Raw genomic sequence first — 72,089 nt, forward strand, 5'->3', positions numbered from 1 at the left:
ATTAATAAAGTCGCAGTTTGAGTGGAGGGCAAAGAGATAAATGGCTCGGCAAGCTCCTCCTCTCTCTCTCTCTCTTACTCTCTGGTGATCAGATCAGCGTAGAGCTGCCTTAGGTAGTTCTCTGCCTCAACTTGTGAGTTATATTACCTGTGGGAAAGCCAAACTGTGGATCATGTCACTAGAGCATGAGATTCCTTTGAGACCTGCTTCATCAAGTTGCTGCTGTATACATCGTTTGAGCTTGTATACAGCTGTCATCTTGCTGATTGTTGGTGACCTGCCATGCTGTTTGCTGACTGTGGCCAGACTGCCTACATTGCCTTGTGGAAGACTCAGCTGTCTGTTTCCTTGACCTTGGCCCAGAAGCACTCTTGAGTTGAAGAACTTCCAATATATTAACTGTTCCATGAAAGTGAGTTGAACTGAGTCCTTTGTACTGCAGTGTGGACTAATTAGCTGTTATATTCCTTTCATATCTATCTATCTATCTATCTATCTATCTATCTATCTATCTATCTATCTATCTATCTATCCATCTATCTACCATAATAAGCCTCCGGGTTTTGTTTCTCTGGAGAAACCTAACACACATTGTTAGAGTAAAACATTTAGTATATTTATTTACTGATATTGTGTCACTCAAAATAAGGAGAAATTTCTGCAAACACCCAATAATAATTAGAACATGAGATATACAAGCATGAAGCTAGATATATTATATGATTAAAAAATGAAATAGAACACAAAGTAACTGATACCTATATTAGTAAGTTTAAAAGCACTGTTCCTGGCCATTTGGGGTCAGATAATTGTACAGCCTATGTGCCATAAATGAACATTTGAAGAGGAGTGGTAATATTCATCCAAAAGAATATTTTATTATTTGTTCTGAAGTAATTGATACCAATTAAGTACAGTTCTATAATATACAATACAAGCAAGGAAGACTGGTTAATAAGATGGCTACTCAAATACATCTAGCATGTAAACTAAACATGAAGAAATTGAATATTTTTACAACTTCTGCAGTCTAAAATTGATCAAACATACAATTAACCTGCAGTGATAATTACTAGTCATTGTAATGTTAAAATTGAAAAACAATAAGAATCAGTAGTAAAGAAATGGTAGGATATTTCAAAAAGTTAATGAAAATAAATCCCACTACATTTTAATCTAATTTTTCACCAAACTAATATGACTCCCTTATATGACCTTGATAATAGAAAGTTTACAATAAATTTCAAGACCAATAACTTATTCATTACAAATACTATTTCAAAATTAGAACAACATAGATGGCAACCATAAACATTTCACCAGATGAAATATTTTAGGAAACAAATAATTCTATATGTGGAAAGAGTAATGTATAAGCTCAATATCAACCGTCAAAACAAGACCAGAAGCTGACAGTGGAATCAACAGGTGTCAGAGTTTGATCTTGAATATAGCACACTGAACTTATAAACAATCTTAGGAGTAGACATGATGGATTGAACACTAGTAACCAACTATGAGACAAATGTCAAGAGAGCATCATAAGCATTAAGGAAAGAGAGGTAGAAAGTCGGAGATAGAGAAATGAGAGAGAGAGATAGGGATAGGTTTTAGGATAGACACATGAATAGGGAGCAAGATAGGCTTAGGGTAAGAGCGACGTTGCGGGAGGAGGAAAAGAGAATGGGGAGGAACAGGAGAAAAGACAAATGAAATAACGTGGGTGTTAGCGAGGTTTAAAATTGTACATGTACACAGAACAGCTAAAACAAAGGAAGAAAGGATCAATTTAAAAAGCTGTGCATATTTCAAAGGGGATTTGAGAAGACAACCGTATTATTATGAAATTTACAAAGACCTGGAATTACAAAACCAAAAGGGGAAACCACACTCACCATTTCTCAAGCTGAAAGACGGAAGGAAAAAAAATCAGGCCCGGAGTTACAGTGTTGAAGAATTCCATTGCCAATATATTACAACTTGCAGGAAGCTTTTAAAAAAAGGGGTGGGGGGATACACAGTAATGCTCTGTGGGAGGAAGGTGGAGCTTTCTATTCTCATAAAGGGTTACAGTCTGGTGCCTCACAGGAGCAGTTCTACCCTGGTTTACAGGGTTGCGGTGTCATCTCCATGGAAGTGAACGAGAGAGACATCAAAGAAAATTGATTAATGTCCAACCATTTATAGAGGCAGTGTACAATCAAGAAACAACAGTACCAAAAGAACAGTCTAAGTTTCATTGAAACTGTTGGTGAAAGTCAAGTCTCCATGAATTGACAGAATCTCAATTGAGCTATTTCAATAATAACAAAACGATGTGATACTGAAACCACTTTCTTATCTATTCTAAGAAATTTGGTAGGCAATTTACCAAGCCTCTTACCTGGAAGAGATTCCTATATTTGTTCCCATGCCACATGAAATTGATACAAGATGTTGCAATTATAAAATGATATAAACCTTATCATATACATATACAATTTGCTTATTGTAATTGAAAAACATATTATCTCAGTGCATCAATAGGGAACTGGTAGAAATTCAAGTTGGATTCAGAAGAAGGATTGGAACAAAATATATTATTGCTGATGTCACATAGATCTTAATGAAAATTTAAAAATACCAGAAAGGTGTTTATCTGTGTTTTATTGACTATGCAAAAGCTCCCACTAAATTGTTGTTGTTAGGTGTCTCCAGTGAGTTTTAACACACATAGACCCTTAGGGAAATAGAATGAAACACTGCCCTGTCCTGCATGTTTGAAACACTGCCCTGTCTCCATGTGTGAGGCAATTATTGAGTGTGGCAATCCTTCTTTTGGAGAGTCGTCCTTTTTAGGGTACCCCTAATCTTTACCAAGCATGATGTCTTTCAACAGGAACCGATCTCTTCTGATAACATGTCCCAAAGTACTTGAGATAAAGTCTAGCCATCCTTGTATCAAAGAGCATTTTGACTGTACTCCTAACACAGATTTGTTGGTTATTCTGACAGTCCGTGATACTTTCAGTATTCTTGGCCAACACCATCGTTCCAATGCTTCCATTTTTCTTTAGCCTTCCTTATTCAGTGTCTAACTTGCACATGGACAGGAGGCGAATTGAAAATATTGCTTATTTTAATCCATTGTAGAGGCTAATATGGATAATTAACCACATTAACCTACCTCTCAGTAAAAAATTGTTGAATTCATACCAAAGATTTGAAATCACCCCATTATGTTCATTGCTATTTCCTTATTTTCATTTGAGTCAAGGAAAGGTAAAAAATTGTTAAGTAGGGTGAACTAATTATTCCAGAATAATCTTAAAAAGATATTTCTCTGCACCCAGTCAAGTGTCCCACATATATTGTCATAATAGACTGCTGCTGATGATTTTGATTATTGCAATCACAATGAATGTTAACTTATTTCTAAAACTCTTTGGGAAAGTAATTGACTTAAAGAAAGGTTTAGGTAAAAATAAATTATGACTCAAAGGGCCATCCTTCCAGTAAACTATAAAATGATTGCTATTTATTTAAAAGTGGGGATTATTGGTTTATTTTCCATAAATCATCAGTGACTCCTGTCATTTTGGAGCATATTTATCATTCCTTTTACTTCTCCAGCTAACATTTTATGTTTCTATGCTCTTATGATATTTATAATTAATGCAGTATTCAATACTAATTGGATTAGGAAGAACTTTTTAAAACCCTATATCTTTTCAATAATTTCTTATAATTTTTTTTTTCTTTTTAGAACAAGCATGCTTACTAACAAATAAAGACCTAAGACACTGGGGGTATAAGCAATACAAAGGTAACTTTCCCATTAGGAAGTTTCACAAGGCATGTGTGTTAAGGAAAAAGAACAACACACATACAGCAGTAAAAACAAATCCTTGTTTCTGAAATGGTAAATCATACAGTGTTGCCTTGCACTTCAAGTTATAACCTGCCTCCAAATCCACAGACTCTGTGACACGTCCTGCAAATTGAAAATAAAAATGGCCTGAGAAAGCAAATTAGATTTCAGCTGTCTAAGTAATCAAGGTAACACCTTAAAGAGTAGGAATCCTATTTAGTATTTAAAGCTTTCTCTCAATAAAGTTGTATTAGAATATCTAATTTAAGAGAAAGAATATAGACATAAGCAGTTTTTTTTTATCATCTCATTGCTTTTAGATGGAAGTTTTCATACCAATTAGATTTTCAGTTCTTGTACAAATTGTTCCCTGACACTGGTCGCAATCTCACGGTGTTTCAACCCACACCCTTCTTCCTCCTCGTGTTTCCCATTTCCATTTATCCAGTTTCCTTGTCTTTCTGCCTTCTAATCTTTGATTCTGGGCAATTGTTGTTTTTTTGTCCTCCTAACTTTTATTGTTCTAAGGAGCAATTTCCCTGTCTGTTATTTTCATGATATAGACTGTGTTCACTTTTAAGTTAAAAAATTGTTTTAAGACAATAGCCCCAGACTTCCTCCAGTTTCTAACTGTTGATGTGTTCTTTTGTGGGGTGTTTTGGTTGTGTGTTTTGTTTTAAATTTTGTTCTTCATTTCTTACTCATTTTAACCCAAAATTTTATTATGGTCCTGGTCTGAATGGACAATAGTGGTAGGTAGCTTCCATGTTAAAGGAGGCTATGATTTCTATGTATCATTCATTCAAAAAAAAGAAAAAGAAAGAAAGCAATGTCACTGCCAACAAGTCACTTCTGACAAAAAGCGACACTATGGGGGAGGGAAGAACTGACCCTGTTGGCTTCAGACACTGTTAATGTTTACAAGAGTGGAATGCCTCATCTTCCTCTCTTAGCACTAGCAGTGGTGCTCAACCTTCCGGATGCCACAGCCCTTTCATACACTTCCTCATGTTATGGCGACCCCCCCAACCATAACATTATTTTTGTTGCTACTTCATAACTGTTATTTTGCTACTGTTATGAATCTCTGTGAAGGGCCGTTCAATCTCCAAAGGGGTCACTACCCGCAGGTTGAGAACCACTGCATTACTTATTTCAAACTATTGACCTTTGCAGTTAACAGCCCAGTATGTAACCAACCACTATACCACCAGTGCATTAGGCATTGGGGATAATTGCTTCACTTAGTTGCTTCATTCTTCTTTGCTTTAGGCTTGAACATATCAATAAGTGAATCACAGGAGATTGAAACATTTAAGACCTCCAGACACTCCTAACTAGAGCAGAACAGTGTACTAGTATTTATCAACAATGTTTTTCCAATTGATGTCTCAAGAAATTATGGTTCTTAGGCTTCAAATCCAGTAGTTTAGTCCTGATATCAATTTCTACAACTGTGTCCCCTATAAGCTTTATTATATAGGGAAGCTTCAAAAATGCATGAAGCTTTCCTTGAACTTTTAAAAGTCCTGTCATATATATGAGTATGCAATTTATGAGATTATAAGTACTAATATCCACAACAGTTTTATATGTGCCTGATGTACTCACTTCCTATTTCATGTATCCATTTAATATAATTAATTATGTCTATTCAAAATTATTGCTTGTTATCACTGTTGCTGCTGCAAAGTGTGTTATGGCATTTACACTATATTCTCCCTCTTGCTCTCACTATCATCCACTGCTATCACGTCATTTCTGACTCACAGCAACCTTATAGGACAGAGCAGCACTGCTCCTGTGGATTTCTGCGACTGGAACTCTTGGTGGAGTAGAACGCCAAGTCTTGTTCTAATAGAGTGGCTGGTGAGTTCATTCACATTGTGAACAGTGTTTAGAAGCCCAATGCATAACCACTATGCAACCATTTGCTTCAATATGGTTCTTTCTTCTGTATCTTTGTAACCCCTACCATATGATTGGGTGGCCCCATGGAAATGGGGTGTGTGAAACCACAAGGGAAGAGAAGAAGCAGTTTTCATTTTTCTCTGGGTATGACAGCCATCTCCAATGAGAATCCCATGACCATCAAGGAAGATGAGACAACATGGAAGCATGTATGGGATCTTTCTTTCAGTGATGGGGCAGGAGAAGCACCAAAGGATGCATTGTGAGATCATGAGACAGAAGAGGAAAGCCACTCTGACCATGAGACATATAAGAGAAGCTTCCGTGAGACCCTGAGGCAGAGCAAGACCTTCTTGGCCAATGGAATGATTCAAAAGCCAAGGTACCACATGGCTAAGTGGTAGAAGAAGAGAGACTACTGACCAGAAGTGATGTTGATGTGGACAAGAGAACTGGATCCTTAATGTTTAATGTTTTCTGATCCTTATTTGTGGGACCCTTGTAGCTTCTTTAATAAATCCCATAACTGTGGATCTTCGTTGTGAGTTCTGCGCTCACTGTAATGGATTTTCAATCCCAGAAGAGAAGGGGAGTGCAATGGGAGGCATGGTTTGTGTCAAAATAGTGTAAAGAAGGATGAAAGGTGGAAGCATGTCTGAATTCTGCCTTGTGGCAATTGACATCAGTGTGGTGTGGAGCTAGATTCTCCTCCTTTATGTATCCTGAGGAGGTCATATGTTCACCCACACCGTTTCATCACAATATTGTTCTCAGATGCCATTGTGTTGGTCCCAACACATAGAGCAATGGAAAGTAACTCTGCCTTGTATGCGGTTGTCCTCACAACTGTTGTTATGTCTGAACCCAGTGATGAAGCCACTGTGTCAATCCATCTATTTGAGAGTTTCTTTTTCACCGCCATTCCACTTTACCCAGCGTGACGTCCCTCTCCAGGGACGTATTTATCCTAATAACATGTCCAAAGTAAGTGACAAGAAGCCACGGAATCCTTGATTCTCAGCAGCATTCTGACTGCACTTCTTCCAAGACAGATTGATTTGTCTTTGGGCAGTCGCTGCTACTTTCAATGTTTTCAACATTTCCATGCACCAATTTGTTCTCCAGTTTTCCTTATTTAAATGTCCAACTTACATGTGCACATGAGGTGATTGAAAACACTGTGGCTTGAGTCAAGTGCATTTTAGTCCTCCGGTCAAGCAATGTGCACTTTCTATTCTTGACTGTGGACTCCTCATCATTGATTGTGGATCCAGGCAAGACAAAATCCTGAAAAACTTCAATCTTTTATGAATTTATTCATTTACCTATTAGTCCACTTGAAATTATTTTGTCTTTGTTTTTATACTTTAAGTTGTCATCCTTATTGAAGGCTACAATCCTTGATCTTCATCAGCAAGTGCTTCAATTCCTCCCAACTCAGAGCAAGCACGTTTTTGTCTTCTGCATATTGTAGGTTTTTAACAATCCTTCCTTTATGTAGTCCAGCTTCTAGGATTATTTGTTCAACATGCAGATCCAATCAGTATGGTGAAAGAAAACACACACATTTTCTGCTTTTAAAGCATGCACAATTTCCTTGTGTTCAAATCACTGCCAGGAACACATTCTGCATGAACACAATGAAAGTTCTGGAATCCTCATTCTTCTCAATGCTACTCAGACTTTTGATCCACATAGGTGAATGCCTTTTCATAGTCAATAAAATGCAAGTAAAGGTCTTTCTAGTATTCTCTGTTTTGAACTAAGGTGCATCTGACTTTAACAATGGTAACCCTTGTTTCACATTCTTTCTGGCTCTAGCTTAAATTTACGACAGCTCCATGTAAACAATGTATGCATGAAACCGTTGTTGAATGATCTCCAGCAAATTTTTAATTTTCTGTGATATTAATGATGTTCTTGGGTGTCATCAAGTTGGCTCTGACTCACAGGGACCAGAAGGAGACACGTTCAGGTCCTGCATCATCCTCACAATCGTTATATTTGAGTCCAGAATTGAACCCAGTATGCCAATCCATTACTTGAAGAATTCTTTACCCCTTCCACTCCACTTTATCAAGCATGATATCCTTTTATGGGGACTGGTCTCTTCGGATAACATGTCCAAAATTCATGAAAAGTTTTGTCATCCTTGCCTCCAACGAACATCCTAGCTGTTCTTCTTTCAAGACAAATCTGTTTGTGCTTTAGGCAGTCCATGGGGGCCTTCAAGATTCTTTGCCAGCACCACGATTCAAATGCTTTGATTCTTCTTTGGTCTTCCTTATTAAATGTTCAACTTTCATATGCATATAAGGTAACTAAAAATACCACGGTTTGAAAATAGCCTTCAAAGTAATATCCCTGCTTTTAAACACTTAAGATGGGTCTTTTTGCAGCAGATTTCCCCAATTCAAGGTGTTGTATTATCTTATGACTATTACTAAAGTGAGTATTGATTGCAGATACAAGCAAGGGGAATCCCTGACAACTTCCATCTTTGCTACATTAACCATGATGTAGCCTAGTGGTCCAGTTGAGAGGATTTTTGTTGTCTTTACATTGAGTTATAGTCCATACTGAAGGCTCCAATCTTTGGACTTCATCAACATGTGCTTCAAACCCTCTTCACTTTCAGGAAGCAAGATTGTGTCATATGCATTTTAACGATGTTGTTCTATAATTTTTTGCATTCTGTTTGGTCATCTTTCTTTGGCGTGAGTACAAATATAGATCTATTCCAGTTGGTTGGCCAGGTAGCTGTCTTCCAAATGTTATGGGTAAATAAGTGTTCCCTGCTTTATTGAATCATTTAAATTGGTATTCTATTAATTCCTAGAGACTTGTGTTTTATTCAAGTCTTCAGTTCTGGGTGGACTTCTTTCTTCAGTACCATTGGTTTTTCAGCATAGCTCCATCATAAAATGCTTCAATTTCAACTAGTTCTTTTTCATATAGTAGCTTGGTGTACTCCTCCCATCTACTTTTGATGCTTCCTGCACTGTTCTTTATTTTGCCCAGAGCACTTTGTTCCCTCCATCTCATTGTCTTTTATTCTTATTCCTACAGGTTTAATGATGAAGAAGATAAAGACAAGACATAAGATCTCTGGTGGCATAGTGGTGAAGTTGCTGCTTAGTGAGAGGTCAGTTGTTCCAACCTGTCAGCCACTCCACAGTAGAGGGGGATAAAAAAAAGCTTTCAACTCCGTAGAAACCCATTCTGTGGAGCACTGCAATGCTGTCCTATTTCTGGTTGCTCTTGTTATTATATCTTGAATATTGGATATGTAACTACAGAAAAGGAAGGCACTGAGATGTAGCTAAGAAAAAAGGCGATGTGAGATTTTGAGTTTTCTTTACAAATTTTAGTGATTAGACCCTTATGTATTTTGCTGCACATTGTTTCCCTGTCTGTAGCTTTTCTTTTTTACTCTTTTTATATGTTCAGATATCCATTTGTGCACGAAGGAGTTTTAACAGATTTCTCTCACATTACTGATAGAACTAAGTAGTTAAAGAGCAATGTTATAATTTTCCCAGATTGGACTATATGTACCTTGGATAGCAGAAATTTAATGAAGGGATGAGTTTCACTTGGAAACTACCAGAGACTAAGTAAAATTAATCACAATTTATTAAGAAATTTATTTTTGTCCAAGTGATGACTAATTTTATATGTCAATGTCCATAGACAATGATATCAAATTGTTTGTTCACATGCTATTCTAGATGTTTCCATGATGTTATTTTATGAATATAATTAACATTTACTATAATCACTAGTTGTTCAGTAAATGGATTACTCTCATAATGTAATTGATCCTCATTTAATCAGCATAACAAATTATGATCAAATACAGGTTTCCTGGAAAAGAAAGAATTATGTTTCAAAACAATGACATAGAAGTATTGGCTGGGTTTCCAGACTACAGGCCTGTTCTATAGAACAAACTCAATTCTAAAACATCCATTATTTCCTGATTTTCCTCCTTTCTAGTCCTCAAAGATGTATGAAATATTCTGACTGTTGCAATATGCACTTTTTAATTCTAATTTCATTATTGTTTTATCAATGTCTATCATCCACTTGGTTAATATATACCATTATTTATCTTATTGATTTACTATGACAACAAATTGCTATTAATTCTGTTATGAAATTAATTGTGCTTTCTCAAAGGCTGTGTTGAATTCCTAATCACTTACCTGTGAATGTAAACTTGGTTGGGAAAATAATATTTATCTTTGTAGGTATTATCAACTCAACTTACTGTCATCAAGTCAATCCTAACTGATAGTGATCCCCTGTGGGTTTCCAAGACTGCAATTGTTCATGGGAGTAGAAAGCCCAGTGTGTTAGGCTGGGTAGATTAGAGAAACAAACCCACTGAAATGCTATGTGTAGAAGACAGAGTTTTATGTACAGGGTAATTGTACATTAAGAAAGCATACCTACCCAGTCCAGTCCAAGCCATAAATCTGATATTAACCCATATGTCTGATACCAATTTACAAAGTTTTCTTTAGACTCATGAAACACATACAATGATGCCGAATGCAGGATGATCACATGCCAGTGGTAGACAATCTTTGGATCCAGTGGCTTTGGAAACATCTCAGTGCTTTCAGGGGTCTCTATATGGTTTCTCCAGCTTCAGAGGTCTAGTTTCATCAGAGTAGGTCTGTGTGGCTTTTGCCAGCTCAGGGCACTAGGGAAATTCCATGTGTCTTGTCAGCTGCAATGTCTCCCAGGAAGTGAGCACACAGAGTTAGGTGTCTACAACCTCCAAGGAGGAAATACAGGATTTCCCAGAATTCTCAGGAGAAGGCCATGCCAACCCTGAAGCCTCATTGGCTATGACCCGATTGACAGACTAGACTCCACCCCTTCATTCTTAATCCTCTCAAGTCTCAAATCGACACCAGTTTAAGGAACTACCACACCCAGTCTTGTCCAGAGGAGCTGCTGGTGGTTTCGAACTGCCATCCATATAAATTGCAGCTCAATGTGTGAACGCTACACCACCAAGGCGCTAGTTAAGGTGTAAGGCCACATGGGAGAACAGTGGGTTCTAATTCTATATGGTATCTTTCAAAGAGTTTAGGATCACATGGGGGAAGATAAGATGTTGTTGTGAGATACATTTAAAAGACAAGGAGCACCACTAAACACATGGGTTACCAGAAACTGGGAGAGGTAAACAAGAGCAGATCACGATCAAGCCAAACACACAAAATTCAAAGTCTTGGTCTGCAAAGCAATAAAAGAATGACTTCCTATTCTTTACTGTCACCCACTTTGTTATATTTTGCTATGGCAACCTGTGGAAACAAACAGTCTCCTCTGCTTGAAACTGCTCCCTACTCCTGTAACCAACATCAGAAAAGAATCCTTGGTCACAAAGCCTATTGTTTCCTCATCATTACTTTTCTTGTTAACGCCATGTATTCTGGCATACGCCCTTGCTATTCTATGAGGAGTCCTTCAGAAGTTCCCATTGACCAGCTAAACATCTTCCTCTGTGTCTCCCTAGCAAATGTCATTGCAGAGCTTGATAATATAGATCATTCCACGTCTGTGTCCTACAGATTTGTTGCTTTGTTACCACTGAACTTATATTTAATTTATCTTTATGCTTCATTTTCTGATACCCCTCCTTATTTTTCCATATCTTCCAATTCATTAAGCTCCAAATTTCTCCTACAGACAAGGAATAGCTTCCGGTGTTTTATCCATATGTGGAAACATTTCAGTTGGTATTTTGTCAATTTCTGGAGTCTCATTTTTCACCAATGCATTAGGTGCCACTTTGAATTATTCCTCCAAGATCCCCATTGAAAACAGTCATAACTTACTTGCTTAAATTATTGAATGCGAGTCACTTATGTTTGGAATAGTGATGCTGCATGTTCCTGCCGTCTTCTATTGCTTATTCCTAGGTCTTTTCATATTTTGCCATAAATCTTTCCAATATTTTTCCTTCGTGTCTTGAACTTTTGCTTCATTTCTTTCCCTTGAGTAATGAGTATCTTCTCGAATTTGGGTTTCTAACTATGTGTTTGCTCATGGTACTATGATGGAGCTTCACAACATTTTTCTGGGAAAATAGCATCTCTTAAGTTTATTTTTTCTGATCAACTTCTTTTTTTCTTTAGTTATTTCAACTACATTTGAGAGCAAGTAGCAAATGTTCTTTTTGGTATTCAGGGTGGTGTTTTCTTTTGTCCTGTCTTTGCAATCCTTTGCTTTCCTTGCGCTATGTTCCTGATGTCATCTACAACTCGTGGTATTCAGTTCTCATGTTAACTTGCCGAGGCTACTTGTGAGGTGCTTCGTGTTTTCATCATTATGTTTAAGGGATGACTAATGTTCCAATGTGTCTACACCACGGTTTCTTTATTCATTATTCTATTTACATTCATCCCAGTGTTTCCATCTACTTGCTATTGTCACCAGTGCTGCAGTGAACACAATTGTGCATATGTCTATCCATGTTGTGATTCATAAATTTTAGGATTAATACCCATCAGAAGGATTACTGTGTCATGTGGAATTTCTATCCTTGGTTGTTTGAGGTAGTACCCTATCATTTTCCTTTATTCATTTTCGTGGCTGTTTTGAACAGTGAATGTGCTACCATTTCACTCCAATTCACTGCCCTAGGATATAAAACTAACATTATCTAACTCAAACTGACCAATTTTCAAATGCCAGAATCAAAATGTCCCTATCAGTTCACTAATGCCACTTTCCTTTAGACAATTTCTAGTTTTCCTTTGATTTTGCACTTTGTTCATCTCGTAGTCTAGTTACTAAAGAGTGTTTGCTATTGTTTCTTGTCATTTTGAGCAATTCCACATCAGCAAGTCAAAGTTCACCAGGCACCTCTATTGTTAATGATGACTTTTAATTGAGGACACATATGTCCTATGATCACATTTTGAGTTCCTTCTTTTTGAGGACCTCATCTCCCAACACTATTCTCAGACAGTCTTCTAGGGGCTATTCATAGGTTTTTACTGAGTAATTTTTTAGAAGATTTCCTGGTTCCACTGCCTAGTCAGGAAAGTTTTCTCAAAACCTTTATTGGTGACCTGGCTGGTGTTTGAAATACCATGGCATAGTTATGAGCATCATAGCAACACACAAGGTACCTCGGTATGATAACTGACAGAGAAGCTTAGAAAGTAAGAAAATAATTGCAATTAATTGGATTTATCATGAAACTTTTATCAATATTTGAAAATATATATAGGTTTTAAAATATTTATATCATCCTTTATACAAGTAAAGATTTTCCCCAAGGATGTGAGGATAAGTTAAGAATATTGCTACAAAATCACAAAATTATTTATGAAATGAAAATATTAACATACTACTGTTTTCTCATCATTGCCTCCATCAAGGTCCCAGTATTTCTGAAGCTTCTGTTTTCATTTCTCTCATATTTCTTTGAAGACTTCTACCGTCTTTGGTTTACACTATGTACAATGTCAATTTTAATTTTCTGGGAACTCAAATAAAATTGCTTAGAATTATTCTTTGAGTTTTAAGAGCAAAAAGAGATATGAAAAAGCATGATCAGGGCTGTAAGAGGAATGGGGTAGAATTACTAGTTGAGACCTAATACACTTGATAGGTGCATTGTCATGATGGTTAAATTTTGTACACACACACACAACCACACATATCCTTAGTCCACGTTTCTTATTCTTTTTTTTTTTTCCCAAAATGCTGTTTTCTATTTTCTTAAAACTTCTGGCAAGCCTCTATAAGTTTGTCTTGGGTTTTTCAAGAAAATCTATCAATTTGCTATTGACCGTTGTAATTGTAAAAATAGTTACAAGTCACACTTGTAACAATGGCTACAATAATAACCTGAGCTGAGCTTTGCCTTGAACTGGCCCACAAGTTCCCCTACGGAACCACAGTATTGAATGGACAGCACCCCCAGGCACTTTATTTATTTATTTATCTATCTATTTATTTATTTATTTGTAGTCATACATAATTTTTTTGGGTCAGGGTCACACAAACTGTGCCACCATTCTTTGTTTGGGGTTGGAAGGGGATGCAAAAGCTGGCAGTTTGTCCACTCTGTTGCCACTGATTGCAGATGCCCTTGGAAACAGACTTAGTTCAGTAGCCACAGCCAACGGAAGACAAGCATTCTTTGGATCGCCAGCCTGCTCCAGAACTCGGGCCTGCTCCAGTTTTCTAGCTAGCAGTTATATGCTTATCAGTTTGGCAGGGTAATGGGGTTGGGGGAACAGCACAATTGCAAGTAGTAGTTAAAGGTCTTACAAGATAGTGTATATCAATCACTAATTGGGCTGGCAGAGTCTGGAGACCTCTCAGGAAGAGTCATGGCCTTGTTTGGATACCCAGGCAAGCGAAGAGGAGAGGCGGGGTCTAACTCAGCACCATCTTCCCGGAAGGGCCCAAAGACACTTCAAGAATTATGACAAGTGCATTACTGAGAGAATTTGTCTATAGCCCTCCTTTGATCACAGTGACATATTTTATTGGAAATAAACATGTATGTATGAAGTATACCACTAGAATCAAAAATTTTCCACTTGTTCTACGAATGCATAAAATGGCATTGGATAAAATTAACAATTCTTTAGAAGTGGAACCATAAAGTGTAATGAGAAATCTGATCAAAATATAGAAAGAATTTATTATGGAATAGGTTAGTAATTTGGATTTCAACTTTAAAATAGTTACTATGTTAAGTATAATGTGTTTTATGTTAATTATTTGTTTTATTGACTATGACAATTTTTTAAACTGGGTAGATCATAACCAAGTATGGATAGGCTTGAGAAAAATGAGAATTCCAGAACAATTAATTGTACTCATGTGGAAGCAAGGGGCAGTAAACAGAGTGAGGCATAGTGCATGATATTAAATTAGCAAAGATGTGAATGAGGGTTGTATCTTCTCATTATACTTATTCAATTTGAATCCCGAGAAAGTAATCAGAGAAGCTGTATTATACAAAGAATATGGCATTAGGATTGGAGGAAGCCTTATTAACAACCTGTGATATAAGATGACACACTATGTTACTGAAAATAAGAAGGATTTGGGGTACTTGCTGGTGATTAGCAAAGATTACATTCTTTAATATGGATTATAACTAAATGAAAAGAAAACAAAAATCCTCACAACTGAACCAATAGGAAAACATTGAGGTTGGCATTGATTTCATCTTGCTTAAACCCACAATCAATGCTCATGGAATCAGCAGTCAGGTGATCAAACAACATATTGCATTGTGTACATATGGTGCAGAAGACCTCTTTAAAGTGTTGAAAAGTAAGTCTATTGCTTTGAGGAGTAAGGTTTGCCCAACCGCAAGCGATGGTATTTTTACTTAACTCATATGAATATGAAAGTTGGACATTGTAGAAGGAAGAACTGATGCATTTGAATTATGGTTCTGATGAAGAATACTGAAAGCACTACAAATTGCCAAATGAAGCAATAAAGCCACAATACTTCCTGAAAGTGAGGATAGAGACTTTGCCTCATGTGCTTTGAACATGGTGTCAGTAGAGTCACTTCCTGGAGAAGGTGCCTGTACAAGTGGAGGAGCAATGAAAATGAGGAAGGCCCTCATCAAGATGAACAGACATGGTAGATACAATGATGAGCTGGAAAAGACAACCATTGTGAGAGTTGTGCATCAGAACAGACTCTATGGCACCTGACAAGAGCACTATGTGAAGAGATAAGCAATAAGGCATGCCATTTATGTTTTTCTTAAGACAAAACAAGTCAAAACTTACCTAGGGTATTTATAAAATATATAGTAATTCCTTCCACTTTTTCAAAGTGTTACTGTATTAGTCTGGGTACTTTAGAGAAACAAATCCACAGAAACTCACGTATAAGAAAGAGTTTTATATAAAGGTTAAGTGCACATTAAGAAAACATCCCAACCCAGTACTGCCCAAGCCCACAAGTCCAACATTAGCCCATATGTCCAACACCAATCCACAAAGTCCTCCTCCATCTCACAAAGCACACACTATGACACTGACTGCAGGAGGAAAGCCGAGTCAGTGAATGTGTAAGCATCACAGCACTGGCAGGGGTCTCCACACGGCTGCTCCAGCACCCAGGGCTTCATCGGGATAGGTCCATGTGGCTTCTCCTTGGGGATGTCTTTCAGGAAGTGAGTCTTGCCAGCTAAAGCAGAGAACTGCTAAGGCAGCCGCACCCTGGTCTGACCATCAGAAAGCAAGAGACCTGAGAACTAGAAAGGTGAGGCTCATCGAGCCATTTCTCCCTCTGCTCTTCAAATAATCCCACATGTGTTTATCGGCCAGGTTGGCACAATAAACTAACTCAGATACTATCTTTAGTAGTTTACATTAAACGCCAAATGACTGTGGTAGTTAATCGCAGCAGATAATCAAAGTCTTGTGCTTTATGATAGGAAACATGGCAGTTATAATATCTGTGGTTAAAACTCATGTAAACCTTTTCATTAATTTAATTTTGAATGATGCAATCTCTTTGGTCAAGGATGGCATAATGAAAAGGGTATGTAGCCAAGGAGAAGTGTGATAAGTTGACTAAATTATTTTTTTGGGGGGGTTGTCTGTTTTGTTTTTATAATTTAAGGAGAACCTTTATTAAGTCTTAGAGACGAAAAGACAAGGCCACATCACCTAGATGAGAGAGACAATTAGTGGGAGGTCCTAATGGCATCCAAGGGTTTACAGACAATCAGAAGCTTAAACAGGACCAGGGAGGCCAAATGGTCACAGAGCATAATTGGTGACAGATTAATACATCAGTTGCAGATGGGACTACAGAAATGGAAATGGTATCATAATTGGAACATCTATATTATACTAGACAGAAGTATTTGCAGAATTGGTCCAGAACTTTCTGAGCAAGGCAGTGCATGACTATGTGTGATCCCAGTTTGTCTGTCTCCATGAAGGAAACAGCCAGTTCCCTAAAGCAGTCGTCCTCTTCTGGGCTGCTGGTGGTGTGGTGCTAGTTCATTTCCCAAAGCATTCTTCCCACGGGGGTGATGATTTACACATCCCTTGCTAAGGGCCTGAAGGAGTTCAATGGTGGTTTAATCCATGTGGACTCTGCAGATGAATTGTGAACTTCTACAAATTGGGTGTTCAGAATTTAAATATCCCTCATTTGGATTTGGATTTTATTATTTGCAATCCTTGGATCACTTAGATTTTGATTTTATCTTGGGTTTGTTCTGTGAAGGTTTTCATGAAATATGCTGCTTTTTCAATCCCTGGGTCTAGTTGCCATTTCCTGTATTCAATAAGAAATAGCTGATATCATTTTTAGAATGATTGTGTCATCTGTCCCTTTTGCTTTGGGTTTATATCCACAGGTTATCTTCTGGTTTTATCTTTTGTTTTTATTTCTCCCACCTTTCAATGATATCACTTGTTTTTATTCAAATGTGTATCTTGGTTTTATTTTTCACTTACAACTAATGTAGATCTCATTGCTTTTACCTAATCAGTGACAGCACCTTTACTGAACTTTTTCTGGTTTCCTTCTCAATGCCTGAACAAATATGAATCCTCTCACAATGTTCTCCATTATGTTGAAACCTGGAGTATGATTTATGATGTTGGATCATAGTTTGTTCCTTTTGGATTCAGTACAACTCCTCCAAGTAATAAAATTCAGATGCTCAATAAAGATCACTCTATTTTCTCTAACAATTAATATTTGAATTTAAATTTTATTCAGATGCACAATAAATATTGTTGATTTTTCTATGACAATTTATATTTAAGTTTTATTCTAAAAATGCATCTTGTTCCCTTCAGGTGTATCCATCATTTCAGGTTTCAACCAACATTTTTCAATGACCCCTCCCACTTCCCTCCAGGGTGGCATTTATATATGTCCTGGCTTGTACATCCTTCCGGAATCTGGGAGAGGTAAAACCACATGATTTAACATCTGTTTATTCTGGTATTTATTGAGGTTAACAATCGCATGAAACGTGTGATTCTCAGCCTTAGGCATAGCATCACATTGGTCTTTGCTGGAGTCTGCAGACCAAGCCAAGGTCGTATTAACTTTTCCTTTTCACAGTCCCTGGAATTATTTTCTTCTCCTTTTCAAACATATGTGTCCTTTCTCTTATACTATGCTATTGATTAGTGACTCTTGCGGGCAGTGCCTTTCCAAGCTCTTACATGAGCCATTACCAGAAGCTGCTGATGTGGGGGGACATCTAAAAGTCTGTTTTCTTTAAGATACTCATGGAAACTGCTTATATATCTCCTCCATTCTCAATTTTACTCTCTGGAACAAGTTCCTTTCTATAACCAAATCGTTATTCTCTATTCAGCCTTTATCTTCTTTTGTCCATGGATCATTATTTAATTCATCAGTGAAAGCTGATACTTATATTTATATTCAGTATTTCTGAATCTATGCTGATTATATAAATGTTCTGCTCTACATTGTTTAAAATAAAAGGGAAAAATACTGAGTAAGACCAATGTTATTAAAAATAAGAAAAGAAACAGACTTTTATGGTTATGAAGAGCAGGAGGTGAAGGAGAGAAGGCTATAGTGAAGCGGGTCACAATATTCAACAAATAGGAGATGAGGAAAAAGAGAAGGAAACAGGCCAAGGGATAGAGTTTTAATAAGTTATTTGATATGAAAATGATGATTTTCTCTACAAACCTTCACCTAGTTCACAATAGAAAGTTGTTTTAAGTGAGAAAAAATTAAAGTGTTTTCAAATTATTATTTCTGCTACGAGATTCAAGGGACAAGTTAAGAACTAAAAAGTCGGGGGAAGTGCAGAGTGGAGACCCAAGGCCCAAGTGTCGGCCAATGGAGATCCCCTCATAGAGGGGCCTAGGAGAGGAGATGGGTTAATTAGGGTGCGAGGTAGTACCGATGGGGAACACAGCTTTCCCCCAGATCCTGGATGCTTCCTCCCCCCAACTACCATGATCCGAATTCTACCTTGAAGGCCTGGATAGGACAGAGGCTGTACACTGGTGCATATGGGGGCTGGAGGTACAGGGAATCCAGGGTGGATGATACCTTCAGGACCAAGGGTGTGAGGGACGATGCTGGGAGAGTGGAGGGTGAGTGGGTTGGAAGGGGGGAACTGATTGCAGGGATCCACATGTGACCTCTTCCCTGGGAGAGGGACAGCAGAGAAGGGGGGAAGGGAGACTCCGGATAGGGCAAGATATGACAAAATAACGAGGTATAAATTACCAAGGGCACATGAGGGAGGGGGGAAAAGGGAGGGAGGGGAAAAAAAAGAGGACCTGATGCAAGGGGCTTAAGTGGAGAGCAAATGCTTTGAGAATGATTGGGGCAGGGAATGTATGGATGTGCTTTATACAATTGATGTATGTATATGTATAGATGGTGATAAGAGTTGTATGGGTCCCTAATAAAATGTAAAAAAAGAAAAGAGGAGAAAAAATGATTAGGGCAGGGACTGTACAGATGTGCGTTATACAATTGATGTATGTATATGTATGAACTGTGATAAGAATTGTATGAGCCCCTAATAAATTGTTAAAATTTAAAAAAAAAGAACTAAAAAGTCAAACAACATAGCACTGTTACTTATTTCTTACAGTTTAACCTCTTTTGATTAGGTCACTGTTCCTAGATTCACAGAAGTGTCATATAAAATGAAGATGTGCCATTGTATGGAAATGGAGTCTAGTCATAAAAAACATAAAACTCACCCTGCTACGTTATTTTTCATTAAAGACAGTTGTTATTTTGTATTTTTGTGTTTGCTGTTTCCTGTGGGTATGAAATGGGTAATAAAGTTAAAATCTTTACTTCAATATCTCTAACCACATGTGCCATTAGCTTAGAAGAATGCTAGAATTTCTGTCAACTCAAAATACTTACAGTACTTTCCAACAATCGGTCTCACTTCTTTTCACAGCCAGATTTCTCAAAGGAAACTTTCAGTTCATGTATATGCTGCCCAGTATTTTGAAATGAAACCTAAGAACAATGTTATGTAGCTGTAGTATTTTGCCATGCAAAATTGAAAACTCCAAATTTATATACTGTTTATGTGGTCTGATTACCATCTATCTCCAACTATGTACCCTGTTTTATTTGTGTGAAATGTCTAATTTCATACTATTCTAATATTTTAAAGATTCTTACTACCTCTTGGTTTTTGAACATCTAATTTCTTCTGCATGGAATTCTTCCTTTCTCGGCTTCTCTGTTAAATCCTAATGGAAATGACACTGTGCCACTGAACATTTTCCTACTATGATCTTTTCTCATTAATTAGACATTATGGCTATATTACAAACATTTGTAGAATTTTATTAAGGCCTACTTTCCTAATCAGAGCGGTCTTTTTTATTGGTGAAAATCTATATAGAAAGTTAATAAACATTTGTTGAAAATAAGAATGCTTCCTTCTGGGGTTTCCTTCAAATGGTAGACAAACTGTTGACATAGTCATAGATGATCATTGCTCTTCCATATTACAAGGCTGTATTTTTATCTCAACCTGATGCTACCTAAAAATGGTATTATAACAGTATGTATATTTTATTTTCTTTATATTAGAGCCTGAATAACTTTCCTTACTGATTACCTGGACACAGCTCATAGGGCAGTAAAAGAACAATAAATAATTTTAATTTACTTATTTATGTGCCTTTTCTCCTAAATAAATTGCAACCCTTATGCACACAAAAAGCACTGCATAAAGTTAAGTATAATAAGCAGTATAAATTGTGCTTACATTAGACTAAGTTCATGTATCAGGGAAGAAAAGTAGAAAAACATCATCACAGCTGTTCATGAAAAATAATTTTCAATATTCATTTTCTATTAAAACACATAGATATATTGAGGATTTGAATATATTTGCCTAGGTTTAGAAGATAAAATAATAATCTTTATAAACCACATAAATTTCCATTTATGAGTATATCATCATTTATCTAACCTTTACCTCTTATTGAATACTTAGATTTTTTTTCTACTATTAATGTTTTTATTAAATATATGTTAACCTGTAATAAATACATTGAATAAAAAAAGACTCATGAAGTGTAATAGAAATCTGGTTTATATTCTTTCCTACTTTTCTTCTAACTATTTACTGGGCAAAATTAATTATTTTCAGTCATTTTTAAGAATTAACAAAAATCTTATTTCTACTTAATTTGCTGAAATTATCTCAATTCAGTGATGATAATTATCCATCCCTAAGTTACTATAAGATTTGTGAACCTCATCAGAGATATAGATAATTCACAACAAGAATGGAAGGTGGGTTGTTTTTCTTGTCTGAACCTTTCCTTCTCCAAGTTTTGATTAGTGTTTTGGTAGTTTTTTCCTTTTGAGTTGAATTTTAAAAAAATAAGGGTGGATTAAAACCAAGACACTCCTCAGTCCTTGGCACTGCCATAAGCTAACTCGCTGTTGTCATTAGATGCTCTAGCATGATCTGCACCTTGAAAAGACAAAGCAAAATATTATACTGAAACATGCAAAGGCCTGGGGTTAGAAAGTCAAATAGGAAGAACACACTCAGCTTATCTGAAACTGAAAGAACACAGGAAAAAATATTCAAGCCTCGGGTTGAAATATTGAAAGATGCTATGGACAAAATGTTGAATTAGATAGGAAACATAAAAAGAAGATGGACAGAATGTACCCAGTCGCTGAACCAGACAAAACAATACAACAGTCAACATTCAGCCATGTCTAGAGGCAGCATATGATCAAGAGCCAATAGTACTGAAGGAAGAACTCCAAGCTCCCCTGCAGATATTAGTGTAAAACAAGGCTCCAGGAACTGATGGAAGACCAATGGAAATGTTTCAACAAGCTGATGAAGCCCTGGGAGAGCTCGCTTGTCTCTGCCAAGATATTTAAAAGACAGCTAGTTGGCCATCTGACTGGAAGAGATCCATATGTGTACCCATTCTAATGAAAGATGACTCGACAGAATGTGCAAATTATAGAACAATATCATTAATATCACATGCAAATAAAAATAACGCCCCAATACATTGACAGGGAGTGGCCAGAAATTCCAGGCCGATGCAGAAGAGGACATGGAACAGGGGATATCATTGCTGATGTCAGATGGATTTGGGCTCAAAACTGAGAATACCAGAAATTTGTTTACTCGCATTTTATTGAGTATGCGAAGGCATTCAACTGTGTGCATCACAATAAGCTCTGACTAGCATGGAGAAGAACGAGAATTCCAGAGGATTTCATTGTGCTCATGTGAACCTTTATCTGAATCCATGGGCAGCACTGAGTGCAGAACAAGGGTATACTGCATGGTTTAAAATCAAGAATAGTAGGTGTAACAGTAATATCCTCTTACCATACTTATTAAAAATGTATGTGGAGCAAAAACTCAGAGAAACTGAATTATATAAAGAAGAATGTGGTATTAAGTTTGGAAGAAGGCTTACAAATAATATTCAATGTGCAGATGATACAGTCAGGTTTGCCGAAAAGTATGGTGATCAAGAAGCACTAGCTGATGAAGATCAAAGACTGCAGCCTGCAATCTGGATTACGACTCGGTGGAAACCAAACCCAAATCCTCACCTATGGCTCAGCAGGCAACATCATGATAAATGGAGAAAAGATTGAAGTTGTCAAGGTTTTTGTTTTACTTGGATCCACAATTAATTCTTATGGAGACACAAGAGAGCAAACAACTCATTGCATTGGCTAAATGTGTTACAAAAAAATTCTTAAAAGTGTTGAAGAACAAGGGGGTGGATAAAGATGGGTCTGACCACAGCCATGGTATTTTAAATCTCCATATATATGTATGAAAGATGGGCATTGAATAAGTAAGAGCAAAGAAGAATAAAAGCATTTTAATTGCGGTTCTGTAAAGAAATACTTAAAAGTATCATGGACGGCCCAAAGAATAAACAAATCCACCTTGGTAGAAGTACAGTCAGAGTGTTCTTTAGGGAAAGAATGGAGAGACTTCATCTGATATATTTTGGGCATTGTTGTTAAGAGAGACCAGTTCCTGGAGATGGGCATCATGTTTGGTAAGGTGGAGGGCCAGTTTGAAATAGGAAAACTCTGGACAAGATGGATCGACACAGTGGTTGCAGCAATGGGCTCAAACATAAAAACAATTGTAGTGATGTCCCAGGACTGGATGTTTATTCTGCTGTACATACAGCTTTTATGAGTTAGAACTGACTCAATGGTCCCTTCCAACTAGAAATCATCTAGATGGATGGTCTCGGAGCCCTGACAGAGCAGTAGTGAAGTCCTTGCCATCACATGTAAAGGTCAAGGATCTGATCCCGCCAGCTGCACTGTGGAAGAAAATATGTGGCAGATTGTTTCTGAAAACATTTGCAGCCTTTTGAACCTTATGGAACCGTTCTCTAACCTGGCAGTTACATAATCTCCTGTCACCTTGAGCGAAGGGGTGGAGTCTAGCCTGTCAATCAGGTCACAGCCAGTGATGCCTCTGTGTGGGCATGGCCTTCTCCTGAGGTTTCAGGGAACTACTGTCTTCCTCCCTGGAAGCTGGACACACACTCTCTACCTCACATTCTGTGGAGAAGCCACATGGAGCTATGCTGATGGCAGCCAGAGCCCTGGAGCTGGAGGAGCCACATGGAGAGCTGTGCCACCCCTGAGATGCTTCCACCAGACTGGCCTGTGTTATTCCTGCTTTTGGCATTACTGAATGTGTTGCTTGAGTCCGTAGACGAATTTATGGACTAGTACGGGACATATGGGTTAATATCAAACTTATGGACTTGATCTGGACTGACTCTGGATGTTTTCTTAATATAGAGTTACTTTTGGATATAAAACTCTCTCTTGCACACATATGAGTGTCTCTGGATTGGTTCCTCTAGTCAACCTGGAGTAACACATCTATCTTGTCCTATTTCTGAGTTGGAATAAGTTTGATGGTAATGAGCTTAGTTTTTCAGGGTTTTTTTGTTCTTCTTGTTTTTCTTTCTTCTCTTTTTTTTTTCTTTTTCCTATTAAGCTGGTCTTAAAATGAAGGAAGGGGCCATGCTGAAAAAAAATCTTGAAAATTGATTCTTCATTCCTCCAGAAAGAATAGAGGCTTGATTACATTTTGGATTACAGAGCACCAAAATGATCATATAATAAATTTTTGCTGTTTGTATCACTAACGTGTGATACTTCATTATAATGGAAGTAGGAAATTAATACAGAGTTGGAAGGTGATTAGTAGGGAACAAATGACTTTGATTAATCTGTTTAAATCTCAAATCTCTGCTGCTGAATCTCATCCTGTCAAATACACTCAAATCAGTCTATTTTTCTAACTGTACTAGAATCCATAACAACAACATAAGGGTCCTAATTTCAAACACATATTTACCTATTTCAGGATTTTTTCACCAACCACTAAAACATTATCTAGAACTACAAGCTTAAGCAAAAGACAAATATCACAATAATTGTGACCCAGTGTTTTCATGATATCCATGTGAAAAGAATTCATAGGCACATCTAAAAAACCTTACCGTTGATGTATACAATAAAAGAAACAAAGATTACCTGTGTTCCTTAAGAAAAAAAATATAGTTTACTAATGAGTCACTTTCAATTGTAACTTAATCATTTAATAGTACTAGATATACTATGTTTTTAAGAATGAGATATATGTTTCCTAATCTTATCCAGAAAAATATGGAATATTTTCCTTATGTTAGAAATGTGTTACATAGGACAGAGAATTTACAGTTTAAAGAGAGATGATTGATGTGTTGAATTTGAAAAAGTTCACATAATTTAGTAACATAACCTCCTTTTCTGTTATAATTTGAAGCATTTGGAGTTGTAATGGCCTTTGAGTCCCTTGGATAAAGGCCTTCGCCAAAGCCAGAAGTTGCCTATAAAGTTCTCTTTGACAGAAACTGGGATGGAATCCAGGCTCATTTCAGCAATATTTGTGGAGAAGAGGTTTGAACTCAATATATTTGACCCAAAAGTGCATTTTTGGGGCTTACACCATATTTATTAAAGCCTTGTGGCAGAACTAGAAGTTATTAAATGGGTGAGAGCTGGCTTAAAATGACATAGCTCTTAGCAGTAAGAGTTTGAGTTAACATATTTTTTTCACTGATGACCTACCAGGATCCATATCCTGGGCTAGGAATTCATAGTTATAAAATAGAGGAAAATATTGTCCCCAATCTCAATTATGTACCAGTGTAGTGGAGGAAGAACATAGGTATGAACAGTTATTATACAAAACACAACGTGAAAAAATATTATAAAAGTGGAACAGGATGCAGGAAAGAGCCAAAGGCCCAAAAGTCTGCCTTCATGAGTGACACACATTTAATCAGGAGTTGGTGAAAGTGGTGCATGTGCAGTGTGTGGGGATAGTGTTAAGGAGGAGGGCTGAATTCCAGGTGGAAAGAGAAATTAGTAAACACAGACTCTAGTCCTCCTTAAATTAGTATATAAATCATATTTTTCAACTATAAAACCAAACTTACTGCTATAGAGTCAATTCCAACTCACAACCACATTTTAAGACAGAATTGGACTGCCCCTGGGTAGACGGTGGCTTTAAGCCACAGCCCAATGCATAACCACTATTCCACCAGGACTCTGTATCTAATCCACACGGGGACCTACTGAAAATTTACCCTTAGATGAAATATATGCAAATTTGTAAATATTTGATTTGGTGTCTATCTATCTCAACTATAATCTATTTTGAATAGATTATAATCTATATATAATCTATATCTGAAAAATTGTCAAAGCCTAACTTGATTAACATATAATAATTTGAATTGCGGAATGATTACCAGGTTACAATTTATGGTTTAGTGCTACTATTAGACATTCTATTATGAATCTAATATACTGTACTCAAACTTGCTTTCCCTTGTTACAGAAGGACTCATTTCTGATGTAGTTTGTCATTTCTGAAATCATAATTTAAGAAAACATTTTCAAAGCCAAGTTTTATCTTAAAGATTAAATTATGAAATATTTCTACTTATTAATAACTACAGAACTCAGAGGAGTGAGGCAGTGGCACTGACTTAAAAATCATGTTGTTTTGCAACTGAGAAAATTTCCTGCATTGACTATTTCCAGCATGAAAATAGACATGGCCAATTTGGGGTTGGAGATAGGAGATAGATGGTGTCAAGCATATGTGTTATCATCAATATCATCAAGAGGCTATTGTTATAATGGTTGTAAGGTTATTGTTGAACAATATATTTTCAAGTGCTTGTTATTAGCCAATATGTCTCCAAGTCAAAAATAGGCAGCTGCTACTGTTCTACATATACGTCATAACCAATTTCCATCGCATTCATTGTTGTTGATGTTAGATACCATCCAATTGATTCCTACTCATTGCTTGATCCTTTTAATAAAGAAAAAACACTGCCCAGTCCTGTCCAATCTTCACAGTTCTCTTTGACCACATTGTTGCAACTGCTGTACTAAACCATCTTGCTGAGTGGATTCCACTTTTTCAATGATGGTCCACTTTTGTGTCGTGATGATGCTTTAGGCTGCTAACCATAAAGTCTCAGATTCAAAAGCACCAGCTGCACCTCTCTACTGCTGTGTGGACTAATTAGTTATTGTATTCCTTCTCACGGTGTAAGCCTATCTATCCATCTACATATCTATCTATGTATCATCTATGCGTCCATCTGTCTAACCATAAATGTTCTGACTTTGTTTCTCCAGAGATCCCCACCTCGCATACTGAGTGCATTTTCACTTACTGTCTTTTTAACTCCAGTTTTTTGCATATTTCTTTATAATAGTCTACTTTTGTCTTCCCAGCTTCCATTTGAAATTTACTGTTCAGCTGTTTACTTCAGCTTTTTTTTCTTTTTTCAATCCTTCACTAAAACTTGGAATTCTGATTTCAGAACTATATATTATTGATCATATATTACCTCCTGAAATGTTTGGACATCAACAGATTAATTTTGGTATAGAGTAGTTTTTTTCCTTCCATGATTTGATGATTCCTGCATCATTCAATATTTTGCCCATAGAATCCCTCAGTATAACAACTCAAGTTTTGGCTTTGTTTCCAGTTCTTTCATCGTGAGAAATGACCAGCAGGCTCTCTCTTGTGATTTTCTGATTTTGTGCTCTCGCATGTTTCATGATAACACTTTACTTTTCCCTATCAAGCTGCCCTTTCCAACTTTCCATTCAGCTTTTTTATGTGATCATGTATTTCACTCAAGTTAATTGCCCTTCAATCCAAAACAAATTTCAGCATTGTTTGTAACATTCAGTTTGGTCTTTTCTCTATGTCTTGGAGTGCTAATGATTTTGTGTTTTCCTCACATACGATGTCTTTGCTAAAATCCCTCATCTTGTCTTTTGTTTGATCATTAGGCTTCAATTCATCAAATCTATTATTGAGATAGTCTCTAAATTCATATGGGATATACTTATTATCAATGTTGGAAACGATAAACTTGCTTTAATATTTTTCAGCTCCTATAAGAGCTTGAATATGATTGTCCACACTCTATCACTCTCTTTGATCTGAATGCTTACGTTTAGCTTCTCTATCATCTCTTTCCACAGATGTATTCAATTTGATTCCTGTGTATGTCAAATGGCAAGGTTTACGGGTATAGTCACTGTGGCTGATATTGAAAATATATATATTGCATCCCTTGTGCACTCAAACATGCACTACCTGGAGCCATTTTGATCATGAAGGCCATGTTTTCCAACTGCCAATCCTTCATTTTCTTTTTTTTCCCTTTCATTTAAATTAGAAATGCCTTCTAATTGTGTGTTTGATCAGTTATATCCCCCAAAACTTAGTAAAATCCTCATTTTCTTCATCATTGATATTAATAGTTGGTCCATAATTTTGAAAAATAGTCACACTACCTGACATTTCTCTTAGGCATTTATATACTCTCCTTTGAACTACAGTATTGTACTTCAAGATAGCTCCTGAACTTTTTTTTCCTTTTTATTCATCTGTAAGTGTTAATCTGTCATAGTAAACCATGTGGTTATGTGCTTCAAAATGGTTATTAGACTCCATTTGGGTTCACTGATGCCTAATTAACCAATCATCATACATTTCACTTCATTTTTAATAATTTCCAAAGTCCCTAGACTTATACTTTACATATTGCATATTCTGATTATTAATGTATGCTTGCATCTGTTTCTTTTTCGTTTTGAATTTTAACACATCAGCAAATGAAGATCCTAAGACTTTTACTCCAATCATATCATCAAAATTGGTTCTACTCTTAAGAGGCAGCTCTACCTCCACAATGACAAATACAATCAGTTAATCAATGAGACATTTCCTATGAAATTTAATTGGGCCAGTTTAGGTAAACTAAACTTGAAAAAAAAAGCAAACTATTAATGTGTGTCTGTTAAATGTCTACTCATATGGAAAACCCTCAGAGAATAAAGCAGGTGAATCCCAGGTTTTCCTCTCTGCAGTTAAACCATTAGAACACCTTGGAATGTCAACAAAGAGCCTTGCATGGAGTTGTTTGGGTAACTTTCTTTCCATGCTTTCATATTGTTATTTTTTAGAACACAGATTTTTCTAAATTGTCATGCATAGCTGTTTGCTATTTGTTTTAGCAAGAACTATTTGATAAATTATTTATGTTAACAAACATCTAATTTATAAAATGAGAAATTAGTTACTCCTATAGGACAGCTTACTTTTCTACTTTCTGAAGCAAATTATTTTGCACACTGTGGTATCACTTTTGTTATAAAAATCTATGCTGAAAATGCAATCTAGGCAAAGAAATCTGTGTGGTCTTGCAAGATATTTTACCTGGGTTGTGGTAGCGCCTGAAAAATTATCTTTGCTTTTCTATAGAGTATAACTTTCTAATATCTACTGTCTCTTAATGACTTTTTCTGTTTTAAATGCTATTAGCAAAATATTGATATATTTTTTTCCCAAATCCCATAAGGAATGATATGCTACTGAGAGGGTGTATACCATTAGACAAATTATAATCAACCAAATCACAAATATATTGAATTACAAGAAAATTAAAAATAATGTTTTTGGATGGATTGTTTATGCAAAATATTGGTCTATTAATTATACATATATTTTTCTCTTTAATTTAAGAGAGTAGCATTTTATGATCCAGTCCTGAGAGTCCTGCGGCACAGGTTTCATGGAGCCTTCAAACGCTTTCTTAACCAGGCAGAAAACAATATTTGAAATGTAGGACTTTTAAGCCTTTGTCTCCTAGTTTTGGAAAATAAATTGTTAAGAAATTCTCTCTGTGCTCTGTCTCTGTCTCATTTGCTCTCCTTATTAAAAATCAGGCAATGTAACAATTATTTTTCATGCAATCTGTTTTACTTATTATTTTTAAAATTAAATTAAATGAAATCACTTGTTATTTTGATTTCATGTAAGTTTAGCATTGAGGTTAAGGGGAAATAGAATTTGGGATACCTACCGAGCTAATTTCCATATTTCTTTTACATCTTGGTCATATGCCTTCCAGCGCTTTTAAAAAACATCTGTAACTAGTGAATTGGGACAAAATAGCGAAATTCAGCATCCAAATGGAACTATGGAGGTTTTGGATTTCCTAATGGAAAACTCGAAAATATATTTTTTAAACTTCATGAGTTCTCTTTCAATTGCCAGAATATTATACTTTAGACCATAAATGAAAGAAATTAAATACTGTATCAGCAAACAGTGACAGGAAAAATACATACAGACATAAACATATTCCTACAAGGAAGCATTTGGGTGGCCTGAGCAAATAAGCCTCAATTAAAACCAAATGTTTAATGTGGATTGAAAGCATAAAACCTACCTGTCAAAATTAGCCCTGTGCTTAGCCATTTTAAAAAGTAAATTTTGGTGAATAAGAAATGATTAGTTTCAATTTTACATCATATAACAGCAAACTTCCAAGTTGTCCCATCCTTTTATGCACCTTGACAATTTGTGTACTTCTGAATAACAGCAATTTATGTACCTTCTGTATATTACTGTAACCCTCTGGTGAATTTTTATCTATGGCAGGCATTGTGAAAATCACAAGAGCAACAAATTGCTTAAATCCCAGTTCTGTCACATAAAAGACTCATGATATAATAAGGTAATGGAGAACAGTATTGTATTCTACTTTTCTTATCAATAGAATTGATTGCCATTTTAAATTGTAGTATTGTTGTTTTCTTCATGCTTACTGGAACTTGAAGAGATTATTTAATGAATAAATTATTTTAAAATATAATTACCTTCATAGTTAGTCTTAGATTGTGTTTACATGCATGAAAGAGCCGGTGGATTTGTCGCCTGAGTAAAGTCCCATTTACTTGTTGTCTAGAAGCACACGGCTACAAAGAAGAAAATGTGTACATCTCAAATAACCATTCCATTCTTTCTTAGATATTCATGCTCAATGCTTAACTTGCATTTAAACAACAACACTCCCACAAATTAAAACAGAAAATTAGTCTGCCTGAACTAAAGTCGCATCTTATGTTAGTGCTTGGATATTATCCATTCAAAAGCTTTATCACTGAAAGAGGCATTATATTCCTTTTTTAAACCACCTTAACACCAGCTACATTTCAATTGATTTGGTGAGATGAATGTCATTTACACTTCAGTTTGCACCTTTTTGAAAATGTTCATAAGGGAATAAATCCACACTTTCCAGAATGATTGTGCATAAGGAAGTCTGAGGCTGTTAAGAAGAGGTGTTAGACACGTATGGGAATGTATTAGTTACAATCACACCTACATTTCAATGATTTCCAAAGTGATAGAGTGAAAGTATACAGGAGAGTTGAGAGACTTGGCAAAATTTAATTATACTTCACTTTTCTTTTGTTAGGTATAAATAGTTAGAACTTTGCAACTTCTATTGATAGGTCAATTTTTTCAAAGCTTTTTGGAAATAGCTACAAGAAATAGCATACAATTATTGATTAAGCACAGCTAAATTGCTCCTTTTTCTTATTTGATTTCTAATATGGATTTATAGCAAAGGCCTCAAACAAAAATACTAACTGCAACAAAGGAAAGTGCTGGACTTGAAAAACAATTAGTTATTCCCAAACCACTAACCATGATAACACAATGTTTAAATGCAAAGATCAGAGCCAGAGTAAAAACCTGGGTATCAATTCACATAAAAATTACAGGGAGTCCCAGTTGTGTAATGGGTTGTAAGCTGTGCTGCAAATGACAAGGTCAAATTCTCTGATGGATTTGTGGGAGAAATATGAGACTTACTGGTTCCGTAAAGACTTACAGCATAAAAAAAAAGTTTAAAAATCCCTACTAAGCAGTCCTACTTGGCAGTTCTAATTGGTCGTATAGAGATTTGGTATGAGTCAGTCTATTCTATGACACAAAATAGCAACCACTTTCCCTAAATGGGCACAAGAGGATGAAAGGAAGAGATTGAATGAATGGAATATAATACAGGCACGAGCAGGAGTAGCCCTGGAGAGAAAAGGAGACCTAGCTGATTCCCTGTTGTGATCAACAACCTAAGTGAAGTAAACATGCTTGTCAATCTGGCTCTTACCCCGGAAGATAAAGAATGCCCAAGAAAGTATTCCATTCAGAATCAAATAAATTTGGGTCAAATCTCTATCATTTACTATCTACATACCTTGGAAGCATCTTTGGATCTGTCATATAGTGATAGTGATACTGGCTTTATTAGGTTGTAATAAATAAAACAATGAGAGAAAGCTCTAAAAGCCCTCGCAATAAATTAAAAAGTTATGTTCTGAGATATAGATAACCATGAGAGGATAGGATGTTGCTATGAAAAGGACGAGGATGGCTTATTGTAGATACAAACTAATAATAATGAGTATTAATGAAAATTTCAGATTGAAAAGAATCTTCAGGTTCTGGTATGCATGAAAAATATTTTAATTGTGTTCATGGGAATAGAAGAGTAATAGAGCCAATGTGTCAGAGGGGATAAATAATGAATATGGAAGGGTAAATATTGACCAAAGTAGAGGGTATGATCCAAGATTACATTAAGGTATTGTACCAAACAAAGAAAAACCCACTGCCATCATGTTGTTTATATTTGATAGCAATTATATCGCATTTCCAAGAATGTAAATCTTTATGGTAGCAAATAGCTTCATCTTTCTCCCTCCAAGTTACAGGAAATGTGAACAGATGACTCTGTGGTTATCAACCGAGCATCTGACCCATGGGTATCAAGTTTCCTTAAAGGTATGGTTAAAATCAATGTTATTTGAGCTAAAAATTAGTACGTGATATTATTCCATCCTAAATGATCCATTTGACAATTTCTTTCACACTTTGTTTTACTAACGTAGTGTGTGTGTTGCTGTGATACTGTGATATGCCACAGTTTTCAAATAGCAGCAGGTTCATGCATAATGGACACATTTCCAGACAATTTCCAGACTGATTCACTAGAAAGAAGACCTGATTATCTATGCCTGAAAACAATTGAACAGTGTATTATTGTCTGATATAATTCCAGAAGATGAAGCTCAGATTGAGAAGCAATCAAAATAGAACCGGCAAAATATTGTCTCCACAAAGTAAGTTAAAAAATAAGGGTGTGGAAGGAATAAAATTTGGGGGAACTTGACTTGCTGATGTGGCATCACTCAATGTGAAAATTAACAGCTACAGACCTCCATTGGGAGTTGAACCATGAAATATATAAAATAGGAATCTAGGGAAATCAGAATTTAAAAAAATGAGACCAGAACGCATAAAGAAATATATCGTTCTAGGTATTTGTGGATGTCATCAAATCAGTTGCAACTAAAAGTAACCATGTGTACAGCAGGGTGAAAAACCACCTGATCCTGAGCCATCTTACTAATTGTTGTTATGTTTGATCCCATAATGACAGCCGCTATTTCTATCCATTTCTTCCAGGATCTTCTTCATTTTCACTAACTCTCCTAGTGAGTTAGTTTACCTAGCATAATGGATTTTACCAGGGGTTATTCTATCATAACAACCGAGGTTCATCTTTCATAATTACCAGGGATTCGTCTCAAAGCGCATGTGAGATGAAATCTCACCATCCTTACTTCCATGGTGCATGCTGGCTGTACTTCTCCCAAGACAGATCTGTTTGTTCTTCTGGAAGTACGCTGTATTTTTTATCATTCTTTCCCAACACCTTAATTCAAATGCATCATTTTTCCTTTCATCTTTCTTATTTCAGACACTGTGCCTTGAGTCAGGCACACTTTAGTCCACATAGTCCTCCTTACTGTTAGACACATCACAGAGGTGCTCAATGAAACATGTTTGATTTCTTGACTGTTTGATTTGTTGACATGAGCATTGACTGTGGAGCCAAGCAAAATAAAATCTTAATAACTTTAACCTGCTCTTAATTTTTCATGATGCTATTTATTGGTCAGTTTTGAGGATTTAAAAATTCCTTTATATTGAGTTGCAATCAATACCAAAGGCCACAGTCTTTGGTTTTGATCAGCAAATGCTTCAAGTGCTCCCCTCTATTAGCAAGTTTATTTTTCAAGTCCATCCTGATGTAGAAGGCAAGGCTATGTCACAAGTTTTTAATAAGTCTTCCTCAACTTCTACTCCATGCCGTCTATCTTCTCTGATTATTTAATCAGCATTCACATTGAATAAGGATTGTAGAGGGATACAACCTGATATATACCGTTCCTGATTTTAAGCAATGCATTGTGCCCTGAGCAGCTGTGTTTGGGTCTATATACAGGTTTTGAATAATTACAATGAAGTGTTGTGCTATTCCTACTCTTTTTATGTTATCCAGAGTGTGTTATGATCTGCAGAATCAAATCTATTTGCACAGTCAATAAAACATACTTGCCAATTAATACTCTAAAGTGCATCTGATTTACCTAAGGCAACTCATCTTTTGATCTCTTGACTGATGCTTCCATGAGCATTGACTGTAAATCCCAATAAGACAAGTCATTGACGACTTCAATCTTTTCTACATTTATCACGATGTTGTCTATTCATTGTGTGAATATAAGCCATTTCAACATTGAGACAAATCTATTCTGAAGGCTGTAATCATTGATCTTCAACAGCAAGTGTTGATGTCCTCCACATTTTCAGCAAGAAAAATTTTCATCTGTATATTGCAAGTTGCTAATAAGCCTTCCTCCAACTGGTGTCAGAAGTGGGATTCATTGAAATGGTTACATACTTATGGAAACATGTAGATTTTTTAGAACCAGAAGTAAAAATATGTGTGAAGTAAAGCATTTGATTCCTAGCATAGTTATTTTGGTTAGTGTTATTTATAATGGATGTAAGTAATTAATTATAAGATATAGCTTAGAGGAGAAAAGCTAATTTTGGACTGGGTTGGGAGTAAAGCCTAGATGATTAATATTAACAGGAGCCCAATGCCTTCTGGAACCATGTTGACCATGGCATGGATATATTTACATTAATACCTACAGTCCCAGGGTGGAAGAGAGACTATTTTCTTTGGGTATTACTGAAAAGGTTATGGCTTATATGCTTATTTGGTTTCACTATTTACTCAATATTTATCTACCTGCTAGTGTGTTATAAGAAATCAATCATGATTACCAAATTGTGTAAGTCTACCTTATGCCTATATTTGATTAAACATGCTAAAAAGGAAGCTAAAGGTTACCTGAAAAGAAAAGGCATTTTGTTTGAGGCCAATGAAATGCTAAGCCCATTCAGAACTGTTGAGAGAACAGGAGTTTTACATTTGAAGGAAGACCTGCAAGGGGGGGGTGTTGAAATTTTTGAGTAATCAGTTTACCACTGGATAGATCAAAGCAGGAAAGTCTGCGTCCAGTTTCTACTCCTCTTCTAGAACTTACAGTCAAAGGGAGTAGTGAGCTTGGTGCACCCACTATGGCAAACATCTGGATCTGCTTACTGAGTGGAAGTTGTGAAGAGATGGGCTGCTTTGTACAAGTCGCATTTTTACCCATTAATGTGATCCGCAGAGGCTGAGGACAAGAGGGAAGGGGAAGGGCTGGGGCTGATGTGAAAGTTTAAAAGAGTTAGCTGCTTGACTTTCTGAGCTGATGCTCATTGAAGGTTTGATGACTGACCTTCTGTAGATTGAATATGCTTATGCTTGCAGATGGCCAGAGGTCCATCCAGAAATGACAATTCATGCCATCACGAAATATTCTTGTCTCAACAACACTGTGTCTTAGGGACAGGAACTTAGAAAATGGATATTTAAAATGGAGGAAGATAAAGGCAGTAAGTGACTGAATGACAAATTCTATGGTGTATTCAAATAAAACTGGAAAGAGCTGGGAGTGGAGCACATCCCTGGATTTCCCATGAGCTGAACTTCCCAGATCTAGATGACAGATAAAATATAAAAGTAGCAGCAGCAGCAGGACCAAGAAGCATAGTATGGAATAGGATAACAAGCTTCCCAACCCACTGAACTGTAAAGCTAAGTGTTTCAAATGAAGGAGGCTGGCGTGTGGTGGGGGGAAGCTGGGCTTGTTGATCCACAGAAGCAGAGCTAGGTGCCTTCAGGCTGAGGCTTAGTGATGCGGAGTGCCTCTGGACACTCAGTTCATGAAGCTGGGTTTGCTGAACCATGAGTTTTAGGTGAGTGCCTTCAGGTTGAAGCTTAGAGTGATGTGCCTCTTTGGACATTTTATTAGCAGATCTGAATAAACTTTATAACATATCTTGATGAACAACTCACTGCTGAGAATTCCTCCCTGGCATTAGAAGCTGTTAACTTTCTTAATTAACCCTTTAATAATGACTTTTTTCCTTCTTTTGTCTTCCTTATTCAATGTCCAACTATCACATGACTTTGAGGGAATTGAAAATACCATGTCATTGGTCAGTATTAATTCTTAAATATATCCTTGCTTTTCAACACTGTAAAGACATCTTTTGCAGTAGATTTACCCAATGCAATACATCTTTTGATCTCTTGACTTTTGCTTCCATGAGCATTGATTATAGATTCAAGCAAGACAAAATCCTTGACATATTCAACCATTTCTCCATTTACCATGATAATATTTATTGGTCTGCTTGTGAGGATTTGGGTCTCTTTAACAATGAACCTTAATCCATACTGAAGGCTTCAATCCTTGATATTCAGGAACAAGTGCTTCAAGTCCTTTTCACTTTCAACAAGTGTGTTAGTCCTGGTAGACAAGAGAAACAAATCCATAGAAACCCATAAGTGTATAAGAGGGTGTTTTATAGAGAGGGTAATTGTATATTAAAAAAGCATCCCAACCCAGTACAGTCCAAGTCCATAAGTCTGATATTAGCTCATATGTCAGATACCAATATATAAAGTCCTCTTCAGAATAATGAAACACAGTGATGCTGAATGTAGGACGATCACAGACCAGTGGGTAGAATTTCTTTGGATCCAGTGGTATTGTAAGCTTTTCAGTGCTGGCAGACATCTCCCGTCTCCAAGGAGGAAAATACAGGAGTTCCCAGAATTCTCAGGAGAAGACCATGCCCACCCAGAGGCTGATCTGATTGACAGACTAGACTCTACCACATCACTCTTAATCCTCTCAACTCTCAAATTGACACCAGATTAAGTAAATACCATACAAGCAAGGTGTGTCATCTGCATATTGAAGATACTTACTACTATTTTCTCCAGCCCTGCTGCCACATTCTTCTTCATATAATCCAGCTTCTCTGATGATTTGCTCCCCATACAGAATGAATAAGTATGGTGATAGAATACAACCCTGCTGCACACTTACAGTCAAATTTTAAGCCATGGATTATACTAGTTTTAAGCCATGCATCATACTCTTTTCCTAATTTTAAGCCATGCATTATTCTCTTTGTCTGTTCAAAAACTGCCATTTGATCCATGTACAAGTTTCACATAAGCACAATGAAATGTTATGGAGAAGTAAAAAACATAATATTAATTTATACTACACAGACAGGAATAAAAAATTTAAGAGGAATGATGTATTCAATGTGTAAAAAACACTTCAAGATTTATTCTGAAGTATATTCTTAGTGATTAGATAATATACATGTGTCTACATGGAAGACAAGTAATCTAACCACTATTGAATTATTAAAATGAATAAAATTAGTACTAAAGATGAATAATATTTTTACCAATTCTTTCAGTCTGAAACTGATCAAGCATGCAATCGATATGTATCCATAATTACTAGAAGAGAATGATAAATTTGAAAAAATACAAAGAACCATCAGTAGTTGTGAAAGATGGCCATGATTACAGAAACAGCTGCAGAAATTGCATAATGGAAGTTGGAAGACCTGTTGGCTGTCACCTAGATAGAAAGGTGAAGAATTAAATGGGCCCAAGTTTGGGAGATGAATCAGGATGGTAGAGCTTGAACTTTTCTCCACGAATTCAGGATTTAATGTGATATCACTTGCCTACCTGTTGGCTCTCACCCAGATAGAAACTGAGTCCTGCTCTGACACATAATGTCTATGAAAATAACTTGTGAAAACATGTGAGCAGTGTTTTGGATTTTCTCTTCTCTGTCTAATCATGATGGTTCTGTTGATCTTTGGCTCACACTCCCTGGGCACTTTGGAGAAAGTCTCAGAATCATTTGGACTGAGGTAACATTTATTTATTTATTTATTTGCATTTGGCTTTTGCTTTGTGACTAAAACAAATGTAAAATAAACAATGCTATGTCTGAAAAGTAGTGTCAGTTTCTGCACATATCCAGAAACATGAGAAAACAGCTCAATTTACTGGAATACGTACATATGTGGGCCTGAAGGAGGTCTTGGAGGAGGAGAAAGCTTTAGATCCTTATAAAAGAGACTTTAGTATGAAGATCCTCACCTACTCTAAGTGACTGCAATAAAATTCGATAGAAATACAGAAGATGAAGAAGAAGAAAGAAGGAAGAAGGAAGAAGAACAAGAAAAAGAAGAAAACAGAAGAGAACATACTGGACAGCATTAGCATTACAAGATTAATTTAACAAAGTAATTGAAAAACTAGAAGTAATCCAACAACTCCAAATAGAAATTTAAAAGGCAAACATTGAAGCATTGGAATTGGATAACCATTTGAAGGAACAAAACAGAAAGATTGAAACAGTGGAATCAAGAATCAGTGATTCCAAAGACATATATTTCTAGAACAAAACTAAAGAAGATCACCCGATGAAAAGTCCAAATAGGCTGAAGAACACCTAAAAATTCTGTGAGACACTATTAAAAGGAACAATTTGTTTTTGATAAAGATCTCAGAACAGAGAGAATAAGTATTAGCTTCAGAGAAAATAATTGAAGAAGCATTAAATTATCCTAATATTGACAGAACACAAAATAGCTACTCAAGAAGCCAAGAGAATTCTAAACAGAATTGATTCCCAAAGAAAATCACCACAATGTATCATAGTCAAACTTTCTAACATCGGAAAGAGAAGGAAATGAAACACTCTGAGAGACATATGGCAGTGGAAGCAGGCAGAGGGGCAGCTAGAAACAAACATATAAAAGGGTTAACAATTAGGATAAATTCACATTTCTTTATCTAACCCTTGTTGTAGGCAAGAAGGCGATTACCTGATGTATTTGAAATTTTGAAAGATTAAAACTTCCAACCAAGAATCATGTTGTTAAGTGCCACCAAGCGGGCTCTTACCATTAGCAGCTTCATGCACTACAGAACAAAACATTCCCTTGTCCTGGTCATCCCCACAAGTACTATTCTTGGACCATTGCTGTATCTGGAGTGTCAGTTCATCACCTTGAGGCCCCTCCTCTCACTGGCCCTCTACTTTAGTCACAGGATATCCCTCTCCTGACAGCATGTGCCAAGTACCCAAAAAGAAGTCTTGACATCCTTGTCTCTAAGGAGCACTCTGGCTGCACTTTCTCCAACACACAATAGTTTGTGTTTTTAGCAGTCCATGATACTTTCAACATTCTTCTCCAGTTCCACAATTCAAATGCATTGATTCTTCTTTAGTCTGCCTTATTCATTGTCCAAATCTTGCATGTATAAGGGGTGATTGAATATATCATAGCTTTTAGCAGGTACACCATAGTCATCAAAGTATAAAAAGCTTTTCAAAACTCTAAAGAACTATGGAATGATTTGATATATATTAATCTCAATTAATTAAAAAGTACTCTTAAGATGTCTTGGTCAGAAGATTTAGCTAATGAACATGTCTTCTAATTTCTTGATTGCTGCTTCCTTGAACATTGACAGTGGATCCAAGCTAGATAAAAACATTGACAACTCCAATATGTCTCCATTTATCATGATTGTTTAGTTGTGCGATTTTGGTCTTCTTTATATTGAGATATATTCATACTGGAACCTTCCATTCTTAATGATCAATAACAAATGTGTGAAGTCCTCCTTACTTTCAGCAAGTAAGGTTGTATCATCTGCATATCAAAGGTTGCTATAAAGGCTTCCTTCAATTCTCATGCCACATTCTTCTTCCTATAAGGTAGATTCTCTGATGATTTGCTCAGCATAGAGCTTGAATTAGTATGCCGAGTGTTTCCCTGACACACACTTTTACTAATTTTAACCATACAGTTGTTCACACAACAGCTTTTGATCCATGTGGAGGTTCCTCATGAGGATGATGAAATGTCCTGTAATTCCCATTCTTCTCAAGGCTACCCATTGTTCGTTATAATCCACACCTTGAATGACGATGTAGTCAATAAAATACAAGTAAACATCTGTGGTAGTTACGTAATCTTGAGTCAACTTGATAAATATTGTGAAGGTGTGGAGTCTAGGCTATCCATCGGCTCACAGTCTGAAGGTACTCTTTTATGAGTGTGGCCTTCTCAGAAGGAGGGTTCTGGGAACCTCCTCTCTCTCTCTCTTTGCTTCACCTTCCTGCTGACCAGCCACTTCAAGCTATGCTGATGGCAGTCCAAGCCCTGGAGATGTGTCTACCGCCATTGGACCTACAAGACTTTGCACTCACTCACATGTGATCTTCTTGCATTCTGCGTCATTATGTGTGGCTGCAGTAGTCTGAGGAGGGGTTTATGGACTAGCATCAGACTTATGGATCAATATCAGACATACAGACTTGATCTGGACTGGGATAGGATGTTTGCTTTATATATAATTACTTCTTGATATAAAGCTCTCTCTTGCACACATATGAGTGTCTCTGGATTTGTTTCTCTAGTCAACCCTGTATAACACATCTTTCTGGTATTCTCTACTATTAGCTAAGATCCGTATGACATCACCAATGATATTGCTTGTTCTGTATCTTCTTCTGAAGGACGTCTAAATCTCTGCCAGTTCATTGTTAAAGTACTGCTGCAACCGCTGTTGGGCGACCTTTAGCAAAAGGTGATATTTGAGTGTGATATCAATGATATTGTTCTAAGGTTTGAGCATTCTGTAAGGACACCAGACTAAAAACAGACAATGAAGAGACAGAATTACACAAACTAAAGTAAGCAATCGCAGATAATATTTCTGCAAATGAATGTGTAGTCACCGGTTCTGGTGTCAATTTAAGGATTAAGAGTGTAGGGGTGGAGTCTAGGCTGTAATCTGGAGATAGCCAATGAGACTTCTGTGGGCATGGCCTTCTCCTAAGAATTCTGGTACATCTGGGACTTCCTCCTTGGAGGTAGAATACCTCAATTTCTCTCTCTCTCTCTCTCTCTCTCTCTCTCTCTCTCTCTCTCTCTCTCTTTCTCTCTCTTTCTCTCTGCTAAGCCACAGAGAGACCCCTGTCAACACTGAGATGTTTCCAATGACGCTAGTTCCAAAGACTTTCTACCCACTGGCTTGTGACCGTCCTGCATTTGGCTTCATAGCATGTGTTTTATGAATCTGAAGAGGACTTTATAGACTGATATGGGACATGTGGGCTAATGTCAGACTTATGGCCTTGGACTGGACTGGGTTGGTATGTTCAATGTTCAATTCTTATTGTACATCTCTTTCTTATACACATATGTGTGTCCATGGATTTGTTTCTCTAGTCTACCAAGACTAACAGAATGAATGACAAAAAAATGATCAGAGTAGATAATTAAATAAAATAGAGAAGATATTGAATTTTTCACACTAGAGAACAAAACGTTTTGAATTTGGAAAGAGAACCACAAAAAAAATCCAAATGATCTTCAAAGAAAAATTTTAAACCTCAAGAAAGAAAAAGAGAAAAATCATATAATCTAGTTAAAGCGTAATACAAAACAAATAAACCTTTGACAAAAATATATAACACAAAGGAATGAAGCATAAAAATTATCATTAAAAATAAAATTAATGTCACTGTAAAAACATAAAACAAAATGAAAACAATAAAAACTTAACTATCCATGACAACATTGAACTTAAGTTGATTTAACTCAATAGTTAAGAGACAATAACTTGCATAATGGATAAGAAAACATGAGCTTTTAATGATGCTTACCACACCTCAGAAATAAAGGCATTCATAGACCAAAATCAAAGGATTGAGAAAAATATGTCAAACTAATGTTGTCAAAACCAGACAATAAATAAATAAAATACCAAAAGGGGTTTCACAAAAGATTCTGCCACTTGTCCTGAACATGAACACCTAGTGCAAAGGACAGATTGAGAGAAACTTTAGTGAAAACATAAAAGACCTAGAATTAAAAAAAAAAAAACATAAGAGAAGGATGTGCTTATCATTTGTCATACTGAAAGAACTAGACAATATGCCTAATTTTCAAGATACAATATGGAATGATTATACAGGGAAATGTAAAATGATGTAAGAAGCAGCAAAATAAAATGGGAGTAGAAGAAAGACTGATTTACTTTAAATGATCTATAGAGGTAGCATTTGATCAAGAATTGATGGTACTGAAGGAAGATGTCCAAGTTCCATGAAAGCATTGATGAAAAAACAACATTCCCAAAATAGTCTGTGTTAATATAAATGTATTAATTACAACTAAACTGATGGATGTGTACTTATGCACATTATGTGCATTTATGATAATATGTTTATAAGATCGTTGCCCCATTCCAAAAAATGTGATCCAACAGAACGCAAAAATTCTCAAACAATATCATTATCACACTATAATAATATATTGCTGAAGATTATTTTATATGTTTGCAGAAATATATAGATAGGGAACTGCCAAAAAATCAAGCCAGAGTCAGAAGTGGGTATGTGGTGAAGAAAATTATTTCTGAAGTCAAAGGATCTAGGATTAAAGTAGAGAGCTTCACAAACTATTTACCTTTGTTTTACTGACTATCAAAACTGTTAGGATGTGTGGAATGGTAAAACTTATGGATTGGGAAGAATTTGAGAACACTTAGTGGAGATCATGGGGAATTTGTAAATAGACAGTCATTCGAAAGAACAAAAAGATACTGTTGGTTTAAAATCCAGAAAAAAATATACATCAGGGTTGCATCCTTTATTTATATTTATTCAATCTGTATGCCAAGCCTATAGACTGAAAAAGGAAAACTATATGAAAAAATAATATGATATCAGTTTTGGAAGGAAGCATTATTAACAGTTTATTGCATGCAGATGACACTACCTTGCTTGCTGAAATTGGAGTCCTTATTGCTAAGGCTAAAGACTACAACAATCAAGAAAAAAAAAGAAAGAGAGAAAAGAGAACGCACTGCCATGGTGTTGATACTGACTCACACCAACACTATAGGACAAGGTAGACCTGCTCTGGCAAGTTTCTGAGACTGAAAACCCCATCTTTCTCACACCGTGAGGCTGGTGGTTTTGAACTGCCAATCTTGTGGGTCACTGCTATGCCACCGGAGTACAAGAAGGAAGAAAATGTCCCAAAGCTGATTGTGGTGACAGTAACACAACCTTTCTTAATATGATTGAACTATTAAATTGTATAATGTGATAACTATGGCTCGATAAAACTAATTTTGAAAAAGGAAAACACATATTCTTTTGTAAGCAAAACTCAAATATAGGAGCTGTGTCTAAAATGGAAAGATTTGGAAAAACAAAACACAAGATTACAGCCTTCAATATGCAATTCAACTAAAATGTAAAAAAAACAAACAAAACAAAAATACTTACCCCTGGCTCAATAGCAATCTTGTGAAAAATAGAGAAAATACTTAATTTGTAAAGGAGTTCACTGTACTTCATTCTACCATCATAGAAGTATTAGTCAAGAAATATGATGATAAGGTACATTAGGAAAGTCTGCTGCAACAAAACTTCTTTAAAGTATTAAAAATCTAAATAACATTTGGGGGACTAAGATGTGCCTGATTCAACTCACAATATTTTCAGTAAACACATGCTTGCAAACGTTTGGACAAAGAATAAGGAAGACCAGAAAAAAATGATTTGCTTGAATTATGATGTTGGAGAGAAAATTTGATTGTATCTTGGACTACAATATAATGAACACATAAGTCTTTGAAGAACTGCCTCTAGAATGCTCCTTAGAAGTTAGGACTATGAACGTTTATATCACATATTACGGATAGGTGATCAGGAATGAACAGCCCCAGGAGTAAAGCTACTATGGTTTTAAAAGTAGAGACTCAGCACAAATGAGGAAGTCCTTCAATGAGCTGCATTGTCATGGTGGCTGCAGCTAGGAACTCAGCCACAGCAACAATGGGCAGATGTCACCTGATAAGGCAGCGTTTGGGTCTCTTTCTCATATGAGTGGACAGTGACTTGGTGGCATATAGCTACAGCAGCAACAGCAAATGCTCTATCTTTGAGCCAGATGGATTGATTCCTACTCACGGTGACCTTGTGGGTGTCAGAGTACACCTACACTTAGGGCTTTCAGGGCTGTCAGTGCTCAGAGGCAGATCACCAGCCCTTTCCTAGACCGATAAGCCTTCAAACTGCAAACCTTTGGACAGGAAAAAAAGCATTGGACTATTTGTGGTACCCAGAACCTATTGCTAAAATTGTGAGAATAAATCATCTTTAATAATCTATAAAAAGCATAAATAATTTTCATATGAAGTGCGTATGGATTTCCCTTGATTAGATACTAGAGATATGAAATTGCTATCCTTGCAATCTCATGCAAAGATCACTTGCACTTTGCCAATTGCTTGTAGTCTGTCATATTTATCTTAGTATTCATTTTACCACCATACACATTTACAAAACTAAATAAAAACAACCTTTCAAATGAATAAATGGAATCAGTGATGCAAAATAGTGCAACTGATGGAGATAATGTTACCAAAATAGCCTTCTTTTTATATATGTAATACATTAGTAAGCTAAAAAACACGCATAGCATCAAGTGCCATAATGATCATTCGTAAGTATTATAGTACTTTACAAGATGAATGAGCAAGTTTTCTTTGGATTATTACATTTCTTTAGGTTTATTTTTTTTCCTTAATTTTCTTTGAATCTTTATGAGGAAACATGTATAAAATGGGTGCTCAATGTTGTTTTTTTGCTGATGGTGCCCAGCTATCAAGAAATATAGCATCGGGTCTTAAAGTCTTGAAGAGAAACGTGCAGCCATTTAGCTGAGTAGCAACAGAGCCCACATGGAAGAAACACACCAGCCTGCGTGATCACGAGGTGTTGCTAGGATCAGGTATCAGGCATCAAACATGCAGAACTAAAAAATCATGTCAATGTGAATTAGGGGGAGTCCAGAGACGAGACCCAAAGCCCATCTTTAGGCAACTGGGCATCCCCTTACAGAAGGGTCGTGGGGAGAAGACGAGCCAGTCAGGGTACAGCATAGCATACAGCTTTCTTCTAGTTTTTTTAATGCTACACACACACACACACACACACACACACACACACACACACACACCACTATCATGCCGCAATTCTATCTCACAACTCCAGCTAAACCAAAGCATGTACACTGGTACTGATAAGAGCTCACAACCCAGGTAAGCCAGGACAGATAAAACTTTCAGGACCAATAATGAGAGTAGCCATACCAGGAGGGTGGAGGGAAAGTGGGAGAGAAAGGGGAACCGATCACAATGATCCACATATAACCCCCTCTCAGGGGGATGAAAAACAGAAAAGTGGGTGAACGGAGACATGGGACAGTGTAAGATATGGCAAGATAATAATAATTTATAAATTATCAAGGGTTCATGAGGGAGGAAAGGTGGGGGAGGGAGGGGGAAAATGAGTTGATACCAAGGGCTCAACTAGAAAGAAAATGTTTTGAAAATGGTGATGGCAGCAAATGTACAAATATGCTTGACACAATGGATGGATGGATGGATTGTGATAAGTTGATAAAATGATAAAAGTCGTCTTTTTAAAGTAATAATGATTAAGACAGCAAATAACACACACCCCCAAAATTAGAAGAAAATAAGAATATTTGTGGCAGGAAATAATTTTAAGCATTATTTTGAGTGCTTGAAGAACAGCATATTATCTTGAATAGGAAATGGGAAATATCCATTCCAAGCACTTCGTTATGAAGCCATCATGGCACCTCACCTGTGTAACTTGCTTCGGATTCAACAAAGGTTCTCCGTGAAGAAAGAATTGTGGCTTTGTGGAAAGGAAGTATCTCAGTCCTTTGTAAATAATTTTCAAGTGATGATCTGAAAACATATTAAAAAAAGAAAATGTTTAAGTCATTTTATTGGGGGCTCATATAATTCTTATCACAATCCCTACATACATCCATTGTGTCAAGCACATATGTACATTTGTTGCCATCATCATTCTCTCCCCTCCCTCATGAACCCTTCATCAGTCATAAATTATTATTATTTTGTCATGTTATACTGTCTGACATCCCCCCTGCCCACTTCTCTGCTTTCCATCCCCCAGGGAGGAGGCAAAACATAGATTCTTGTAGTTGATTACCCCCCCCCCCACACACACACACACATTCCCTCCACCCTCCAGGCATCACCACTCTCAATACTGGTCCTGAAGGGATCATCTGTCCTGGATTCCCTGTTTCCATTTCCTATCTGTACCAATATACATCCTCTGGTCTAGGCATATTTGTAAGGTAGAATTGGGATCATGATTGTGGGGGGAGGAATCATTTAAGAACTAGAGGAATGTTATATGTTTCATCCTTGCTACCCTGCACCCTGACTGGCTCATATTCTCCACACAACCCTTCAGAAAGGGAATGTCCTGTTGCCTACCAATGGGCTTTGAGTCTCCACTCTGCACTCACCCACACTTACAATGATATGTTTTTTTGTTCTTTGCTGCTTGATACCTGACCCCTTCGACAGCTCTTGTTCACACAGGCTGATATGCTTCTTCCCTGCGGGCGTTGTTGCTTCCAAACTAGATGGCAACTTGTTTATCTTCAAGCTTTTAACACCTCAGATACTATATCTTTTGATAGCCTGGGACCATCAGCTTTCTTCACCACATATGCTTATGCACATGTTTGTCTTCAGTGTTTGTATCAGGAAGGTGAGCATCCACTGATAGGATTTTTAGTTCTTTGATGTCTGATAACTGGTCCCTTCTACATCTCTTGGTCAGACAGGCTGGTGTGCTTCTTCCATGTGGGCTTTGATGCTTCTCAGCTAGATGGCCTCTTGTTTATCTTCAAGTCTTTAAGACTCCAGACTCTATATCTTTTGATAGCCAGACACCATTAGCTTTCTTCACCACATTTGATTATGCACACGTTTGTCTTCAAAAAAGAAAATTTTAAAACAGTTATTATATGCCTTTGGGACATGAGAATAGAGATTTCCAAGTTTAAAAAATCAGTTTCTAAGGGTTTCTAGATTCCCGGAAAGCTTGAAGTTTAACAAAAGAGACATCTTCATTTAGTTGGGACGAAAAATGAACAAATTCCCTCACAAGAATTTTGGAGAGCTTTTATAAACTTTATTTTGATTATCTAATTTTAAATGGATTATAAACAAGCAGATTAAGTTTCTCTAGAAAGAAGCTACTTAAGGAAAGAGGGTTAGTTGCTGGGCCAAGGACAGCTTGGCACTGGATGGACTGGAGTCTTTGAAATTGACCCTCAAATATGTGATGAACACAAATGGCAGCCAAGTTCCCAGAAAAGTATTGAGCAGATGATGAGTTACTCATATGTAATCTAAACCTCCTAGCGGGTTTACAATCACTAGAACATTAACTTGGGACATGTAAGGGAAGTTAGTGGTCAACAGAAAGCCAAATAAAGCCAAATGTTCCTTTGCTTTATACAAAATCACTAATTGAATTTGTTCCCCATGAAATGTTGCGTGTGTTTTTAAACTCTCTTACTTGGAGTCCTCAACATGGGAGATTTATCTCCCATAGTGGTTTTGTACTCTATATTTTGACTCTATGTTTTTTTTTTAATTTTCTGGGTTTTTTTCAACAAACGCATATTAAAATGTAATCTAGAGTTCTCCGAAAGCTCCCATTTTTTAAAATTCTACAGGCATCACATATATAAAACACAGACATTAAGGTTTGAATAAAATACTCTGGCAAATATTTGAAGAAATCTTTACGATTTTCACTGTATATAGGACACTGTTGGGAAATAGGGACTTGCTTTTGTATGCCAAAGAGTTCATGACTCAGTAGGTCAGTTCTCAAATATCTGAATTATAAAAAAGCAAAATAAACATAAGACACACACAGAGAAAGTAAAGCAAGATAGAGAATGGAGACAGATTTGTGTACAAGATCCAAAATGTCAAGAATTCCTGGCAACTATTGGAAACTGAAAACAGGCCGGGAAGAATCTTCTCAGAGTTCTGCCTCAACGTTCTGACCTCCTACACGGTGAAAAAATACATTTCTGTTGTTTAAAGCTACTTGTTTGTGATATTTTGTTAGGGCAAAAGTAGGAAAGACCATGGGTATTACATAGGAAATAAATATCAACGTTCATTTTACTTTCCTATGGCCTTTACTATCTCCACCTCCCTCTATTTGTATAAGCTGACTTCAGAATGTGTATGTGAGTGTATTGTCACTGTTTCAGAGTATTTTTCTAATATACAAATATATCACTGATGTATTAGAAAAAAAGCATAGCAGAGGTTATGTAGCCCACAAGAGTGTTATTTGAATGCTTTGCTTATCTACCAGTCAGTTCTCCAGGCTTATGTCTCCAAGATTTCAGAATTATCTGGACTATGTATCTCTGTAAATCAGTCTTTTTTTTTTTTAGAATACAGTACATTTCATTTTGGGTAGCTTAACTATTTTTCATTAGGAAGCAAAGGGTTTTCCACATTTTCCCTGAAATTGTTTCTTCATTTTGTGATATTTTTCCCTTGACAGTTTTATTGGCATATAATTTCTTATTATACAATTCAATAATTCAATCGTACCAAAATATCTGTAAAATCATCACCACAATCAGTTTTAGAACATTTTGTTCATTCTGAACTCATCATTATTAGATCTCCATTTCTCCTCAACATTCCCTCCCAAAGCCACACGACACTATTGCTTCAGTTACTGTCTCTATAGATTTGTCTATCCAGACTTACATGCACAGAATAACATTTTAAAACAAATGAACAGATAAAAATCTAACAAGGATAACAAAGGCAATAGAAAAACACTTAATTTAAGAAGGAAGCAGAAATTATTAAAAACTAGAATAAACATAAATGGATCATAAGGGAGATTAAATGATAATGCGCTAAATTTTAACATAACTTTCTTTCTTATGTTTTATTTTATCTATTTAATTTTTACATTTTATTAGAGGCTCATAAACTCTTATCACAATCCATACATATACATACATCAATTGTATAAAGCACATCTGAACATTCTTTGCCCTAATCATTTTCAAAGCATTGCTCTCCACTTAAGCCCTTTGCATCAGGTCCTCTTTTTTTTCCCCCTCCCTCCCCGCTCCCTTCCTCCCTCATGAACCCTTGATAATTTATAGATTGTTATTTTGTCATATCTTGCCCTATCCGGAGTCTCCCTTCCCCCCCTTCTCTGCCGTCCATCTCCCAGGGAGGAGGTCACATGTGAATCCTTGTAATCAGTTCCCCCTTTCCAACCCACTCACCCTCCACTCTCCCAGCATCGCCCCTCACTCCCCTGATCCTGAAGGTATTGTCAACCGTGGATTCCCTGTGCCTCCAGCTCCCATATGCACCAGTGTACAACCTCTGCCCTATCCAGTCCTGCAAGGTAGAATTTCAGATCATGGTAGTTGGGGGGAGGAAGCATCTAGGATCTGGGGGAAAGCTGTGTTCTTCATCAGTACTACATCCACCCTGACTGACCCATCTCCTCTCCTAAACCCCTCTATGAGGGGATCTCCAGTGGTCGACATTTGGGCCTCGGGTCTCCACTCTGCACTTCCCCCTTCATTCACTATGATATATATCTTTCTTCTTCTTCTTTTTTTTTTTTTGCATGATGCCTTATACCTGGTCCCTTTGGCACCTCGTGATCGCACAGGCTGGTGTGCTTCTTCCATGTGGGCTTTATTGCTTCTGAGCTAGATGGCTGCTTGTTCACCTTCAAGCCTTGAAGACCCCAGACACTATCAAAAGTGTAGGCAGTATTAGTAAAAGAGGTGATTTATTTTTGCTAGATTATTAGATCAAAAAACACAATGATACTGAGTAGGAAGATTTCAGAAATGTTACACAAAGATTTTCAATGAAATGTTTCAACAATATCAATTGGGGTTATTCATTATTTCCCATTTTCTCCATATTTCAATATGTAGCATAAAACTTCACTTCTTTTCTGCTAATATGTTATCCTGGGATGGTTTGTGGTTTGCTGTGCTGCTGGAAATAATGGAGAAGTCATTCTAATAACAGCAACGTTAATTTTGTGGAAGAGATTTTACTTAAAATTCTATAATACAACATACTAGAAAGAAGGAATTGGTACTCTACTTCTGAGAGATTAACCACTGAAAACTTCATGAACAGAAGTGGAACATTATCTGACACCGTGTCTGAAGATCAATTCCTCATGTTGAAAGACACTCAAAATAATATTGAGGAGGAGACTCAAAATAAAGTTGAGTTTAATGACATAAATGGAGCAAAACTTTCTAGGCCTTCATCTGCTGATAGGACACAATTCAAGATAAGGATAAATAGCTTAAACATTCATTAATAACTATAATATGTAATTCAGGAAGTACAAATCTAGGAAAATTGTAAGCCATCAAAAAGGAAATAAAGATCAATATCGTAGGAACAAATGAAGATCAATATCCTAGATAGTTGTTAACTAAAATAAACTGGTCTTGGCTATTTTGCATCAGAAAATCACACAGTTCCCTCTGTCAGATTTCTGTCTTTAAGTATATTATTATGTGGGATAGGAAAATATTGATATTCTTGAAAAGAATAACAGTTCATACAATTATTTTGTAAGTGTATGCACAAACAACTAAAGATAAAGATGAAGAAATTGAAGAATTCTACCAACTTCTTCAGTTTGAAATTGACCAACCTTCAAATTAATTTGTGTTGATGATTACTGATAATTAAAATATAAAAGAAGGAAACAAAGAGGAAAGTTCAGTAGTTGGAAACAATGAAGCTGGTGATCGCATGGCAGAATTTTGCAATAAAAATCACTTCACTGCAAACTCCTTTTATTCAACCATATACACACGAGTCTCAATAGGTGGGCTATGAAAATGAATCAAATTCACTATGACTATAGACCTAGACCATGGAAAAGCTCAATATTGTCAACCAAACAAGGCTAAAGACTGACTTTGGAACAAAACATCAATGTCTCATATGGAAGTTCTTGTTAAAACTGAAGGAAATGAAAACAAATCCAGGTGGCAAAATGCAACCTTGAGTATATATCATTTGAATTTTCAAATCATCTCAAGAGATGATCTGACCTGTCGAACACTAATTGCTAAGGCTCAGCTGCATTGTGAGATGATATCAAGAACATCCTTCATACAAGAAAAAAAGCAAAGGGTCATTAAAAAGACAAAGAAGATGGATGCCCAACAAGACTCTGACACTTGTCCTAAAACCCTGAGTAGTAAGGCTTATGGAACAAACGATGAAGTGAGAGTTAAAGAGAAAATTTCAAAATGAAATTTGCAAAGTTAAAGTAAAATATTTTAAAAGTAAAATATTATAAATTAATGTGCAAGTACCTCAAATTAGAAAGCCAACAAGTGATAAAAGTTAGGATTTCTCATGCTGAAAGAACTGAAAATAACTCAAGCCATGAGTTGTAATAATCAATTGTGGGGGGTGGAATATTAGGAAACTCCATAACATTTGAATTAGTACATTATTAGGAAGCTGCTAGAACTTCAAAGCAGATTCATAAGGGGACATGAGCAAGTGATATTGCTGACATCAGTTGGCTCTTGGCAGAAGTTACCAGGAAATTGTTTACCTCTATTTTATTGTCTGTGAGAAGGCATTGACTGTGTGGTCAAAACAAATATAGAAAACATTGCAAGAATGGTATCGTAGAACACATGACTGTGCTCATGCGGTACCTGTATGCTGGCAAGAGGCAGTAATTCAAATAGATCTAGGGGATAGTGCGTGTTTCAAAACCAGGAAGGGTTTGTGTCAACATTATGTTCTTTCACTCTACCACTCTGACTTGTATGCTGAGCTAATAGTCCAAGAAGCTGGAGTGTATGAATAAGAATATGCCATCACAATGGAGATGGAAGAAGTTTCTTAACACACTTCTATGTGCAGATAACACAACCATGTGTTATGAAACAGGGAGAAATTGAGGTGATTGCTGATAAAGATCAAAGACTACATGTAGTCTTGTACAACTCAATATTAACAAAAATCTTCATAACTTCATTGACCAACAAACATCATTCATGACAGAGGAAAGATTAATGTTCTCAAGGCTTGTTTTGGATTTTCTTTTTGGACCCACAATCATAGCTCATGGAAGTAGCAATAAAGAAATAAAAAGACTCTGTTGGGAAATCCGCCAAAAATATTTTTTTAAATATTAAAAACATGTCTACTTTGGAGACGAAGGGTTTGCTTGACCCACACCTCAGCATGTTCTATGTATGCATATGCATATGAAATTCAAACAAAATATAATGAAGATTTGAGAAAAATGATGTATCTAAATTATGTTGTTAGTGAAAAATTAAAAGTGTCATGTACTGCCAATAGAAAAAACAGATCTATCTTAGAGGAAGTAAAGCCAGAATGCTCTCTAGAAGCAAAAGTGGCGGCACTTGGTCTCACGTGCTTTAGGCATATTATTAAGAGAGACTAGTCCCTGCAAAAGAGCATCATGCTTGATGAAGTAGAAGGGTTAAAAAAAAATTGTGAGCTTCTCAGCCTGAAGAAAGGCCATAAATGGCTGCAACAATGGGTCAAAGATGATGTGTTAGTCTGGGTAGACTAGAGAAACAAATTCCTAAACACTCATGTGTATCAGAAAGAGGCTTATATACAAGAGGGGTGGAATATTGAGAAAACCTCCCAGCTCAATCCAAATCCACTCAATAAGTCTGCAATTAGCCCATATATCTGATGCCAATTCATAAAGGTTCTCTTCAGACACATAGAATACATGCAAAGATACTGTGTGCACGATAATCCCAGGTCAGTGGGTGCAGAATCTTGTGGATACAGTGGTGGTAGAAGCCTCTCAGTGCTGGCAGGGGTCCCCACATGGCTCCTCCAGTTCCCGGGGCACAGGCTATCAGCGTAGTGACATGTGTCTTGTCAGCAGAGTGTGTCTCAGAGTGAGCATTGAGAGAGTTTCTCCTGCCTCCAACAAGCAGATCCAGGAATTCCCAGAATTCTCAGGGGGAAGGCCATGCTTACACAGAGACCTTGTTGTCTCTATTGACAGACTAGACTCCACCCCCTCACTCTTAGTTCTCTCAAGTCCCAAATTGACAGCAGATTATGTAACTACCACACATAATAATTGTGGGATTAGAGTAGGACCAGGTAGTGTTTTATTCTGTTGTTCAAAGGAATGCTATGATTTGGAAAGGATTGGATGGCACTTCACAAAAACATAAAGCTGGGACATACTGCTGTTGCCCACCGACTATTACTAGTTGCAAAAAATATTTATCAAGAATTTCCAATCTACCAGGCCCTGTTGTAAGCATTCTATGAACGCTTACTTATTTAATATCTTAACAATTCTATGAGGAATAAAATAGTTTATGACACTGAAGCAAGCAATTGCTAAGTCATGCAGGATACATGAGTCCAGAGTTTAGCTTGCTTATACATTAATTAAATGGAATTTGCAGTACCATGTATAAATGTTAGGATTAGAAAAGGAGATAAATGCCCAAGAAGAAAAATTCAGTGGATGGCACAGTCCTGTCATGGGCAGGGGCGGCATGTTTTGAGATGCAAGACCCAATCCTGTCCTTCACACCAATTTAATTTTTTTCAAGGGCCATACATATATATTTTAACAAAGAAATGAAACCACCATTATCTGAATAATATTCTTTATTTATTAGTATTATTTTTAAGTTTTATTTCAAAGCTTCATAGAAGTACCAAAAGAGCTACATATGGCTCTTGAACTGCAGTTTGCTAAGACCTGGTCTAAGCTATAAATTGAGCTAGACATTTAAATTAAGTTTTAAACTAAATAGTTGGGTAGCAGTTACATCATTTACTGTCAACTTTAGTGAAGGGGCATTGCCTGGCCTGTCAATCACGCCATAGTCAATAATGTCTCTTTTTGGACATAGCCTTCCTCTTAGGATTTTGGAAACTCCTGCTTTCCTTCCTGGAGGCAGGACACTCACTCTCCTTGGGAGACATTCCAGTTGACAAGCCACATGGAGCTACACTAATGGAGCCAGCGCCTTGGAGCTGGAGGAACTACATGCACTGAGATGCTTCCACCACCACTGGATAAACAAGACATTCCACCCACTGGCCTGTGATTCCCTTGCATTCGACATCATTGTATGCGTTGTGTGAGTCTGAAGAGGAATGTATAAACTGTTATTGGACAAATGGCTAATATTAGACTTATAGACTTGATCTGGACTGGGCTGGGATGTTTTCTTAATATACAATTACACTTTGATATAAAGCTCTGTCTTATAACATATGGGTGTCTATGAATTTTCTTTTCTCTAGTCAACCCAGACTAACACAAGCTGCAATGTCCTAAATGCTACAAGGGAATAACATAGGTACTTTAAAATATATGCGCTGTTTTCAAGCACCATATAAATCTCTTGTGCCTAATGGACAGACTCAGAAATGTCCCTTTATATAAATGGTTCTCTAAGGATGTCCAAGCCACTGGGCCCTCCAGAACTCCTGTAAATAGTGATGCAATTTGGCTAATGCAGCTTTGCACAGGCCCCTTTTAGATGTTAACAATTAAAACCAGTAAATAAATACAAGAACAGCAGGAATGGAAGGAGCACAAATGCTGCTGCTTATCTTCTTTTAGTATCCAACACTTCATTTCAAATTAAATAAGCAGCATTTGTTAAAAGGCTTAGTTCCCAAGTACGCTAACCATATACAAATGTGACTCTCAGGTGGCTTTCACCCACAGGCTAAAAATTTAGTAAAGGATGCAAAAACAAGACCCACAGGGCTTGTGGTTTCCATTGTTTCACTTGGCCACATCACAGCTGTTGGCTTTTACCAGGCACTTATGGAAAGCAAACCTCAAGGGTTTGGCTAGAACTTTACAAGTTGTTTGTGATAGTCCTATAGACAGAAAAACAAACCACACAGCTTTGGGTGAAAGATGTAGCACAATGTTTTCAATGGAAATTCATAATGACCACTAGACCACTAGGGTTCCTTTAATAATAACATTTTTTCTTCAAGTGTGTACTTGCCACCCTCAAGACTCCTGGCTCCACAAAATACATTTTGATGTATACCCTAATTGTTTACTTTGAAGAAAGTTCCCAACAGCAGTAGAATGAAGCTTAAACCATGAAAGCAAAGAGAAAGAATCCGTGTAACAGTAGAAAGGATCAAAAAATTTCTTCCAAGTCAAGAGATGAGTCTTTTTTCTTAATTTTTATAAGGAAAAATATTAAACTATATTAAGACATTGATCTTAATTTAATGCATACTGATTTTAATGAATAAAGCTAGTCAGCCTTGTTAAATTATAATACACCTACATCTTTTGTACTGTTTATACATATATTGTCTACTCTTGATTCCTTCTCTATATCATTTTACCAAAATAGATTCATGCATTATAATGTACATGGATCATTTCTTTGCATAAACATTTATAAGTCAGTGGTTATTCAAGAAAACATAAACTACTTTAGTATTTCACACAAAAGGAATTACTTATAATGGAGATTTTTGATAAGCCACAAATAGATGCTGAAGCAAACAATGTTAGGAACAGCAGGATGCCTTTAATTTATTTTACTTATATATGTTGAGTTCCAAAATTATAAGTGATCTTCTTGTTTAGAAAGGATATTTCAAAGTCTTCCAGCCTACTGAATCTATTAAAAATAAATTATCTTATGTGACAGGAGACTAAATGTTCAGAGATTTATTCCACTACTTCTGGTATGCAAGTAATCTTCCTAATGCATTTTAGATGCATATTCCTTGTTGCTCCCCAGAAACAAAGTATTATCAGCATAGCTAACTTATATGACAGTCTGAGTAATATCTTGATAATTAAAGTCACTAAGTACCATATTATGACAGACACAAATAGGTGGTCTGTGCATCTTGAGATTCCCAATTGTACAACAATGTTTCTGGGTTATCAGTTTTTCTACATAAATGTTTGTCTATAAATGAATAAACATTGCATGAAAATATGAAACACTGGAAAACACTCTTAAAGGCCAACAAACCGTCCTTGAACTAATTATAAACTTTTCTTTCTTGTAGTGTTTGTTTTGTTTTTTGTCTTTGTTTTATTGTTGTTGTTGTTTTGTCGTAAATTATTACTTAGTTTTGCTCTGTTTTGTTTTTGTGCATGTTACTATCTCCACAGGTCTGTCTAAATAAAATAGGCTGGTTGAACAATCTGGAGGAGAAAACAATGGGACCGACAGTTCCAGGAGGACATGGGAGAGAGGGAGGTGGGGGGAAAGGTAGTGGTGTTAACAAACCCAGGGATAAGGGAACAAGGAGTGATCCAAATCAGTGGCGAGGAGGGTGTGGGAGGCCTGGTAGGGAATGATCAAGGGAACCAAGAGGGAATACTGAAACCCAAATGAAGACTGGACATGATAGTAGGACAAGAAGAAAGTCAAAGGAAATACAGGAAAGAGCTAGGAGGCAAAGGGCATTTACAGAGGTCTAAATAAAGGCATGCTCATATGCAAATATATTTATATGTGAGGATGGGGAAATAAATCTCTGTGCATAAATGTAGAGGTTTACTATTAAGGTAACAGAAGGATATTTGGCCTCCACTCAAGTACTCCCTCAATTTAAGAATATTTTCTTCTATTAAATTGGCATTCTATGATGCTCACCTTCCTGAAACAGCCGCTGAAGACAAAGTGGGTGAATAACCAAATAATACTGATGAAAACTGATGGTGCCCAGCTATCAAAAGTTATAGCATCTGGAGTCTTAAAGGCTTGAAGATAAATAAGCGGTCATCTATCTCAGAAGCAACAAAGCCCATTTGGAAGAAGTACACCAGCCAGTGCGATCACGAGGTGCTAAAAGGATCAGTTATCCGGCATCAAAGAACAAAAAATCATACCACTGTGTGCTCACCCCTCCCTGATATGATCGTCGAATACAAGTGGGTGCATAAGCAAATATGGCGAAGAAAGCTGATGGTGCCCGGCTATCAAAAGATACAGCATATGGGGTCTTAAAGGCTTGAAGGTAAACAAGAGGCCATCTAACTCAGAAGCAACAAAGCCCACATGGAAGAAGCACACCAGACTGTGTGAACACGAGGTGTCAAATGAATCAGGTCTCAGGCATCATCAGAAAAAAACATCTTACCATAGTGAATGTGGGGGCAGTTTGGAGTGGAGAGCCAAAGCCCATTTGTAGGCCACTGGACATCTGCTTACAGGAGAGTCTCTGGAAGGAGATGAGCCAGCCAGAGTTCCATGTAGCAGCAATGAGAAATACAACTTTCCTATAGTTCCAAAATGATTCCTCCCCCACCCCCACCACTATCATGATCCAAATCCTATCTTGCAAATCTTGCCAGACCAGAAGATGTTCACTGGTACAGATAGTAACTGGAAACACAGGGAATCCAGGGCAGATGATGCCCTCAGGACCAGTGGTGTGAGTGGCAATATTTGGAGGGTATAGGGAGGGTGGATCAGAAAGGGGAAACTGATTTCAAAGATCTACATGGGACCTACTGCCGGGGAGACTGACAAGAGAAAAGTGGGTGAAGGGAGACATCAGACAGGGCAAGATATGACAAAATAATAATCTATAAATTATTAGGGGCTCACGAGGGAGGGGGAAACGGGGAGGGAGGGGGAAATGAGGAGCTGATGCCAGGGGCTTAAGTGGAGAGCAAATGTTTTGAGAATGATGAGGGCAATGAATGTACAAATGAGCTTTATACAATTGATATATGTATGGATTGTGATAAGATTTGTATGAGCCCCTAATAAAATGATTGAAAAAAATCTGAGAATTTTAAATAATCAGGCCAGGTGATTTATGTTAGCTTTTTAAAATAATGTTCTAAATAACTCAATATCATGAAAGAAATTAAATTACCCCCCCCCCAAAAGGTGGTGGAAGAATGCAGAGTCACTCACCAAGAAAAATCAGTTGACATTCAACCATTTTAAGAGGTAGCATGTAATCAACAACCTATGATAGAAGGGAGAAGATGCCCGCCAGATAGGTAGTTCATGCCCTGAAGTGAGAAGATCAGTGAGTGGGGAGAGTTGGGGGCAGAGTAGAGGTATTAGATCTGTTTAATTCCAAAGACCACTCAGAGCATCTCTCAGACCCAGAGGTGGACTCCCCCCTGATAGCTTGGGTTCCCTGTGGACACCCGTGGTCTTTGGTGCCATGCTCGCGGCAACCGCTCTGCCGGAACTGGTGTCACAGGGCAGTCAAGTGCACTGCGGAGGCTGCGCCCACCTCGGTGTTCTGCACAAAACCACCACCCCGCCTTAGGGTGCCTTGGGTCAGTGTGTGTGCTCCAACCAGCATACCCCTACCTGCTGCAGATTTGTGCCCCACCTGGGCACCCCTCCTGGTCCAGTGGTCCAGACCCTCCCCCCTTCTCCCAGGAGGCGCGCACCCAGCACCACAGCCAGGCAGAAAGAAGGCAGAGGCTGCTCTCCTGCCTTACACTCCACGCAAACTGCCAATCAGACCTGCCACATGCTCATAGGTCTCAGCCCAGAGGTGCCCTCCACTTCTCTGCACTCCTTGCAGATCCACCAGCCAACCTCCTCCCTGGGTCTCAACCCCCCCACCCCCACCCCAGCCACGCCAACCGCTCCCCTTGTACAGGCGCATGCCTGTGTGCATGCCTACACACGCACACACATGCAGAGGTTCCCATCCTGCCACCCTGCTTCAGGCCTGTCAGGCAGAGGACCCAAGTCTGGCAGCACTTTCTGCAGTAGCAGCATGGGAACCCAAGTCTGTGTGGCTCCAATCAGCATTCTGCAGATTCATTTCTGTGGGAGGTCCACCTCTGCCTTTTCTATAACTGCTGCTAGGTTCAGGTGGTCCTCTGGCATTGGATTTTGTGTCTCTTTTCTTGTTGAATCTTGGAAGAAGCTTGTTGGAACTTGGTGTCATTTTCCCAAGTGTCTCAGATCCCCGGGCTATGTTTTTGGGAGGTTGGTGTTGGTGTTTCAGCTGGATGCCTTTAGTCACACAGGACATGAGAGAAGCATTACAGAAAAAGGAGTTAAAGGGCGAGATAACAAAAACTAATAGCAAATTCACGGACTTCACCCAGAGAATGGAGGAGTCAGAGAACTGCACCAGTGACCTAGAGGATTCACAAGCAGCAATTTATAAACATGAGAAAAAGTCTAACAATTCCATCAAAGAAGCTGAAGAAACCTCAGAGCTATGTCTGACGCTAGAAGAAGGACCAGTCTCACAATTATCAGCCTGCCGAAGGAATGCACATCAAGGAAACCAACATTGAAAATAGTGATGAATGCTTCGAGGAAAACGTCCCTAACTTAATGAACGTAAACCAGACGACTCTGGCTCCAGGAAGCTAAAAGAAGTCCAGCTAGACAGAATCCCCAGAAGTCACCAAGACATATAGTTGCTAAACTCTCCATCTGTGAGGTAAAGGAGAAAATTATGAGAGCAGTTAGGGAAAATCTGGCAGCCACATATAAAGGCAAGCAGATAAGAATATGCTCAGACCTGTCAGCAGACACTGTAAGAAGAGACAGTGGAGCAGCATATTCTGAAAATTGCAGGAAAATGACACAAACCCAAGAATATTCTATCCAGTCAAATTACCTATCAAAATTGACGGAGAAGTGAGAATCTTCCCGGACAAGGAAAGCCTCAAAGAATATGCTAAAAAAGAACCCAGCACTACAGAGGATCCTCACTGACCCAGTAGGGGCAGAATTATAGCACTCACCAAGCACATACTAGAGACTTCCACACAGAACAACTCTACCCAGAGATCATCAGTGGGAAACAGCCCCCAAGATAGAACTGACTCAATGATGGAAAGAAGGCAAGAATGAACCACAAACATACATATGCACAACCCACGGAAAATAAAGGGAGGTAGGAAACTCCCAGCACAAGGGAGATAAAATGACATCACAGGGTCCACAGATATATGTAATAATCCTGAATATTAATGGTTTGAACTCTATCCTTAAGAGACAGAGGCTAATAGATTGGCTTTGAAAACACAAACTCTTGATCTGCTGCCTACAGGAGACACATCTCAATGTTATAGATCAAAATAGACTGAGAATCAAAGGTTGGAGACAAACATACCAGGCAAAGTTTAATTCAAGAAAAGCGGGGTTGCAATGCTAATCTCAGATAAAATTGACCTCAAAGTGCAAACCATAAAAGAGATAAGGGTGGACACTATATAATGCTCAAGGGAGCATTATATAAAGAACCAATAAGCATTCTAAACATTTACTCACCAAAGAAGCGTCCAGCAGAATATGTCAAGGAAACACCTCAAAGGTTGAAAAAAGAAATCATAGCCTCAACAATGATAGTAGGTGACTTCAATAAACTGCTCTCTGAGATAGATATCTCACTCAGAAAGAAACTGAACAAGGAGACTAATGATCTAATGACTCCAATTAGACAATTTGACCTGATAGGTATTTACAGAGCTCTCCACCCAAACAAAAAAAAAAATTCACATTTAATTCAAGCCCGCACGGGACATTTACGAAAATATACCAAATGTTAGGGCATAAGCCAAATCTACATAAATTCAAGCACATTGATATCATACAGACCTCTCTCTCGGACCATTGTGCCATAAGATTGGAAATAAACAAAAGGAAGATAAAGAAATCAAGGGCAAGCCATTGGAGAATGAATAATTCTCTGTTGCAAAAGGAGAGCATACTGGCTCAGATCAGAGATGAAATTAGGAAATTTCTAGAAACAAACAAGAATAAAAACACGGCATACCAATACCTTATGGGACACAGCAAAGGCAGTCATCAGAGGAAGTCTCATAGCATTACATGCACACAGAAAGAAGGAGGAGAGGCTTATGATTGACACACTGGCACAAAATTTACAGCAAGTAGAGCAGAGTCAGCAAGAAAATCCAACTAACAGAAAAAGAAATGAAATAATAAGAATTAGATCTGAGATTCTGGAGAGAGAAAATAAGAAAACTATGGAAAAAGTCAATGCTGCTAAAAGTTGGTTCTTCAAACAGATAAATCGAACCGACAAACCTCTTGAGAATTTGACCAAAGAAAGAAAGGAACACATTTCAATACCAAGGATGAGGGATGAAAGAGGGAATATTACAACGGACCATAGTGAAATAAAAAGGATAACTACACAGTACTATGAAGCACTGTACTCCAATGATCTAAAAAACTTGGAAGACATGGATGAATTCTTGGAAAAATAATCCCTCCCTAGATTATGCCCAATGGCCATCACGAACTTCAACAGATCCACATCAATAGAAAATATAGACAAAGATATCAAAGAATTACCAACCAAGAAGACACTGGAACCAGAAGGATTCACAGGTGAATTCTATCAAGCATTCAGGGAAGAACTGACACCAATTCTACACAAACTTTTCCAGACCATAGAAGAAGATCGCAAACTCCCAAATTCCTTCTATGAAGCTAGTATAATTCTGATACCTAAACCGAGCAAGGATCCCACAAGAATTGAGAGCTAGAGACCAATTTCCCTAATGACTATCGATGCAAAAATCCTTAACAAAATACTAGCCAAGATAATACAAAAGTATATAAAACAACTAATTCGCCATGACCAAGTAGGATTCATACCAGGGATGCAGGGATGGTTCAATATACGAAAGAGCATTAGTATTATTCGTCACATTGAAATGAAGAAATATAAGAACCATATGATAATATCAATAGATTCAGAAAAAGCAATTGACAACATCCAACACCAATTCATGTTTAAGACACTCAAGAAGATAGGAATGGAAGGAAAATTCCTCAATACAATACAACCTATTTATGAAAAACCAACAGCCAATGTGGTAGTCCATGGAGAAAAGATGAGATCAATTCTTCTGAATAGGCGGACTAAACAAGGATGTCCCTTGTCCTCACTCCTATTTAATATCATGCTGGAGGTCCTAGCTAACAATATAAGGCAAAGAAAGGACATCAAAGGTATTTATGTGGGGAAGTGAAACTATCGTTATTTGCAGATGATATAATTTTATATATGGAAAATCCTTAAAGTTCCACAAGAGGAGTACTGGAAGCAATAGAGGAATATGGCAGAGTAGCAGGTTACCAGATCAACAAACTACTGTACGCATCAGACAAGCACACAGAAGAGGGGATCAAACAGGGGACACCTATCAAAATAGTCAAACACAAATTGAAATATCTAAGGAGATACCTGACTCAAGAAACAAAAGATCTGTATGAGGAAAACTACAAAACACTACTTAAGGAAACCAAGGATGACCTCAACAAATGGAAGAATATCCCATGCTCATGGATTGGCAGACTCAATATTGTAAAGATGTCAATTCTACCCAAGGCACTATATAAGTTCAATGCTATCCTGATCCAAATTCCAGAAACTTCCTTCAGAGTTGGAAAAACAGATTACCAACTTCATATTAAGAGGGAAGAAACTGAGAATTAGCAGAGAACTCCTCAAGAAGAAGGACCATGTCAGAGGGCTTGTTTTACCCAACTTTAGCACTTACTACACAGCCACAGTGGTCAAAACAGCATGGGACTGGTATAATGATAGCTTTTCAGACCAATGGAAAAGGATTGAAACCCCAGAAATAAAATAATCAGCATACAGACAACTGATCTTTGATAAGGGGCCAAAAAATATCAAATGGAATGCGGATGTCCTCTTCAATTCATGGTACTGAAAAAAAATGGATTCATAGATACAGAATTTGAAGGCCATCAATGAGGGAATTGGGACAAACCTGACAACTTTGGCACAGGGATTACATAGGCTATTAGAAATTGGAAATACACCAACACAGAGGAGGCACAAATTGACCAGTGGGACATAGTAAAGATAAAACACTTATGTACATTGAAAGAATTCACCAAGAGAGTAATAAGACAGACTACAGAATGGGAAAACATCTTTAGCAATTATACATCAGACAAAGGTCTTATTACTAAAATCTGCAATACACTGCCAAACTACAACAAGAAATAAAATACCAATTTTCTTCTCAGGAATTGGGCAAAGGACCTGAGCAGGAGTTTCTCAAGGGCAGAAATCCAAATGGCCAATAAATCTATGAGAAAATGTTCCAGATCTCCAGCCATAAGAGAAATGGAAATTGAAATCACTATGAGATACTTCCTAACACCCACAAAGATAGCCCAATTCAAGGAATCAGAAAGCAACAAATGTTGGAGGGGAAGTGGAGATAAAGGAACTCTTGTCCACTGCTGGTGGACCTGTAGGTATGGACACCATGATGGAAATCTATTTGGCAATATCTAAAACAGTTGGAAATTGAGTTACCTTATGATCCAGCAATCCCCCTACTGGGTATTTACCCCGAAGAGACAAAAAACAAACCATGGTCAGACATCTGTGCCCCAATGTTCATGGCACTACAGTTCACAATTGAAATGAGTTGGAAACAGCCCAAATTCCTATCAACAGATGAATTGGATTAAAAAATTCTGGTACATACATACAATAGAGTATTATGCATCCCTAAAAAGCAATGATGAATGCATGAAGTACATCACCGCATGGGAAGAACTGGAGGAAATTATGCTAAGTGAAGTAAGCAAGCACAGAAGGACAAGTACTTCATGAGTCCACTGAGGTAAGCGCAACAACAATGAGGGGGCATAGGGGGAGAAAAGAAAAGAGTGATGCACATCCTGGTTCACCAAGCCCTGAGGACAATGCTCCTGGCGCAGAAAAACAATGCACAGAGATGATCACAGGGCCGGCCCCACCATGGGACACAGCGTTCCTTACTGACCCATAGCACCCTTGGGGACATCACTAGAGACACAAGGCGGGAATTATGCCCGCCATTTGCTCACTATGCCGAAGCCAGCCTCTGGTGGCATGCAGCAGAGTAGAGGGGGAAGCAGAACAATGAAATCCCCAGGGATAGAGGCGGTAGCAGGGCATGGAACCCATCAGACTTGACTAGAAAGCGCCCATGAAGGAAAACAAATCAGGTGCATAGGCAAATGTGGTGAAGAAAGCTGATGGTGCCCCATTGTTAAAATATATAGAATCTGGGGTCCCATAAGCTGGAAGATAAACAAGGGGCCATCTAACTGAGAAACAACAAAGCCCACATGGAAGAAGCACACCAGCCTGTGAGATGACAAGACAATGAAGGGATCAAGTATCAGGCATAAAAGCCACCCCCGCAAAAATCATAGCATTGTGAATGAGGGGGAGTGCAGAGTGGGGACGCAGGGCCCACCTGGGGGTAATTGGACATTCCCTTGCATAAGAGGTGCGGGGAATTGATGAGCCAGTCAGATTGCAGTGTAGCAACGATGAAATATACAATTTTCCTCTAGTTCTTAAATGCTTCCTCCCCCTCACTATCATGATCCCAATTCTACCTTACATATATGGCTTGACCAGAGGATGCACACTGGCACAGATAGGAACTGGAAATACAGAGAATCCAGGACAGACGAACCTCTAAGGATCAGTGGTGAGAGTAGCTATATCGGGAAGGTGGAGGGAAGGTGAGGGAGAAAGGGGGAACAGATGACAAGGTCTACATATAATCTCCTCCCTGAGGGTCAGACAGCAGTGAAGTGGGTGAGGGAGATGTTGGATGATTTAAGATATGATCAAATAATAATAATTTATAAATTATCAAGGGTTCAGGGGAAGGAGGTAGTGGGGAAGGAGGGGGCAAATGAGGAGCTGATACCAAGGACTCAATTAGAAAGCAGATGTTTTGAGACTGATGATGGCAATATATGTATGATTGTGCTGGACATAAATAATGTATGCACGGATTCTGAAAAGAATTGTTTGAGCCCCTGATAAAATAATTTTACAAAAACCAAACAAAAAAACTATGATACTAAAGAAAGAAGTTCAAGTATCACTGAAGGTGTTAGCCAAAAACATGTTCCAAGAATTGATAAAAAAAAATAATTGAACCCGTTCAATGGAATCATGGAGCCCTGGAATCCCTCACATTTCTATAGCAAAAAGTTTGAAATATACATACTTGACCTACTGAATGGAAGGAGTCCATATTTGTACCTGTTCTAAAGAAATGCCACTCAACAGACTGTGTAAATTATAAGAAGATATCATTGACACCATAGACAAGTAATTTTTTCTGAAATAATCCAACAATGGTTGCAGCAGTACATTGAAAGGTAGCTGCCTGAAAGTCAGACTGGTCAGAAAGGGGAATATAATTGCTGAGATCAGACGGATCTTGGCTGACGGCAGAGAATATTAGAAAGGTGTTTACTTGTGTTTTACGGACTATACCAAGGCATTATACTATGTGGACTATAACAAACTATAGATCTCCTTGAGAAGAATGAGAATTCCAGAACAATTCACTGTGTGCATGTTTGAATCAAGTACATTTGAACCAAAAGGCAGTCGTCTCAACAAAACAAAAGTCAGGAAAGTTGTGTGAAAAGGTAGCTTCCTTTCACCATACTTATTCAATTTTACACTGAGCAGATAATCCAAGAGGTTAGACTATTTAAAGAAGAATTCGCCCACAAGTTTGGGGAAAGGCTTATTTATTAACAACATGTGATATGCAGATGACACAATCTTGCTTGCTGAAAGTAAGGAGGATTTGTAGTACATGGTAATGAAGATCAAGGATTACAGCCTTCAACAAGGATTACAGTCCGGTGTAAAGAAGTCCATGATCCTGTTGGTAACATCATGATAAACAGGAACAAGATTGAGGTTGTAGAGATTTCATTTTGCTTGGATCAGCAATCAATGTTCCTGGAAGCAAGAGTCAAGGGATTAAAGGCAACATTGCTTTGGATAAATATACTGCACAAGAATTCTTTAAAGTGTTCAAAAGCAAGGACATCAATTTGAGGACTTATGTATGCATGACCCGATCATCTCATATATATGTTAAAGTTGGCTATTCAATAAGGAAGACCGCAGGAGAATTCATGCATTTGAAGTATGGTGCTAGTGAAGAATGTTGAAATACTGTGAACTGCCAAAAGAACAAACAAATCTGTCTTGGGAGATGTATAGCCAGAATGTCAAGACATATCATCATGAGAGGACAGGCCTGAGAAAAGGACATCATGCTTTTTAAAAATACTTTTATTGGGGGTTCCCACATCTTTTATCACATCCATACATTCATCCAGTGTGTCAAGCACGTTTGCACATATGCAGCCATCATCATTTGCAAAGCATTTTCTTCCTACTTGAGCCCCTGATATCAGCTCCGCATTTCTTCCCCCTCCCTCCCCAACCCACCCTCCCTCCAAAATATTGAGAAGTTATAAATTATTATTTCCATATCTTACATCATCCTCTGTCACCCCTCACCCACTTTTCCATTATTCACTCCCCTGGGAGGGGGTTGTAGCCTGATCCTTGTGATTGATTCCCCATTTCTCTCCCCACTATCCCCTAATCCTACTGGTATCTCTACTCTCATTCTTGACCCTAACAGGTTTATCTATCCTGGATTCCCTGCTTTGTGGGCTCTTATCTGTATTATTGTGCATGGTCTGGTCTAATCTGATTTATAAGGTAGAATTGAGGTCACGATAGTGGGGTGAAGGAAACACCAAAGAACTAGAGGAAAACTGTGTGCTCCTCGGTTCTATTCTGCACTCTGACTGGCTCATCTCTACCCTGTGACCCCTCTGTGAGGGGATATCCAATTGTCATCATTCCATGCCCTCCCCATTCACCTTGGGTATGATTTTGTTCTGGATCTTAGATGCCTGAAACTTGATCCGATCGACACATCATGATCACACAGGCTGGTGTGCTTCTTCCATGTGGGCTTTGTTGCTTCTCAGCTAGATGGCCGCTTACTTATCTTCACGTTTTTAAGACCCCAGATACTATATCTTTTGATAGTCGGGCACCATCAACTTTCTTCACCACATTTGCTTATGGCACTCATTTTGTTATGGTTATTTTGTGTTTTGTTTTTATTGTCACTGTTTTGCTGGTTTTGACTTTCTTTGTTGGTTTATTTGGCTTTGCCTGATTTCTGCATGTGTTAATGTATCTGCATGTATATGTAGATACAAAAAGCAGGATAAATAATTAGGAGATGGAAGAAGGGTTCTGTATTGCCCCAATGGTTCTGGGGCAGAACAGAAGGGAAGGTGGGAGAAAGGAAGTGGGTCGGGGAGAACCAATCCAGGGACAAGGAAACAACAAGTGAACTAAAATCAGTGGAAGAAAGATTGCACGATGCCTAGTGAGGCTTAATCAAGGTCAATGTAGCAGGAAGGAATTATTAAACCCTAATGAAGGCCAAACAAGATAGTGGGACAAGAGAAAGCTAAAAGAAAATAGAGGAAAAAACCAGGAGGCAAAGGACATCTAGAGAAGCCTAAAGATAGGCATGTACATATGTAAATATAAAATATATATGTATATATAAACAAGAGAGGAATAGAACTATGTACTCATATCTATTTGTTAAGATTTAAGGTTGCAGATGGACATTGGGCCTCAATTCAAGCACTCCCTTAACATAAAAACACTTTGTTCTAACGATCTGGCATTCTGTGATGCTCACCTTCCTGGCATGATCGCTGAGGACATCATCCTTAATGAAGTAGAAGGGCAGCAAAACATCAAAAGACCCACCACAAATTGCACTACGCCGTGCACTGTGACAATGGGCTAATGCGTAACAACAATTAGGTGGCAGGGATCGGTGTTTTGTTCTGTCATATGTAAGGTCACTGTGACTTGGAATTGGCTCAATGGCAGGGAGTAGGAGTCAGTAGCGTTTTACCAGAGTTTTGGTCGTGATTCACCTCAAAGTCCCCAATAGTTGATGATATCTAACTTTTCACTTAATTCATTATCCTATCTGAAGATTCAATCACTCTTAATTTCTTCTTAAAAAAATTCAAATTTAGACATTTAACTTATCTGCCACCAAATATTAATTTTATTTATTTATTTTCACCTTCATGGGTACTAATAAGGGCTCTGGAATCAGTAAATAGCTATAGACAAGTATTGTCAGTTTATGCGGGGACTCCAAAAATTTATGGGAAATTATTATATATTTAACTCCATTTTTCAGGAACTTTTAAAAGTCTCTATATACAGTTAGGCTCATTAGAATTCATTGGAAAGAAAAGGCCAATTAAAATAGTGATTTTCATGGGAATTTGCTGTGTCAGTTAAATTCAAAGTAGACATTAGATCAGAAGCTTAGAGAGCGCATTTAGAGACACCGTAGGAAAAGCCATATTAGAATTTATCAAAAGATACTCTTCAATTACAAATGCTTGGTTGGAAGAAGTTTTTAGCAAATGGAGAACTTTACTGGTGAGAAAAAGTTCATAGAAACCAATTCCAAGGGATTTTTCCTGTGTACCTGCTCATTCTTTGAGGATAGCAAACATTGTCTTATAATAATTTTGTTAGGAAATCTGGGTCCATCTGCCCTAAAGCTGTATTCTTCTCTTTTCAGATTTCTTTGCATATGTAAAACTCAAAGAACACTTAAAGAAACACAATTTAATTTCCTCAAGGATGGTGTAATTGTTAATTTTGAAATAGGGTAAATTGATCACAAAGGAAAGAGTTAGAGGGATAGGAGCACTGCCTTCTGAAGGGTATGGACCTCAAAGAAGGATTTGTTAATAAGATATAGATTTACGTTTTAATATTTTGTTTAATAAAGGTACCCATAATTCTATAGTAAATATATGTATTTACTTAACATTAGCCAGACTTGTATACTAGCTAATTGGTGTTCTGATCATAAGAGTATAATGAGTAAAACCATGCAATTGAATATAATTACAACTAGAATCAGGGGAAAATGATGATTTTAGGTATACAGTTATTAGATGCAGTTGGCTCTGATTATTCACAACCTCATGTAATATAGTGGAAATGAGCTCTGGTGGTGCTTTTGGGTAAGCCTTGTTCGGATAACCATGAGGTCAGTGGTTCAAACCTACCAGCTGCTCCTTGGGTTGTAGCTACGATAATGATTTACAGCCTCAGAACCCTGATATAAGATCATCCTGAGTTGAAGTTCACTAGATGGTAGTGGTTTCGGGGTTTCTCATCTTTACTAAAGGAGCCCTGTGGGCCCAGAGCATAAAGCATTGGGTTGCTAACTGAAAAAGTGGTGGTTCATACTTACCAGCTGTCCCTGGGGGAAAGAATAGAATTCTACTTGAGGACAGATTCACCGCCTCAGAAACACTTAAGAGAAATCTCACGTTATTCTATATGATCGCTGTGAGACAATTCTAGAGCCATGTGTGTATTGTTGTTGTTGTAATCTTTACTACAACAGATTCATAGTCCCTCAGAACTTTTGGGTGGTTTCAAACAGCCATATTTTGGGTAAATAGTCACCTATTTAACCATTGGGCAGCTACACTCTTTAGATAGACAATATAGCTCATTTAATTTATGTATTAGTCTGAGTACTTTAGAGAAACAAATCCACAGAAATTCATGCATAAGCGAGAGTTTTATATAAAGGTTAAGTGCGCATCAAGAAAACATCCCAACCCAGTGATGCCCAAGCCCACAAGTCCAACATTGACCCTTTAACCCATATGTCCAATACTAATCCACAAAGTCCTCCTCTATCTCATGAAACAGACGCAATATTGCCGACTATAGGAGGAAAGCCTAGTCAGTGAATGTGTAAGTACCTCAGTGCTGGCAGGGGTCTGACACAGGTGCTCCTGGCACCTAGGGCTGCATCAGGGTAGGTCCATGTGGCTTCTCCTTGGGGATGTCTTGCAGGAAGTCAGCCTTCCAAGCTGAAGCAGGGAACTGCTAAGACAGCTGCACCCTGGTGTGACCATCAGAAAGCAAGAGACCCGAGAACTCAAAAGGTGAGGCTTACTGAGCCATTTATCCCTTCACCCTTCAATTAACCCCACCAGTGTTTATCGGCCAGGTTGGAACAATAAACTAACTACCTCAATTTATATGCTAGAGATTTTTTTAACCTATTAAATTCATTTGTTTAATTTGTAATGCTCCATTTACTACCTTCAAATGCTTTTAAGAATTTGAGTATCTGGAATAGGAATCAATACATTATATTGGTACTTATTTTATTTACATCTTCAAGATCAACAGCAAGTGAACCATTAATATTTATCCTATATTGCATAATAGCAAATATATACACATATCATTTAAGGAAAATAAAATGAGAGAAAGGATGGATCCCAGTTCAAGGACAAAACTGATTTTATTATAGATAATTCTTTAAGGTGATCATATGTAGGTAGGTGTCTACATAAATGTAAAATGCACACATCACTATCAATAAAGACCAAATATAGGTTGGTATCCAATTATATAGGTATAAAATCTTTAGTAATCATCATTAAATTTAATGTCTTCATTTTATAGGTGCTTAAAGTGTGAAATAATAGCAGGTTTAGATTTTAGTGCTGTTCTAATACATGTTTTCATATGGGTGCTATTTTGTTGAATATATTCCTAAAGGACAAAATGTGCATATGTGTGTTTGTGTGTGTGTAAGCACTGCAGCATCACTTTGTAATATCATGCAATTATAGAAACTGGTTAAAAGACCAACCATATATGCATATTATCATTGACTTGAAAAACCAATGCCTTAGGAGATAAAAGGAAGACTTATATTTTTATTCCTTCTTCATTCTCAAATACAGATATAACTTGCAGTTTTTAAAGGAGCTCCATAAGAAGGCTCAATGTCAACAGAAATATAAATTCTAAAATAGACTCCCACACTGGCAAAGTAACATGGTGATTCACTAGAGAAAAAGGAATGTAATATATATAGTATAACATTGTTTATAGACGTGAAAATAGGACAATGAAGTAATGAAATGAAGAAAGTACTATCTTCCCGAAGGAAATGTAAAGAAGGTGTTGAGACATTGTGCAGCCCTAAATCAGCGCTCTCTCACATAGGCAGTTTTCTATCCCGTTGCAGAAGTCCTTAAAAATCAAAACAATAGCAATTACATTTTGATGTAAGGAGACTGCTAACTGAAAGCTGAGTGGCTAAAACTCAGTCAGTGGCTGCCGAAGAAAGACCTGTTGGCATGCTTCCCTAAGGCTCACCATCTAGAAAGCCCTTGGGTCAGTTCTACCTTGTCATATGGGGCCACTATGAATTAGAATATGTTCCCTAAGAGCTAAAACAGTTAGGGGTATCTGTGTGTGTGTACGTATGTATACGTAAGATTGCCAACTCTTAATGTTTTATCCTTAGGAGAGTCTGCTTTTACATTTCAGATTTTTACATTTTGTTTAAAATTTTATAAAATAAACCATTTGGGGGTAATATTTTTAGTGGTTTTCCTTCCCTTTTTTGAAAACAGAAACCTTTCCTTCCTTGGAAAACTAAACATAATTTGAACTTAAATTGTACAAGAAATAAAATTCCGGAAAGCCGCTGCTTTTGATTTTGCATGTGGTGCTTGTGTGCACTAGGACAGCCCGTCTGCGCCGCTGCGGTCATTCTTTAGCACTGCTTATGCGAGGCTTGCTAGCAGAAGGTGGTAGTGCAGCTCGTGTGCCTGGCCTGATCGGATCAAACTGATATCTCCATACTTATTAGTACTCCTTTTTACTAGGAAAGGTGAATCTGAATTCCTTTAAACTCCTCTGTAGTTTACGGTGCTCTCAAATCCCAAATATTTCTAGATCTAGTTAACATTACCGTATTTCATAATAAAAATGAAAAAAAATCATGATTGAAGAAGCCTTCGTGGCATTGTGCATGAAGCATTGGGGAGCTAACCTCTAGGTCACCGCTCTGAGAGCGGCAATCCTTCTTCCGGAGTTACAGTTCCACAAGAACACTGTTACTCTCCTAGAGTGTTGCTGTGAGTCAGAATTGAGTTTGATTAAATATATATCTATATATATAATGCTCACATTGTTCAAGTCTAGAGTATAATTCGTAGAGCATTCTGTTAATTTTACACATTTCTGACTGGAGCAAATGGCTGGTTTTACACGTTTCTAACTACAGCAAATGGTTCCAACAAACCTCTCACCTCATCTCTTTCAAGGGGTTACATTTCTCATTTATCTTGTTTCCTGGCCCTGAGATATGATGGATACATAATTATAAAGCAAGAGAACAAGTTCATAGTCTTGTGTTTCAAAAACACACAATACAGAATAGCAAAGGAAGATACTATTGTCAATTAATATTGAGTTTATCTTTGAACAGATATCACAGAATGGCAAATAAAATGGGAACTTGTTAAAGAAAATGAAAATATATAATTATTTATGCCAATGATACAAATTATTTTTAAACATTAGGAAAAGTAAAATTTTAATATATTTATTATAAAAAAATCTAGCTTATTTTACATAGTCTATTTACATATTACTGCAAGGATGATATGCATTGCATTTTTGTTCCTTCTCAGTCATCATCAAAAACATATTGTATTTAGAAAATGACACTAATTTGATAAATATGAATTAATGGATAGCCAAAAGTAAAAATTCTGCCTAAAAGTAGGAAGTGAAAGTAATCAAAATTATGTTCC

Source organism: Tenrec ecaudatus, chromosome 2 (genome assembly GCF_050624435.1).
Source record: "Tenrec ecaudatus isolate mTenEca1 chromosome 2, mTenEca1.hap1, whole genome shotgun sequence".
Classification (NCBI taxonomy): domain Eukaryota; kingdom Metazoa; phylum Chordata; class Mammalia; order Afrosoricida; family Tenrecidae; genus Tenrec; species Tenrec ecaudatus.